Source organism: Indicator indicator, chromosome 29 (assembly GCF_027791375.1).
Source record: "Indicator indicator isolate 239-I01 chromosome 29, UM_Iind_1.1, whole genome shotgun sequence".
Classification (NCBI taxonomy): Eukaryota; Metazoa; Chordata; class Aves; order Piciformes; family Indicatoridae; genus Indicator; species Indicator indicator.
The window spans coordinates 1,079,757-1,148,940 of NC_072038.1; the positions used below are offsets into that span (position 1 = coordinate 1,079,757).

General features: G+C 53.8%; 1 protein-coding gene across 1 annotated transcript; it reads left to right on the forward strand.

Annotated features, from left to right (window-relative positions):
- The first annotated feature begins 8,293 nt into the window (after positions 1-8,293).
- Positions 8,294-37,660, forward strand: PMP22 (peripheral myelin protein 22). Its single transcript, XM_054393871.1, has 5 exons — positions 8,294-8,322; positions 9,266-9,366; positions 11,151-11,250; positions 28,735-28,875; positions 37,339-37,660. Exons 2-5 carry the CDS (start codon positions 9,289-9,291, stop codon positions 37,503-37,505), a joined length of 486 nt encoding a protein of 161 aa, XP_054249846.1. The 5' UTR covers positions 8,294-8,322; positions 9,266-9,288; the 3' UTR covers positions 37,506-37,660.
- The last annotated feature ends 31,524 nt before the right edge of the window (positions 37,661-69,184 follow it).

A 69,184-nucleotide genomic window follows, 5' to 3' on the forward strand; every position in this document is an offset into this window, starting at 1 on the left:
CAATCCCACTCTTTCCCCCCCCCCCCCCCCCCCCCCCCCACAGTGTCCCCTCCACACAATCCCCTGACAGGAGCCAGCCCTGCCACAAAACTCTTCTAACATGGGGCTCCAGGGAATGGGTTTGGGGTGAAATCCCAATAGACACATGGCTTGTGGCAGGATCTCCTCCAGAGGGGTGGATTTGCCTCCCATGACTGAGCTGCTGGTGAGTGAAGCTGCTTGGTTTGATCTCTGCTGGGTTCATTTTGGGGTTGCAGCTGAGCAGCCTCTATCTTTGATATCTACCAGGTGTGTTGACAACTCTCCTGCCTTCCTGCTACTGAGATGGGAGAGGCAAGGCCCTGAACCTGAGCTGGGGCACTCCCCAGTATCACCCCAGGCTGGGATTGAGCAGCCCTGTGGAGAAGGACTTGGGGTGCTGGGGGTGCAAAGCTGGAGATGAGCTGGCACCAAGCACTGCCAGCCCAGCCCCAGCCTGGCCTGGGCTGATCCCCAGCAGTGTGGGCAGCAGGGGCAGGGAGGGGATTCTGCCCCTCTGCTGTGCTCTGCTCACACCCCCCCTGCAGTGCTGGGGCAGCTCTGGAGCCCTCAGCACAGCACAGACAGGGACCTGTTGGAGCAGGGCCAGAGGAGGCCACAGCAATGCTGGCAGGGCTGGAAGCCCTCTGCTGGGAGCCAGGCTGAGAGAGTTGGGCTTGGGCAGCCTGCAGAAGAGAAGGCTCCAGGGAGACCTTCTGGTGGCCTTGCAGTGCTTCAAGGGCTGAGCAGAAAGCTGGGGACAGACTTTTGAGCAGGGCCTGATGTGACAGGACAAGGGGGGATGGTTTGGAACTCAAAGAGGCAGATTCAGAGTGGAGAGGAGGAAGAAATGTTTGACCCTGAGGGTGATGAGAGCCTGTCCCAGGTTGCCCAGAGAGGTGGGAGCTGCCCCATGGCTGGAAGCATTGCAGGTCAGGTTGTTTGGGGCTGTGAGCAACCTGCAGATGTCCCTGCTGGCTGCAAGGGGTTGGACTGGATGAGCTTGGAAGCTCCCTTCCCACCCAAACTTTGCTGTGATTTAGCAAAGTGCCTAGAGGGAAGAGAGACAGATCTGCTCCACTGAGTTATTGAAGACCAACCTTCAAGTGTGACTTGAGCAGGGACCCTCAGAGGCAAACTGCTCCAGTTGCAGATATCCCTGCAGAGTGCAGGGGGTTGCACTGGATGAGTTTAAAGGCTTCTTTAAACCCACACCAGCCTGGGATTCACTCTCTGCCTTTTCTTTCCTCCCATTCCATGCTTTCCTTTCATAGCTCACTTCTGTGTTGTACTCTGCCTTTATCTTCAGCCTGGAGGATGACCTGCCTGCTTTTATTGCTCTTTATTGCTGCTTTATTGCAACCTTTATCAGTCCAGTGCCTGAGAATGTTGGTTTGTGGGAATTCCTTTGCATCCCACAGTTCATATTCCCACCCTCCTGCACCATTCCAATAAACCCTGCAGAGATGGGTTTGTAAACTCCTTGTTTACTGACTGGGGGAAAGAAAACAAATCCCTAAAGCCAGGGGAGAGCATTGCTTGGTGCAAGCTCAGCTCTGTGTCAGGCCAGGATGCAGCTGGACAACTGAGGCCTGCCTAGCAAGAGGGTGTTTGAGAGAAGGGATTTTTGCCCCTCTGCTCTGGGAAGACCACAACTGCAGTGCTGTGTCCCCCAGCTATGGGACCCCCAACACAAGAAGGACATGGTCCTGATGGAGAAGGTCCAGAGGAGGCCACAAAGATAATCAGAGGGCTGGAGAAGCTCTGCTGTGGGAACAGGATGAGAGAATTGGGAGTGTTCAGTGTGGAGAAGAGAAGGCTCCAGGGAGACCTCAGAGCTGCATTTCAGTATCTGAAGGGGACCTGCAGGAAGGCTGGGGAGGGACTGTTCAGAAGGGCTGTGGGGATAGGACAAGGGGCAGTGGTTTGAAACTGGAGCAGGGCAGATTCAGGTTGGACATCAGGAGGAAGTTCTGCATGTGAGACACTGGAAGAGGTTGCTCAGGGATGTGATTGAGGCCCCATCCCTGGAGACGTTCAGGATCAGACTTGATGTGGCCCTGAGCAACCTGCTCCAGCTGGAGGTGTCCCTGCTGAGTGCAGGGGGCTTGGACAAGATGACCTTTGAGGGTCCCTTCCAACCCAATGCAAGCTGTGCACCTGTGTTCAGAAAGAAGATTTGGGTGTTTCTGTTGTCTAAGAAACATCATTGAACGACCTGGAGAAGTCTGAGAGGCTTTTGGGTGAACTGAAAGCTCTCCCAAGCTCATGCTAAGAGAATATTACATAACTAACTCAGATTATTGTGCTCCAGGGAGAGAGAGAAATCCCAAAACAGCATCAAGCAGTCAGGGGGGGAGGTTTGAATGAAAGGAGAAAACTTTGGCAAAATGCTAAGGAAAATGTGGGCAGTGTAGGATCCTAGGAATGGTTGTGCTGGCTCTGACCAAAGCCCAGCAAGCTTCAGGCTCAGCCTCTGACAGAGCCAACAGGAGATGCTTAGAGAAAAGCTTAGAGAAAAGGCAAACACTCTGTGATCCTTTCCCAGTCTATTTTCCCAGCTTCCAGCAATTAGTATCTCAAGGAGTTCCTGAGCTGCTGGGGCTGTCCTTCAGTTTCCTATTCCCTCCCCACTGGATTTGTTTCACATGGATTTGTTCCAGCTGTTCCTCGAGCCTGTGCAGACTCACAGCATCCTCTGTGTCCCTCCCCAGGGAGCTGCAGTGGATGAAGGATCACCACCACCACCCCTGGAGCCTCAGTGGCCACTCCTGGAACCCTGGAGGAGAATGACAAGAGGGGAGAGACCTGGAACTGTTGACCCAAAAAGTGTAAAACTCAATAGCTTGGGCAGAAAAGGTTGCTCAGAGTGGGGAGACTCTGGAACAGGTTGCCTGGGGTGGTTGTGGATGCTCCCTCCCTGGAGGTGTTTAAGGTTGGATGAGAGCCAACCTAGTGCAGGAGGGGGGGAGTAGATGATCTCTGAGGTCTCTTCCAACCTAATCCATTCCAAAGCTGATTCAGATCTGTGTGCTGGGTGAGTTCAACACAGGAGCTTGCTGAGGGCTGGCTCCTTTTTTTGTGCTCTCAGCACACAGGAGATGAGCACAAACCACAGCTTCTGAAGCATCAGACAGAGGGGCAGGGCCCAGCTGGGAAGCTCAGGTGGGTTGGGTTGGGTTGGGTTGTGGAGTCAGTTGGGTAAGTTTTGTGTTCATTACATTGGAACACTGGAACAGGCTGCCCAGGGGGGTTGTGGAGTCTCCCTCTCTGGAGATATTCCAAACCCTTCTGGCTGTGTTCCTGTGTGATCTGCTCTAGGTGCTCCTGCTCTGGCAGGGGGGTTGGACTGGATGAGCTCTTCTCCCAGGCACCCAGCACCAGAACAAGAGGACACAGGCTCAAGCTGTGCAGGGGGAAGTTTAGGCTGGAGGTGAGGAGAAAGTTCTTCCCAGAAAGAGTAATTGGCCATGGAATGTGCTGCCCAGGGAGATGGTGGAGTCACCATCCCTGAGGGTGTTCAGAAAAAGCTTGGATGTGGCACTTGGAGCCAGGGTTTAGTTGTCAGGAGGTGTTAGGTATTAGGTAATAGGTTGGACTTGATGGGGTCTGAGGTCTTTTCCAACCTGGCTGATTGATTCTGTGATCTCTGGAGGTCCCTTCCAGCCCCTAACATTCTATGATTCAATGAAGCAATGGGAAACTCTCAGGCTGACTCTTAGCAGTGATGACAACTGGCTTGGAGCTGAAAGGGAAAATCTGGATGAGGTTGGGTTTGGGGCATCGATGCAGACAGAACTGAGATGTTTTCTACCTTCCTCTGGGTTTGGTGGCAGATGAGCAGCAGGAAAAGTGTCAGCCAGTGTCTCCAAGTTGTATCAGAGTTGTGCTTTTAGAGGTTTGCTGAAGGTCAGAGGTTTGCTGGAGAACTGAGAAGTCTTCCCTTCCATCTCTTTGCTGCCTGGGATGGCTGTACAGAGAGCCAGGGCACCAGCTCAGCCAGGGGAGGGACAGCCCACCCCCTCCCAGGGCATTACACCAGGAGGGAATTCCTGTTCCACTCACAGCCCTGCCTGGGGTAGCTCTGTGCCTCAGTGACCCACAGCAGCACCCCTGCCTGGGCACAGCATCCTTCCCTGGGGCACAGCACCCCTGCCTGGGCACAGCATCCTTCCCTGGGGCACAGCACCCCTGCCTGGGCACAGCATCCTTCCCTGGGGCTCAGCACCCCTGCCTGGGCACAGCATCCTTCCCTAGGGCACAGCACCCCTGCCTGGGCACAGCATCCTTCCCTGGGGCACAGCACCCCTGCCTGGGCACAGCATCCTTCCCTAGGGCACAGCATCCTTCCCTGGGGCACAGCATCCTTCCCTGGGGCACAGCATCCCATCGTGAGGCACAGCACCCCTGCCTGAGCCACAGCACCCATGCCTGGGCACAGCACCCGTCATGGGGCACAGCACCCCTTCCTGAGCCACAGCACATCTGCCTGAGCCACAGCACATCTGCCTGAGCCACAGCACCCCTGCCTGAGCCACAGCACCCCTTCCTGAGCCACAGCACCCCTGCCTGAGCCACAGCACCCCTGCCTGAGCCACAGCACCTCTGCCTGGGGCACAGCATCCTTCCCTGGGGCACAGCATCCTTCCCTAGGGCACAGTACCCCTGCCTGGGCACAGCATCCTTCCTGGGCACAGCATCCTTCCTGGGCGCAGCATCCTTCCCTGGGGCACAGCATTCCTGCCTGGGGCACAGCACCCCTGCCTGGGCACAGTGTCCTTCCTGGGCACAGCATCCTTCCCTGGGGCACAGAATCCTTCCCTTGGGGCACAGCACCCCTGCCTGAGGTACAGCACCCCTGCCTGGGCACAGCATCCTCCCTGGGGCACAGCATCCTTCCCTGGGGCACAGCACCACTTCCTGGGGCACAGTACCTCTTTCTGGGCACAGCATCACTCCCTGGGGCACAGCAGCACCCCTGCCTGGGCACAGCATCCATTCCTGGGGCACAGCAGCACCCCTGCCTGGGCACAGCACCCCTTAGGGCATAGTAGAGGGGGAGAAGAATCTCCCTTGAACCTGCTAAGTCCTCAAAGTCTATCACTGCCTTGTCAGATCAGCATCTGAGCCCTTTACCTTGACACAAACCCCACTTCTGCTGCTGAAGTTTCATGATTTTACTCTAGAAATTGCAGCAGAGTTTTAAGTGAGCCCATGGAATGGACTCAAGTGAAGAAATCCACCTTTTTTTTTTTTTTCACCCAGAGTTTATCCAACCCAGCAATCTTCCTGTACTCCCAGCACAGCCTGTGGTGAATCCTGTCTGGACACAGAACATTTAGGGGATTTGCCATGGTGCCTGGTTTTGCTTAGGTGGTGACAACCACACTCATATGGAGACCCAGCTGGGCAGTTTTTGAGCCCCTTGGTGGCATCACTGTTCAATTCCCTGGCCCGTGCCACACCAGGTGCTGATGCCACCATCCCTCCAGCAAAACCCTGAGGGCTTTGCTATAAACATCCTCACTTCCTTGTGTCCTTTTTTCTTCTCTTGATCCAGGCAGTCACCATCTGGCACCTCCAGTTGACGGAAGGTGCAGAGAGGAGCATTCCCTCCAGTGCTTCCATGTGAGCTCATTGTGCTACCTGGAGCAGCACAACCCCCATCAGCATTGCTGCTTGTGACAGCACATGCTCAGCAGGTGTTCTTCCAAAGCCAGAATCCTGAGTTCAGTTTTGGGCCCCTGACTCCAAGAAGGACATTGAGGAGCTGGAGCATGTTCAGAGGAGGGCAACAAAGCTGGGGAAGGGTCTGGAGAACAGGGCTGGGGAGGAGCAGCTGAGGGAGCTGGGGGGGTTTAGTGTGGAGAAGAGGAGGCTGAATGGAGACCTCATTGATCTCTACAGCTCCCTGAAAAGAAGGTTGGAGTGAGGTGGGGGTTGGTCTCCCTAATATCAGGTGACAGGAGAGGAAATGGCCTGAAATTGTGCCAGGGGAGGGTTGGGTTGGAGATGAGGAAAAACTTCTTTGCTGCAAGAGTGGTCAGGGATTGGCAGAGGCTGTCCAGGGAGGTGGTGGAGTCCCCACCCCTGGAGGTGTGCAAGAAATGTGTGGCCATGGCACTTGGGGACTTGGTTTGGTGGCCACAGTGGTGCTGGGTTGCTGGTTGGAGTGGATGATCTTAGAGGTCTTTTCCAACTGAAACAATCCTATGATTCTAGACACGTTCTTTGAACAATTTACCCAGGGACAGAGCAGCTGAGGTCTCACTCCTACAAACCTGAACCAGAAGATGATCTCTAACAGCAAGCTCAGATCTCAGTCCCTGGGGACAAGACCCTTCTGGCTCTGTGCCTGCGTGGCCCCGAGCTGATTCTGCTGCCAAAGCAGCGCCGGCGCTCAGCCCAGCGAGCCAGAACAGCCCAAAATAGCCTCATTAGCCAGGAATGTCCTGATGGAGGTCCAGATGTTGCCCTCCCCTGGGGCTTGCAGTCACGGACGGCACTGGCTGCCAACAGCACGTGTGGCAGCGGCGTCACCGCCGCACGCCAAGGGGAGGGAGGTGGTTGGAGGAGGGGCTGAGGATGGCATCCTTTGGAAGCAGGCTGGGCATGAAGCGGAGTTGGAGCTGCTGCAGAGGCAGTTTGGCTCAGCAGCAGCCCACGGGGGCGTGCAGGCATGTCCTGAAATGGGAGCTTGGGCACGCTGTGAGGCTGGGGGCCTCCTTTCAGCTGCTGGCCCCATCTCCCTCCCCCCCGACCCCCACAGAGAGCTCTGAGCTCCCACTTGTTGGCTAAGGCCTGGGATGGGACCACTTGGAGCAGAGCAGAGCCCGTGCTGCAGGGAACATGCCTGTTCCTGCCAGGAGGAAGGAGCCAAGCACGCTCCTCTCCCTCTTTTCTCCCAAGATTTACAGTTCTGGTGGCTGGATGCCCAGCTCCACAACAAAGCAGGAGTAGTCTGAAGCTGGTGCATGAAGAGGGGAGAGGTGGTTTGGAAGGGGTGGAGATAAAGCTCAGGACTCCCAGGAGGGTACAGGTCTCCTGTGGGGACTGTGGAGGGGGTGGGGGAAGGTGTGTGAGGTTTGTTTCAATAGATTAGCTGTGGCTGAGCAGTGAGTGGAGGCTCCAGCACCAGAGTCCTCTCCAGCACCTGAGTCCTCTTCCAGCATTTTGGAAAATCTCCTTCTCCATTTAGTTGCTCAGTTCCACAGAAGTTGGCTTTCAAGTGGTAAAAATTCCCCTCCAGCCCAAGAGCTGGAATCACTTTGTCATTGCAGGAGCAAAGGGTGAGAGTGTCACTTTCCTGGACACAGCCACGCCGTGTGAATCAGAGGTGACATTTTCCTTGACTTCAGCACAGCCAGGAGTTCATTCCCCAGATGCTATCCCACGGATTCCTGTCTATCCCAAACTGCCTCCAGTGAGAGGGGCTGCAGCAGAGGTCTGTGTCCTCTGGTTGCTGCTGATGTCCCCATGCACCCCTGGAAGGGCAGAGCTTTCTGCTAGCCCTCCCCCAGATAAGCAGTTTCTTATTTCCTCAGGAAAAAACCCAGCAGCCACAGGACAGGGGCTGGATCCTGCCCAGGGCTCATCCTGGCTTCCCACAGCCCCTCACCCACTGCATCCTCTGATCCAGGACATGGCTCCCACCCCAAGCCCAGTCCCCGTGCTCCTCCATGGGACCTCCATGCCTGGAAGTCCTCGCTGGAAGGCCAACGTAGCAGGGAGACAGCCAGGTCGGGGGGCAGCCCCCCAGAATCTCTTCACTGCCGTGCATGCGTTTGTAGGATGGGAATGGGGATGGGAACGTCCCTGGCAGGGGATGGGGGTGAGGATGGGGGGGGGGGGGGATGAGAATGGGATGTCCCAGGCAGAGGTGGGGATGGGAATAGGAGGAGGATGGGAATGGGGATGTCGCTGGCAGGGAATGGGGAGGGGGTTGGGGAATATGGGTGGGGATGGGAATGTCCCTGGCAAGGGATGGGGGTGGAGATGGGGATGAAGAATAGGAGATGGGGGAATGGTGAAAAAGTATAGCGAGTGGAGAATCGGGAAAGAGGACGAGATGGGGATGGGACAGTCGGCGACACCCAGCCAGCTTTGGGAGGGGGAAGGAGAGGCGTGCCGGAGCCGGGGCGCTGCCGCATTTATAGGAGGAGCGGCCGGGGGGCCCTCCCTGTCCCGCAGACGCAAGCGGGGCGGTGGCCCCGGTTAAAGGGGAAACTTGACAGCGCCGCTGCGTTCCCGCTGCCGCTGCCCGCTGCCGCTGCCCGCTGCCGCTGCCCTCGGCTCCGCCGCGACGTGAGTACGGCCAGGGCTGGGGACAGGGACAGCGGCGGGCGGCTGCTGGGGGGCAGAGGGAGCTCCTCCGGGGAAGGGAACACAGGGGGAGGAGATGGGCTGGAAGGACCTTTCGGGGTCCCCAAGGGAGAAGGGCTGGGGAGAATCCCCTTATCCTCCTCTGAGGGCCCTTTAGGGAAAAGGGATCAGGGTGATTCTCTCCTCTTTCTTCGACGGTCCCGAGGGAAGAGAGGCTGGGGAAAGCCTTCTCCCTCCCTCCTCCCCCCCCTCCCCCCAGCAACTCCTCCCCGGAGCAGAGGGTCCAAGAGAGGCTCTGCTGGGGGTGCCGAGGAGACATGGACCGTGGAGACCCCTGGAGAAGAGGGATTTTGTGTGTTGCCCTCCCCGGGGGTCTCCAGGGAAGAGAGACTAGTGAAAGCCTCCCCTGGGCAGAGGGGCTGAGAGGGTCACCCTCCCGGTGGTCCCATGGGTAGGTGGGCAGGGGAGGGGGGCCGAGGTTGTCCGTCGGGTGCAATACGCCGAGACTGACCCCTCCCCGGGGGTGCAGAGGAGCACAGAGCCCTTTGGGAGAGGGATTAGAGCCCCACTCTCAGAAGTGAGGGGCTGGGAGTGAGGGGAGACCCCCTCGAGGGTCTCCGGGGAGGGGGGTGAGTTGGGAAGCCCCTCTCACTGAGAGGTCTTGGGGGAGCAGGCTCGGGGGAAGAGCTCAGGGGGCTGTCCGGGAGTGGGTCCTGGCAGAAGACTCGGACACCCCCCCCCCCCCCCCGCCTAGGTCCATTGGCGGGGCCGAAGGAAGGAGCCGGGCGCTGCCCGAGCATCCCCCGGGGCCGGGCGGGTCCCTACCACCGGCGAACGCCTCCTGCTGCCCCCGGGGCTGGGCCTCCCGGACAGACACACAGGCAGACAGACAGACACACCCAGCAGCATCCCTCTCCCCCTCCAGTTCTGCTCTCCACCACCGCCAAGATGCTGCTTTTGCTGCTGGGGATCATCGTGCTCCATGTCACCGTGCTGGTGCTCCTCTTCGTCTCCACCATCGTCAGCGTAAGTCCGGACCTTCCCCGGGCACCGGGGCACCAGGGGGTGGGGGCATTGTGGCGTGGCAAGGCCAGAAGCTGCCATTTTCAGCCGCACTTTATTTTCCAGCCTGGCTTTTAACAGGAAACCTTTGACTTGCCCGTTGCTGGTCTTAGTGGTTTGGGAGTGCTCGGCACCAAAAGCTCTTCCTGTGCTGGCGCCGTCAGGAGTACCTGGTGGGTCGCTTGGGCTGTGTGCTGCAGCAGGTGCTCAGGACATCGCTGTCAGCAGCGAGGAGAAGGCTGTGGAATCCCAGCAGCAGCATCCTCACGCTGATGAGCATCAGGGAGCAGCCCCAGAGCACCCAAACCACCCTCTGTGGGGCTGACACTGCACTCAAGCAGCTCCACCTTCTAACGGGCTCCAGCCCGCAGGACCAGTACAGCCAGTTTGAACAAACCCCTGGGGACGGGGCTGGTTTGGCCACTGGCTCCTCAGCACCAGCAGCCCTGCCCTCCAGCTCTGCTCCGCTGGGCTGTAAATTGGGCACAGCCTCTTTCTCCCAGCCCAGATGAGGCATTTTCAAGGCTTAAGCTTTGGAAGCAGCGGGAAGAGCTGGATGTTGCAGGGAGGGTTCCAGCACTGTTCTAGCTCCAGTTAACACGTCATCAGCTTTGGGAAGGGGGCTGACTTGGTTTTCAGGCAGCAGTTTTGTGGGGCTGGTGAGTTCCAGGCTGTGCTCACCAGAGCCTTCTTTCCCTTTTTTTCTCTCTCTTTCTTTTTTTCCTTTTTTAACCCCTCTTTCCTTTTTTTTTTTTTTTCTTCCTTTATTTCCTTTTATTTTTCTTCCTTTCTTTCCTTTTTTCTCTCCTTCCCTTCTTTCATTTTCTTCTTTCTTCCCTTTTTCCTTTTCTTTTTTCTTCCCTTCTTTCCTTTTACTTTTCTTCCTTTCTTTCCTTTCCCCCCTTCCCTTCTTTCCTTTTTTCCTCCTTCTTTCATTTTCCCCCTTCCTTCCTTTTTGTTCTTCCCTTTTTTCTTCCCTTCTTTCATTTTTACCCCTTCCCTTCTTTCCTTTTTTAATTCCCTTCTTTCTTTTTCCCCTTCCTCCCTTTTTTTTCTTCCCTTTTTCATTTCCCCCCTTTTCCTTCCTTTTTTACCCCCTTCTTTCCTTTTTTTTCTTCCCTTCTTCCTTTTTTCTCTCCCTTCCTTCCTTTTTTCTCTCCCTTCCTTCCTTTTTTCTCTCCCTTCCTTCCTTTTTTCTCTCCCTTCCTTCCTTTTTTCTCTCCCTTCCTTCCTTTTTTCTTCCCTTCTTTCGTTTTCCCCCCTTCCTTCCTTTTTTTTTCTTCTTTCATTTTTCCCCCTTTTCCTTCCTTTTTTATCCCTTCTTTCTTTTTTTTTTTCCTTAATTTTTTTTGGGTGGTAACAGTAGTAGAAGACATTACCACAACCTTCCAAGGAGTTAGAAATCACGTGGAAACATTCAAATATCCCGGCCAGGCAGCGGGCAAGGAGAGGGTGGAGGAGCAGGAAGTGTGTGTCCACCCCCCCGGGACCTGCTCACTGCTCAAAGAGAATAAAGAGCTTCTGTTTTGGTGCCATTGAGGTGAAAGCAGGAAAAAAAAAAGCAAGCAAATATCAGTAGTGACCTTCCAGACCTTCTTCTAAATTAAAAGATGTGCCTGGGAGCACCCAGCCGGGCACACAACGTGCTGGTACCCACTGGGGTTGCTGGGTGGCAAATCCTTGCGGGGGTAGGTGGCTGCCTGAGCCTCCTGCCAGGGCTCTGCTCACTGGGCTGCCTCTCCTTGCAGCAATGGTTGGTGAATGGCAATGGGCACACGGCAGACCTCTGGCAGAACTGCTCCATGGGTGAAGATAACATCCAGCATTGCCTGACATCGTCCTCCAATGGTGAGTGCTTGGTGGCCATCAGGGCTGCTGCTGCTGCTCCCCACTTTTATCTTCCTCCCCAGACAGAGGAAATTAAGAGGGGTTTGGCTTTGAAGGTTATTTGTGGTTTGTTCTTGCATCCCTTCTGAAGTTGTTTTCTCCTTTCCCTTCCCCTTGCCTCCTCTGCTCTGTGGCAGGATGGAGGGAGAGTGCTCCACTGCCTTCCCGGTGCCTTCCCAGGGCTTGTCCAGCAGTTGGGGGATTGCTCCCCTTCCCCATTAACTCCCTCTGAAGTTGCAAGGGGGCTTAGCATGGGTACCATTGCTCTGCCCTGCTGCCCTCCAGCTGTAGGACAGCTCTTGGTGGCACCATGGCAGGGTGTTTGGCACAGCCCCAGCAGAGGTGACCAGCTCGAGTGATTTTTGGTGACCTCCTCTTCTTAGCCCATTTTGATCACACCTGGATGTGTGCCCACAGGGCAGCCCTTGGAGTGGAATTTGCAGTGCTGGGAGTGGAGAGGCCATTTTCAGCAGATCTCCTACTTGCTGTGGTTGCGAGAGTATCTGAAACTGCCTGTGGTGCCCTGAGGACAGCCTGGACACCTTGTCCCCTGTGTTTTGCTACAGTGAGTTTTTGGGCACCACTCCTTGCCCTGTGGTTTGCTGCTGAGCAGCATGTGTGGGATGTGCTGCATGCAGACTTTTCTTCACCTCCCCATGTGGCACCTGCACCTCTTGGGGGGGCTGAGCAGCCACCTCTGGACCAAGCTGGGTGAAGGATGATGTTCACTGAGTGACATCACCCAGTGAGCTGTTTGCTGAGGTCAGCAGGGAGGAGTTGCTTGCTAAGACACCGAGTTTCCATCCAGTGGCACTAAATATGTGCTCAGGGAGCCAGGCAAGCCTGTGCCTCAGTTTCCCCAGAAGGCAGGGCTAAGACCAGCAGTGCTGTGGCCACCAGCTGTTTCCAGTTAGCCTTGGGTTTTTCCTTTTCCCTGGAAACAGTGTGATCCCCAGTGAAACCAGCTGTGAGTCATACAGATGTCACTGGGAGCACAGCCACACTGTGGTGGAAATGTGGTGCTGCCAAGGAGCAAAGCGACGGCACGTGGGCTTGGCAAGGGGGAAAAGGTCACAGGGGAGAACACTGAGTGCTTCCTAAGGGTCTGGTGGTGGGGGGGGGACTGCCAGAGGGGTTGGGGCATTCAGGTCACCCTGATGCCCAGCCTGCTGGAAGCAAAACACTCATGGTTACCCCATGGAGGGAGGTGGACGCTGCTGTTCCCTCTCCCTCTTCTTTGGGCTGGAAGCAGTGAAGGGCAGTGGTGGGAAGCTGGACCAGAGGATCGGGGCAGGGATCATCCCTCTGTGCTGAGCTCTGCTGAGGCAGAGATGTGTTATTGAGGGACATGGTTTAGCACCAGATCTTGGTAGAGTTAGAGAATGGTTGGATTTGATGATCTTTTTTTTTTTTTTTTCCAAGCAAAACTGCATAGCCAGCAGGTCGAGGGAGGGGATTCTCCCTCTCTGCTCTGGTGAGACCCCACCTGGAGCTCTGGGTCCAGGTCTGGAGCCTCTGTTCCAGGAAGGATCTGGAGGTGCTGGAAGGTGTCCAGAGAAGGGCCACGAGGATGAGCAGAGGGCTGGAGCTGCTCTGCTCTGGAGACAGACTGAGAGAGTTGGGGTTGTGCAGTCTGGAGAGGAGAAAGGTCCATGGAGATCTTCTTAAGGCCTTCCAGGATCTGAAGGGGGCTACAAGAAAGCTGGGGAGGGACTTTTGAGGGTGTCAGGGAGTGATAGGACTTGGGGGGCAGGGTAGAGCAAAACTAGAATTGGGTAGATTCAGATTGGATGTTAGGAAGAAGTTCTTCCCCATGAGGGTGGTGAGAGACTGGCAGAGGTTGCCCAGGGAGGTGGTGGAAGCCTCATCCCTGGAGGTTTTTGCAGCCAGGCTGGATGTGGCTGTGAGCAACCTGCTGTAGTGTGAGGTGTCCCTGCCCATGGCAGGGGGGTTGGGACTGGCTGAGCCTTGAGGTCCCTTCCAACCCTAACAATTCTCTAATTCTATGATTCTGTGTTTCCCCCACGTGAGCCCAGCTCTGGTTTGGGTGGGAGCGAAGCCACCACCACCACGGGGCTCTGCTGACGCCTGGTGGTGTCCGGGAAGCTGCTGGATCCTATCCCAGGCCGGGATCCTTCTGGAGCCGTGTCCTTCATCAGCAGTTGGCCGGTGCTGGCTATCTGCAGCGTAGGCAGGCTGCTTCGGGGCCATTCACGCGTGCTCCGCATCTGCTGACCTTGCCGCTTGGAAATAAAAGGCAGCGATTGCTGCCCCCTCCCCCCCTCTACCCCTGCAGAGTCCCAAAGCTGAGGGCTCTAAAGCCTCCCCAAATATTTTGCTTTTCAAACCTTCATGGCTTTCCCCCCCCCTTTTTTTTTCTGGATGTTTGCAGGATGCTCTGTGTTCAGGGAGCTGTCAGTGTGGTCGGGATGGTTTCCTCCACACCTGACTGTCCTGCTGGGTGTGCTGGGTGTTTCGAGTCTCTGTTGCCCTGCTGCCAGAAGCTGCTGGGGGGCCGGGGGGGGGGGGGGGGGGCGAGAGGGGCAGCTTCCCTCTGGATCTTTGATTCTTTTGTCATTAAAGGGACTGCAGTCAAGATGACCCTGCTAAAAAATGCTGTTGAGCAGCTGAGTTGGGTTGATAAGGTGCCCCAGTGGGCTGCTCTTTGAGTAGAGGTGTGTGGTGCTCAGATCTTGAAGAGCTCTCTGCCAGCTCCTATTTACAGGAAGGGTTTGCTTTGGCAGCAGGAGAAGGGAGTTTTGCTTGGGCAAAAGCTTCTCCCCTACCCACCCTGCAGTGAGGGTGTGGGAGCAGTGCTGCTGAGGACCACTTTTCATCTGGTGAGACCCAGAGTTATCACAGTCTCACAGTATATCAGAGGTTGGAAGGGACCTCAAGAGATATCAGATCCAACTCCCCTGCCAGAGCAGCATCACCCAGGGCAGTCTGCACAGGAATGCATCCAGGTGGGGTTGGAAAGGCTCCAGAGGAGGAGACTCCACAACCCCCCTGGTGGGGAGCCTGGTGCTGTGGGAACACAACATCCAAAGTTATTTCCTAGGTTATTGGTTTGTAAAAGCAGAACTGAACTACTGTGCAGCATCCTTTCCAGCAGCTCCTTGCACCCTCCCATCTCTCAGCTCCTTGCTGGGGTACCCTCAACCTTCACCCTCACCCTAACCCTGACTCACCCCTGTGCTGCTGGAGGAGCTGATGCCAGCCACTGTTTGGAGTCAGTGGAGGACACAGGGCAAGGATACTGTGGCAGGGCCACCTCCAAGGCTCAGGCTTGCCCTCTGCCTGGTCCTTGTTGTGCTCCTCAACTTCCCTTTGCTAGGAACATGCTTATTTTCAAAACCCTGGCAGATTCTACAGCAGATACCACAAACTGTCCTGACTCCAGTCTCTCTCCAAACAGGCTGTGCTGGGCTGTGGAAAGCTTTAAGAGGTTGTTTCTCTGTGCCCCTGCCAAGGATGGTGCTTAACAGTTAATTGCAGAGCACCAAGGTCTGCTCGGGTTAAGAGGGAGAAATCCTCCTTCAGGAATCTTGGCAGGATGTGGTCTTTATGTAGAGGCTGTTGTTTTATTTTGTTGTTTTTTTTTTTTTTTTTTTCCCTTCTGGCCATGGCAGTGGCTGCTGTCCTGTGGTGATTTCCTCCTCTCTTTTTGTGAAGGGGGGTGCTTGGTACTCAGGAGATGTGGAATTAGGTAGGGCTGAGCCATAGAACCATAGAGCTGTTGAGGCTGGAAGACACCTTTGAGATCATCAAGACCAGCTGCTCACCTAGGGCTCAGAATGCCACCACTGCTGCTAAGCCACCACCACTAAACCAAGTCCCTCAGCACCACATCCATGCAGCTTTTAAATCCCTCCAGGGATGGGGACTCCACCACCTCCCTGGGCAGCCTGTTGCAGTGCCTGAGAACCCTTGCTGGGAAGAAAGTTTTTCCTAACATCCAACCTGAACCTCCCCTGGCACAATTTGAGGACCTTTTCTCTTGGCTTGCATGTGAGAAATGACCACCTCACTGTAACCTCCTTTGAGGTAGCTGTAGAGGGCAATGAGGACTCCCCTCAGCCTCCTCTTCTGAAGGCTGAACAACCCCAGTTCCTTCAGCTGGTCCTAATAGGACTTGTGTTTGAGGTCCTTCACCAGCTTGCTTGCTCTTCTTTGGACAAGCTCCAGCACCTCTGTGTCCCTGTTGGAGTGATCCTTGTGTTTTCAGCACAGGTGGGGGCTTTGCCATAGAACCAGAGTGGGGATTTTGTTGTGCTGAGATGCTCCTCATGGTTTTAGGATAGAATCATAATCACAGAATTATCAGGGTTGGAAGGGAGCTCAAGGCTCAGCCAGTCCCAACCCCCCTGCCATGGGCAGGGACACCTCACACTACAGCAGGTTGCTCACAGCCACATCCAGCCTGGCTGCAAAAACCTCCAGGGATGAGGCTTCCACCACCTCCCTGGGCAACCTCTGCCAGTCTCTCACCACCCTCATGGGGAAGAATTTCTTCCTAACATCCAATCTGAATCTCCCCATTTCCAGTTTTGCTCCATTCCCCCAAGTCCTATCACTCCCTGACACCCTCAAAAGTCCCTCCCCAGCTTTCTTGTAGCCCCCTTCAGATACTGGAAGGCCACAATGAAGTCTGCTCAGAGCCTTCTCCTCCCCAAACTGAGCAGCCCCAACTCTCTCAGTCTGTCTCCAGAGCAGAGCAGCTCCAGCCCTCTGCTCATCCTCATGGCCCTTCTCTGGACACCTTACAGCACCTCCAGATCCTTCCTGGAACAGAGGCTCCAGAACTGGACACAGAGCTCCAGGTGTGGTCTCAGCAGTGTGGAGCAGAGGGGGAGAATCCCCTCCCTGGCCCTGCTGGCCACACTTCTCTTGCTGCAGCCCAGGCTCTGCTTGGCTCTCTGGGCTGCAAGTGCTCACTGCTGGCTGCTGTTGAGCTTCTCATCCAGCATGGTGAGGGGTGGATGAGCCTCCTGTCACCCACTGGACTGCACAGAGACCCTTTCTTTAGATGGCTGTTATGTGGATGCCCAATGAGAAGCTGAACTTGTTGAAACCAGGTGCTTGTGTTTAACACTGGGGTAGGTTTGGGACCATGCCCTTCATCTTACAGATTATCCTGTGGGGATGGAGAGGGACTTCTTAAAAGGGCATGGAGTGGAGGGATGAGGGGCAATGGTTTCAAACTGGAAGCAGCTGGATTTAACTTAGATGTCAGGAAGAAATTTTTCCTCATGAGGGTGGTGAGGCCCTGGAACAGGTTGCCCAGAGAAGTTGTGGAGGCTCCAACCCGGGTTAGATGGAGCCTTCAGCAACCTGGTCTAGGGGAAGGTGTCTCTGCCCATGGCAAGGAGGTTGGAACTAGATGTTCTTTAAGGTCCCTTCCAACCCATTCAATCCTTTCTATGATTCTCTAAATAATCACAGAATCAACCAGGCTGGAAAAGACCTTCGAGATCATCAACCTCTCACCCAACACCATCTAATCAACTAAGAGGCATTAAGTGCCTCATCCAGTCTTTTTTTAAACACTTCCAGGGACAGTGACTCCACCACCTCCCTGGGCAGCCCATTCCCAATGGCCAACCTCTCTTTCTGTGAAAAATTCCTTCTTAACATCCAGCACTCAACCCAAGGCTTGACCGCAGGAGGACTGTCGGAGCAGGGCTCCATGGGCAGACAGACTGTGGTCACAGGATGGAGGCTGAGCTCCCACCTCCCAGATTCCTCTTGGCACAGCTTGAAGGCCCTGTGGATGTGAGGGCTGGATGGGAGCAAGCACCAGGAGGGAGGAGGAAACAGCAGGTCGGGGTCCTCTGCCCACATCTTCACCTTTGGCAGCCGCCTGCTTGTTGCTTTGATTCCTGCCTCTGCTTCTTGAGACAAGGGCTTTTTCTTTTTTTCTCCTTTTCCAAGAGGAGGAAAACTATGGAAAAAATGTTGCAATCTTTGCTTCTCTTGCTCTGTCAGACATTCCTGGAAAAGACTTATCTGAAGAATTCAGCTCTGAATCCCAGCACCGTGTGCGTCGGCTCGGCCGGGCGCCAGCCCCAGCTGCGGCCGGGACCTCAGAGCTGCCCAAGTGCTCTCCAGTAGATTTGTTACAGTGTGAGGACTGGAATCCTCCTCCCACACTGACAATAACCAGGCTAGCTCAGTCTGGAAGCAAATGAAGCTGTATTGACAGGCAAAACTGCAGTGTATGATCAAATCAGAGCCTCACAGTATAGTAGAGGCTGGAAGGGACCTCCAGAGATCATCAGGTCCAACCCCCCTGCCAGAGCAGCATCACCCAGGGCAGTCTGCACAGGAATGCATCCAGGTGGGGTTGGAAAGGCTCCAGAGAAGGAGACTCCACAACCCCCCTGGGCAGCCTGCTCCAGGGCTCTGTCACCCTCATTATAAAGAAGTTTCTCCTCATGTTGAGCTGAAATCTTCTCTGTTCAAGTTTGTCTCCATTGTTCCTTGTCCTATCACTGTGCACCACCCAGCAGAGCCTGGCCCCCTCCCCTTGCCCCCCACCCCTCAGCTATTGATAGACATTGATCAGATCCCTCTCAGCCTTCTCTTCTCCAGACTAAACAGCCCCAGGGCTCTCAGTCTCTCTTCCCAGGGGAGATGCTCAAGTCCCCTAAGCATCCTCCTGGCTCTCTGTTGGACTCTCTCCAGCAGGTCTCTGTCTCTCTTGAACTGGGGAGCCCCAAACTGGACACAGTACTCCAGGTGTGGTCTCAGCAGGGCAGAGTAGAGAGGTAGAAGAACTTCCCAGCCCTGCTGGACACCTTTCTTGCTGCACCCCAGGATCCCATTGGCTCTCTTGGCCACAAGGGCACATTGCTGTTCCATGCAGAACTTGCTGCCCACCAGCGCTCCAAGGTCTTTCTCTGTGGAGCTGCTTTCCAGCAAGACAGCCTCCTCAGCCAGAAGGACTCCCCCCAGACCCTTCTGGCAGAAGGCAGAGAGTCAAGAACCTGTCCTGGTGCCTGTTGTTATTTCTCCCCAGATGCAGGACCTTGCACTTGTCCTTATTAAACTTGATGAGGTTTGCCTGCACCCAGCTCTCAGCCTGCCCAGGTCATGTTGGATGGCTGCACAGCCTGACAGGTGTCAGCCAAACCCCCCAGCCAACCCCCCAGATGGCTATAAGGTAGAACACAGGGAGTTCCACCTCAGCATGAGGAGAAAATTCTTTGGTGTGAGGGTGCTGGAGGCCTGGAGCAGGTTGCTCAGAGAGGTTGTGGAGTCTCCTTCTCTGGAGACTTTCAAAGCCAACCTGGAAATGTTCCTGTGTGGCCTGCCACAGGTGACCCTGCTTTGGCAGGTGGGTTGGAGCTGATGATCTCTGGAGGTCCCTTCTAAGCTCTAACATTCTGTGATTCTGTAACATCAGGAGACATGCTCCTTGCTGTCTTCTTACCATTTCTCCTGTCCCTGCTCTGTGCTTTCTGCATGACAGGCTTGTTCACAGGCAGGCTGGTGGCTTTTTTTTTTTTTTTTTTTTTTTTGAAAGGGTGAAGAAAACCCCAAACCCTGGGAAAAAGTGCAGGCTGCCAACCCATGTGATGACCAAGTGCTGCAGTGCTGATGATTTGCTGGTGTGATGGCTGCAAGCAAAACCCAGGGGCAATGCACAGAGCAGAGATCTGCCCTGGAGCCACCTGCATGGCTAGGATGGACCTCCCATCTGTAGGGCAGGCAGTGGGAGATTGCCTGGACCACACCTCAAATGCTGGCTTCAGTTTGGGGTCTCTCACTACATTGAGGTGCTGGAGTGCTGAGAAGGGCAATAAGCTGGTGAAGGGAGTGGAGAGCAAGTGTTGTGAGGAGCAGCTGAGGGAACTGGGCTTGTTCACCCTGAAGAAAAGGAGGCTGAGGGGAAGCCTCACTCTCTACAACTCCCTTGAAAGGTGTCTGGAGCCTGGTGGGTGTTGGTCTCTTCTCCCAAGTAGCAAGATGAGAGGAAACAGCCAGAAGCTGCACAGGGAAGGTTTAGGTTGGAAATTAGAAGAAACTTCTTCACTGCAAGGGCTCTTAAAGACTGGAACAAGCTGCCCGGGGAGGTGGTTGAAACCTCCTCCATGGAGGCTTCAAAGAGGCAGAGATGTGGTGCTGAGGGCCATGGTTTGGCAGCAGCCTTGGCAGAGTCAGAGAATGGTTGGACTTGGGTGATCTGGAAGGTCTTTTCTAACCCAAACAACTTGAGGATTGGTTACTGGATGCTGAAGGTACCTTCTGCCCTGTCACTCAGCATTCTGCAGGCACAGCACTGGCACAGCATTTGCTTTATTTCTTCTGGGGGGGCTGCAGACAAGCAAGAAATGACCTGTGTGGAAGGATGCTGGAGCAGCAAAGCCATGGACAGCTCGTTTGGGTGGTAGCACATAGCCTTTGTACTTGGGTGCTAGCTATCAGCTGGCCCCATTCAGCTTGTGGACCACATGTGTACAGATCTCCCCTGGTCTGGGGGCTTCTCTGGTCCCTCAGGGTCTTTGGAATTTGCAGCAGAGGAGGAATGAGCCAGCTTTAGACCTCCTGAGTTCCTGGGGCTAGGATGATCACTTGTCATTAATGGTAGGTAACCTTGGCTTAACTTGAGCTGGGTTGATCCCCTCTCTGCCAGCTTGTGGGTGACTGTAGCTTGCCCCTTAGTGGTCTAAAATAAACTGGGGAGGGTATTCTAGGAGATCATTTTGTGCTTCAGATCAGTTTCTGCTGTAACCATGTAGTCAGGAAAGGGACTTCCTCTGCTTCAAACAGGTTTTTGGTTTCCTTGTTCTTCTTACAAAGAGCATCTGATAAGGAGAGGTAGGAAACCAGTGCTGTTTGCCCTGCTCCAGAGCTCCTTGGCTCCTCTACTTCTGCATAAAGGGAAGGTCAAGTCAAGCTTCCCTGCTTGGTGGAGGGCTTTGGCCCATGGGGGAGGAGCAAAAGGGAAGAAGAAGGCAGCAAACCTGTGGGTAAACTATGACTGCAAAACCAGAAGAATGGGTGGAGGAGTCTACTGCAGAGTGCAGTGCTGGAAAACTTCTCAATCCAATGTTTATTTGGCTTTGATGAGACTCTTGGAGGTCCCTGTGGCCACAGGCTGAGTGTAGCCCTGTGGCAGAGGGTCACAGAGCACTGGGACAGGCTGCCCAGGGAGGTTGTGGAGTTTCCTTCTCAAGCCCCATCTGGATGTGTTCCTGTGTGACCTGTGCTGGATTCTATGGTCCTGCTCTGGCAGGGGGCTTGAACTCAATGATCTTCAAAGGTCCCTTCCAACCCCTAACATCCTGTGAGCCCGTGACATGCCTATGGGTCAGGGCACCACTGCTCCCCATCCCTGCTCCTGCTGCCTGGACTTGAATTGAGTCAGAGTTGGTACCTAAGGCCTTTGGAGGACCTGAGCCTGAAATGACAGCACCTCAGCTCACTCTCACACACAAGCCAAAAGGAGGTCAGAGCTTCAAGGGTCCTGAAGAGGAACTGGCTTGGGCACTGGGGAGCTCCTGGAAAGTATTTTTCAGCCTTGGCACCACTGGCAGTTGCCTCTGCAGGATGTGAGCTTTGGCTGTCTGAAGGGACATCTGAATGTGTCTGCTCTGGAGAGCTGAAGACCTCGTGGCCTCAGAGACTTCTTGGCTGAAGCTTTGAGGAAAAGGCAAAAAGGAGGACAGCTGTGAGGAGAAAAGAAGGTTCTGAAGGTTTTGTGTCCCTCTGAAGGATGCTACAAAAGAGGACCATGAAGTCTTGGGCAGGACCCAGCCTGTTCCTTCACTGTCTCCTCACAGCCCTGGTGGTTCCCACCTGCTCATCCCCTGGCCCTTACAGATACCTTTGGAACTCTTTAAAATCCCCCTTTTCTTGTGGCACTTTCAGGAATACCTCAACCCTGTGATCCTCTGCAGGCAGTGGACATAGGAGGACAGAAAAGGAGCAATCACTGGGTGGAAAATTTGCTTCTCTCAGCTTGAGCATCCAGCAACCCAGATTGTGAATGGAGAAGGTTTGACCCCAAGCTGGTAGGAGATCTAGGACCAAAGCAGAAGAAAATTGCAATGTCATGGAGAAGTTTTTTTTTTTTTTCCCCAGGAGAGCTCAGCAGCTCTGCTGGGTGTATCTGACAAGCCAGGATGCTGTTCTCCTCCACAGATGTTCACTTCAAGTGGTGGGGCTGAAGTTCAGCCCCAGAAGAGTGACACATTTGAGTCAGTGTTTGTGCATCTTCACCCTTTTCCAACCTTCTTGAGGGATGTTTGCTATCAAGGTTTACATTCCTGGCAAGCCCCAGTGCTTGTGATGGGACTTGTCTGCTTCATAGACGAGGATGCAAGCTGGGTACAGGTTCTTCAGCAGATCTTGAAGCCCAAGAGTCTGCTTTGGGAGCACTCTGCTCAGAACATGTCTTTTGCTGGGCCAGTAGATGTGTGTGCTGTTGCTCACCCTGCTGATGCTTAGCAGGTTTTACCATGCAGGTGTGGTGATGGAGTTCCCCTCCCTCTAGTTTTGTGTATGTTACATGCTGTGGTTACCTCCTTAGTGGACGTTTTCCTCTCCAGAGTGGCTGCTTTCAAACTGCACTTGCAGTTTGCAAAGGGAAAGCTCTCCATGCAAAATCATAAACTGATGGAATGGGTTGGGTTGGAAAGGGTCTTGAAAGCTCATCCAGTCCAACCCCCTGCACTCAGCAGGGACATCTGCAACCAGAGCAGGTTGCTCACAGCCCCAAACAACCTGACCTGAAATGCTTCCAGCCATGGGGCAGCTCCCACCTCTCTGGGCAGCCTGGGACAGGGTCTCAACACCCTCAATGGAAAACATCTCTTCCTTCTATCTAGTCTGAAATTACTAATTCACCTCCAGCAGAGTGTTCAGTTTTGGGCCCCTCACTACAAGAAGGATGCTGAGGTGCTGGAGTGTGTCCAGAGAAAGGCAACAAAGCTGAGGAAGGGCATGGACCACAAGTGCTATGAGCAATGGCTGAAGGAACTGAGGTTGTTAAATCTTCAGAAGAGGAGCCTGAGGGCAGACCTCCTTGCCCTCTACAGCTCCCTCAAAGGAGGTTGGAGTGAGGTGGGGGTTGGTCTCTTCTCACATGCAGCAAGTGAGAGGACAAGAGAAAATGGCCTCAAGTTGTGCCAGGGGAGGTTCAGGTTGGATATTAGGAAAAATTTCTTCCTAGCAAGGGTTCTCAGGCACTGCAACAGGCTGCCCAGGGAGGTGGTGGAGTCTCCATCCCTGGAGGGACTTAAAAGCTGCATGGATGTGGTGCTGAGGGACTTGGTTTAGTGGCAGTGGCTTAGCAGCAGTGGTGGGGTTGTGAGCTGTAGGTGAGTGCTTGGACTTGATGATCTCAAAGGTCTCTTGCCAACCCCAAGAGTTCTATGATTCTGTGGTTCTCCAAAAGGTTACATCAGCTGCAGGCTGCAGCACAGGGCACAGAACTCATTCAGTGGTGCCTTAGAGCAGTTGGAGCTGGTTGCTCACTTAAGTTTCTTTGTGGTTTGCACTTCATGCTTTCTCCTTGCCTGAGTGAAAAGAGGTTAAGGCTGTCTACAACAGAGCAGTGAATTAAAGCCTGGGAAGCCAATTCTTGTCCTTTAAGGCCCTCTGCTCATGGCCAAGGGCATGTTTCTGCCAGCCCCATCCATCCTGCTCAGCTGTCCCCAGCATCTGGGTACAAAACCTCCCTTCAAGGAGGGCTGGGGCTTTGTTGGGAGGGGGTTGGGTTAGCCTCAGCCTTTCTGAGGGGGGTTCAGCTGCAATTTCTGCTTTAGGTTTCAGTTTCTACTCTAATTCTCAATTTCTGCTCTAGGTTTATTTTTGTCTTAGGCTTTAGGGCAGCGAGATGTGGGCTTCAGCAGCCTGGGGCTGAAGTCTTTTCCCTTGCACTTCTAAAAGTGGTGTCCTGAGGACATTTGGGGTTTGCAGAGCTGAGGGAAACTCTCAAAATGAGTTCTGTGAAAACCTTGCCTTTGTTTCTGCCTGCCTGGAAGGGCTCTAAAGAGACTGCTCCCCGTGGGGTCCACTCCGGAAGCAGCGTGCAGGCTCTTATCTCTCCTTTTCTACTCCATTTCCTTCTCTTCCTCCTCCTGAAGGACAAAGATATAAACACAGAGCTGAAGAGGTGCAGGAAGTTAAAAAAAAAAAAAAATTAAAAAAAAAAATGGGAATAACCGACTTGGCTGCCCAGGGGAAACCACAAATAACAGCCTGGGAGTAAACAGTGCTGACAGCCCTGCAGAACAGCTCCGCGGGGCTCGACCTCCCCGGCAGGGGGAGAGGGAGGGAGGGGGTGGAGGAAACTTGCTTGAAGGTTGCAAAGCCTGTAGGTAAGGACACAGCTGATAGAGAAGATGTTGAAAGCATCGTGGGCTTGAGGAGGCAGCAAGCCCAGGGGCAGTCAGAGTGCTGTTTTCAAATGAATTAAAGGCAATTAGCTGGGCCTCATAAAAGCTGAAGTTGGGAGGCAGCTGGGTTTGGGCTTAATGGGAGTAGAGCAGCTTGCACTTAAGAGCCATGGAATCGTTGAGGAGCTGCCATACGAGGACAGGCTGAGAGGGCTGGGTTTGTGCAGCCTGGAGAAGAGAAGGCTTAGGGGAGACCTTATTACTGTGGACCAGCACATCCACCAAGAGGATGAAGATTCCCTTTTGACAAGGAGTCCCATGGCAAAGCCAAGGGGTGATGGGGACAAGGTACTGCTGGGGAGATTCCCATTGGACTCCAGAAGAAAATGTTTCCCCATGAGAACAGGTGGACACTGGAATTATCTCCCCAGGGAAGTGGTGGATTCCCCTGCACTGGCCAGTTTCAAGACTCAGCTTGACAGGGTGCTGGGCCAGCTCAGTTCAACTGGGCTATTAACTAGAAATATTCAACCAGATGATGCCTGTGGTCCCTTCCAACCTGGCATTCTGTGAGCCTGTGAATCATTTAGGGTGGGAGAAACCTTTCAGATCACAGAGTCCAACCATTAAGCCATCACTGCCAGGGCACCACTAAACCATGGCCCTCAGCACCACATCTACACAGCTTTGAAACCTCTCCAGGGATGGGCACTCCACCACTGAGCAGCCTGGGCCAGGCCTTGACAACCCTCAAGGGGAAGAAATTGTTCCTCATGTCCAACCTAAGCCTCAAGTCCAATCGAAACCTCTCCTGGCACAACTTGTGGCTATATCCTCTCGTCCTATGACTTGTGGGTCTCTGAGTGATGATCTGGGGATCCTGCCCCTTGTTTTTTACAAAGGAGACCCACAAGGGTCAGCAAAGGGCTGTGTGTGAGCAGCCCCAGAGCTCTGCTCTGTGGGATCATCTCTTCCTTCGTGTGACCTCTGCCCTCCAGCTGCAGCAGGGCAGCGGTGGCAGGCTGCTGAAACCCCTCAGGTGATGGGGGGGGAGCTTTCCCCCTCTCTCTCAGTGCCTGCCTTTCTGCCCCTCTGGCAGGGCTCTTTGTGCCAGTTGGATTTTGCAAAGCTCCTCTAAGCCATCCCCACTCAGAAGCCAAAAAGAGGCACGGGGAGGCGGATGCAATCGGAAGAGCAGCTCGGCTCAGCTCAGCTTTCTGTCTAGACAGCCTTCTCCTAAAATAAGCAGCAGTTGGAGCATCCACCTCTCAGCAGGAAGGGCTCCTCTCTGGGCCAGATCCCATGGCCTTTCAAAGCACAAAAGGCTTAGCTTCCTGGGTGCTGGACCAAAGTGTAGGGCTTGGGGCTGCTGTAGTCTTCCATTCAGCTGCTGCATGGAGCTGGGCACAGCTTTAGGGCTTGGGAGGGGTGTGTGAGGTGAAAGCTCTGCTGTTCAGATCTGGGATGGAAGCTCTTTCTGTGCTGAAGCGTGGAAGGGAGGTTGCAGTTTAGTATCTGGACATCCTCCTTCATCTGAGTGAGCATAAGAAAGACATTAAGGTGCTGGAGTGGGTACAGAGAAGGGCAACAAAGCTGGTGAGGGGTTTGGAGAGCATTGCTGATGAGGAGAGGCTGAGGGAACTGGGATTGCTTAGCCTGAAGAAGAGGAGGATGAGGGGAGACCTCATTGCTCTCTACAGCTACCTGAAAGGAGGTTGGAGTGAGTCTGGTCTTGGTCTCTTCTCCCAAGTAACTAATGACAGGACAAAAGGAAGTGGCCTCAAGCGGTGCCAGGGGAGGTTTAGGTTGGAGATTAGGAAAAATTTCTTTGCTGCAAGAGTGGTCAGGGATTGGAACAGGCTGCCCAGGGAGGTGGTGGAGTCCCCATCCCTGGGTAGCTTAAAAAATGAGTAGATGTGGCACTTTGGCACATGGTCTAGTGGTCATGGAGGTGTTGGGCAGGAGGTTGGACAGGATGATCCTAGAGGTCTTTTGCAACCTTAATGAGTCTATGATTTAGGACCTGGGCTTTAGCATCACTTGAGCTGTCCCATCCCCTCCATGTCCCCACTGACTGAGCAGGGGCAGAGCTTGAAGGGTCAAGTGTGGCTGAGGCTGGGGGGCTCCCCTGCTTGGCTGGATGGTACCAGTGGAATACATGGGACAGCAGTGTGAGAACCAGACTGGGACTTCCTGGAAGTGAAGCACTGGTGGCTGCTCCTTCCTAAGGCACATGGTGCACATGGAAGTGGTGTTCAGAGAGGTGCTGGAGTATCCATCACTGGAGGCATTCAAAAGCAGCCTGGGTGTGTTCCTGTGTGACCTTCTCTAGGTGTACCTGCCATGGCAGGGAGGTTGGACTTGATCACCTCTGGAGGTCCCTTCCAACCCCTACCAGTCTGTGAGGTAAACCCAATGGAACTGAAGTGAGTGAAGCAGAGCTGCAGGGTAGTTTGGCATGGGAAGGGTGAAAGGGAGGGGAAAGAAAAGCTGTCTGTGATGAGCAGAGGCTGCTCTGGGTGGTTTCAGTCTGCTTCGGTGAGCAGGACCCAAATTTGCTCCGTTGCAATGCCTGGAAGCAAGATGCAGAGCCAAGAGGCAGAGCTGCTGGTCCAAAGTCAGGCACAGCAGACATGACTCAACAGCACAGGATGTTCCCTGCAGGCATGGCTTTGCTGGGAGGCCTGGATCATCCCTGCTGGGAGGCCTGGATCATCCCTGCTGGCCCAGCTGAGGGCTGCACCTCACTCTCCACTCTCAGCAAGTGCAGCTTGTGAGGATGTGGATGGGAAGCTTGATGGCTTCCTCAGGAGCAGACACTGCCCTGGGCAGTCCCAAACGGCCTCATTTCCACACCAAGAGCTGAAGGTGGCTAAGCTGAAGCCTACCTTTGCTCAGCAGCTTTGCTACATTGCAGCTCTCTGCTGCAGGAAGCTGTTTCTTGCAGCAGGGGAGTCAAGCTGCTGGGAGCAAAACTGTGGCAGGAACATGAGACTGAGACCTCAGTGCTCCCTAATTCTCCCCTGTCTGAGGATCCAGCTCAAAGCATGGTCTCTTTTTCCTGCCTTTCACTGGATGGTTCATGTCTCAGTCCTGCCTGGCTCTTGTGGTGAATCAATCCACACTGCATCCTTAAAGGACCTCTCAGGGATGGTTGCAAATCCTCCTTTTTGAGCCCAAACTTTATAAGGCAAGGGAAAGGCAGAGAGATTTGTGAGATTTGAGAGGCTCTGCCTCTCTCTGTCAAGCTCCAGCAGCTCATGGGATGGAGCAGCAGTTTGCTTGTTTATTTATTTATGTTTTGGCTTGTTTGGTTGGTTGGTTTGTTGTTTTTGGTTTGTTTTTTTTTTTTTTTTTCCCTTTCACGTGGGGAGTTCCACACCCATGAAGCCTGGAAATAGCTGGGCAGTGACTCATGCAGGGGCTGGTTTAACTGCTCTGCTCTGGGAAGCAGCTGCAGTTGGCAGCTGGGGAGTGGGAGGGGAGGGGAGGGGAGAAGAGGAGGAGAGGGGAGGGGAGGGGAGAGAGGAGGAGAGGGGAGGGGAGGGGAGGGGAGAGAGGAGGAGAGGGGAGGGGAGAGGGAGGAGAGGGGAGGGAAGGGGAGAGAGGAGGGGAGGGGAGGGGAGAGAGGAGGGGAGGGGAGAGAGGAGGAGAGGGGAGGGGAGAGAGGGGGGAGGGGAGAGAGGAGGGAGGGGAGAGGAGGGGAGGGGAGGGGAGGAGGAGGGGAGGAGAGGGGAGGGGAGGGGAGGGGAGAGAGGAGGGGAGGGGAGAGAGGAGGGGAGGGGAGGGGAGAGAGGAGGAGAGGGGAGGGGAGGGGAGAGAGGAGGAGAGGGGAGGGGAGGGGAGAGAGGAGGAGAGGGGAGGGGAGGGGAGAGAGGAGGAGAGGGGAGGGGAGGGGAGAGAGGAGGAGAGGGGGGGGGTGGGGAGAGAGGAGGAGAGGGGAGGGGAGGGGAGAGGGGAGGGGAGGGGAGAGGGGAGGGGAGGGGAGAGGGAGGAGAGGGGAGGAGAGGGGAGGGGAGAGGAGAGGGGAGGGGAGGGGAGAGAGGAGGAGAGGGGAGGAGAGGGAGGGGAGGGGAGGGGAGGGGAGAGAGGAGGAGAGGAGAGGGAGGGGAGAGGGGAGGGGAGGGGAGAGAGGAGGGGAGGGGAGAGAGGAGGAGAGGGGAGAGAGGAGGGGAGGGGAGAGAGGAGGAGAGGGGAGAGAGGAGGGGAGGGGAGAGAGGAGGAGAGGGGAGAGGGAGGGGAGGGGAGGGGAGGGGAGGAGAGAGGGAGGGGAGGGGAGAGAGGAGGGGAGGGGAGGAGAGAGGAGGGGAGAGGAGGGAGGGGGAGGGGTGGGGAGGGGAGGGGGGGAAGGCTCTTCACGAAAGGTTTGACTCCCCAAGAGCAGAAGGTTTCACTCCCTGTGTGTTTGTTTTACCTCTCAGCTGGGTGTTATGTGTGGCTTTTGTGTTTCTACCACGACTCAGCACCACCCAGGGCCTGAGATGAAGCTGAGGGAGAAGCTTTGCCTTGAAGCTTGCCCCTCCAGTACCTGAAGGAGGCTTCCAAGCAAGCTGGGCAGGGGCTTTCTGCAAGCCCCCTGTGATAGGATGAGGGGGAATGGGTTGAAACTGGAAGAGGGGAGATTTAGACTGGAGATTAGGATTAAATTCTCTACAGTGAGGGTGGTGAGACACTGCAACAGGTTGCCCAGAGAGGCTGTGGGTACCCCTCAAGCCCAGGCTGGATGAGACCTTGAGCAACCTGGGCTGGTGGGAGGTGTCCCTGCCCATGGCAAGAGGGTTGGAACTGGATGATCTTTAAGGTCCCTTCCAACCCAACCCATTCTGTGATTCTGCAGGCTTCAGATCACATTTTATTGTGGCTGCTCTCTGAGAAGGGTCCTGGCCCTGCCATTTGTTCTGCCTCAGCACAGATCATCCTAAGTCTGAAAGCAGCATCATGCCTGTGCCAAGGACCTCACCAGCAGCTGCATCCCCCAGCTCTTAACAGCACCCAAGGGTGGGGTGGTGGCACAGGGGATGATGCCAAGGCCATGGGGTGGGGGACTCCCTGTCTGTGGTGCCAGCACTGAGGTTTTTGTCTGTCTTTCTTTCCCCAGAATGGCTGCAGTCTGTCCAAGCAATGATGATCCTCTCAGTCATCTTCAGTGTCTTGTCCCTGTTCTGGTTCTTCTGCCAGCTCTTCACCCTCACCAAGGGTGGGAGATTTTACATCACTGCCTTCTTCCAAATCCTTGCTGGTAAGTGGGGCTTGATGGATGGGGGGGGAAAGGGTTTTGTGTGATGCTGGAAACAAGCATGCTCTGGGGTACTGAAAGAGGAGAGCCACTGAATGGTCTCCTGCATGGCTTAGTGATGGGAAAGTGGGATGAAAAATTTGGGTCTCTGGAGGTCTCACACTGCTGGGTGACAGAGGTGGGCTGCAGTGCCCTGACAGTGCCCTGATCTTGAGGAAGAAGTTGTTCCCCATGAGAGTGGTGAGAGCCTGGAATGGGTTGTCCAGGGAGGTGGTTGAGGTCCCATCCCTGGAGGTGTTTGCAGCCAGGCTGGATGAGGCTCTGGCCAGCCTGCTGTAGTGTGAGGTGTCCCTGCCCATGGCAGGGGGGTTGGAACTGGCTGAGCCTTGTGGTCCCTTCCAACCCTGACCGATTCTATGATTCTATGACAGCCAAGGAGGGCAGGGGCTGGGCTCCACTACAACTTTGTCTGTGGCTCAGGGGAGCTGGGGAGTGGAGGTAAGGGCAAGAAGAGATGCACAAGGTCAGTTAGCAGTGTCAGGGCAGGATGTAGCCCACCCCAGGATGGGGGCCATCCATCAGGGCCTATGACACCTCTGTGGCCCTGGGCAGCCTGATCTAGTTGGAGGTGTCCCTGCTGACTGCAGGGGGGTTGGACAAGATGAGCTTTGAGGATCCCTTCCAAAGCAATGCAATGTGTGAATCTGTAGCCAAGCACTGCCCTTGCATCATGGAAGGTGCAAGAGGGACACTGCCCCAGCCAGGAAGGTTTTGGAGGGGCAGGGTGCCAGACCCACCTAGCTGGAGGCAAAGCTGTGCTGGTGGTCCTGGGTGGTGGCACAGGCAGGGCATGCAAGGGGGCTGCCAGACTGAGGGCTCTGCCTGCTCATGCCAAGGCTGGAGGTGGGGTGTTGAGGGTGGCAGGGTGGCTGTGCTGGTTCTGGGACCCACCTTTGATGGGCTGGGTGAGGTTTCCACAACTGCTGGCAGGGTGGGGAAAGTAGTGAGGAGCCTCTTTGGATGAAAGAGGATCCACTGGTTATTTATAAACTTAGCAAGAGAGGGGCCTGGTGCTCTTCACATCAGCAAAGAGCCTGGAGCAAAGAGCTGCAGGGTGAGCCAGCTGACTCTGACCTGTCAGCTACTATTTTTAACTCATAAAGAACCCAGCAGGGGCAGTGAGCCAAGGTTCATGTCCTATGTTGTGGTTCTACCAAATATAGATGCTGCCAAGCCACTGGCTCCATTTACCTTTCCATGTATGAAACCAGGGGAGAGGATTTTTAAGCATTCAGAGTAGAAAAGTTCAATCATGCAGCAAGGCTGTGGCTAAATTCTGCCTGTCTGGGCAGGAGACTAAGCATTTAGATGTTAACCTAAAAGCCAGCCTAGGTCCTGCCACTAAAGCAGTGGGGAAACTCATCCACTGACTTGAGAGGAAGCTTCAAGAATCAGAGAATTGTCAGGGTTGGAAGGGACCTCAAGGCTCAGCCAGTTCCAACCCCCCTGCCATGGGCAGGGACACCTCACACTACAGCAGGTTGCTCACAGCCACATCCAGCCTGGCTGCAAAAACCTCCAGGGATGAGGCTTCCACCACCTCCCTGGGCAACCTGTGCCAGTGTCTCACCACCCTCATGGGGAAGAACTTCTTCCTAACATCCAATCTGAATCTCCCCATTTCTAGTTTTGCTCCATCCCCCAAGTCCTATCACTCCCTGACACCCTCAAAAGTCCCTCCCCAGCTTTCTTGGAGCCCCCTTCAGATCCTGGAAGGCCACAAGAAGGTCTCCTCAGAGCCTTCTCTTCTCCAGACTGCACAACCCCAACTCTCTCAGTCTGTCTCTGTAGCAGAGCAGCTCCAGCCCTCTGCTCATCCTCATGACCCTTCTCTGGACACCTTCCAGCACCTCCAGATCCTTCCTGGAACAGAGGCTCCAGCACTGGACACAGAGCTCCAGGTGTGGTCTCAGCAGAGTGGAGCAGAGGGGGAGAATCCCCTCCCTGGCCCTGCTGGCCACACTTCTCCTGCTGCAGCCCAGGCTCTGCTTGGCTCTCTGGGCTGCAAGTGCTCACTGCTGGCTGCTGTTGAGCTTCTCATCCACCAGCACCCCCAAGTCCCTCTCCTCAGGGCTGCTCTCCAGCCAGTCCCTGCCCAGCCTGGATTTGTGCTTGGCATTGCCCTGACCCAGCTGCAGGACCTTGCACTTGGTCTTGTTGAACCTCCTGAGGTTGGCTTGTGCCCAGCTCTGCAGCCTGTCCAGGTCCCTCTGGATGGATCCCTTCCCTCCAGCCTGTCTGCTGCACCACACAGCTTGGTGTCATCAGCAAACCTGCTGAGGGTGCACTCAATGCCACTGTCCATGGCACCAACAGAGATGTTGAACAAGACTGGTCCCAGTACTTACCCCTGAGGGACTCCACTTGTCAGTGGACTCCACTTGGCCATGGACCCATTGACAGCCACTCTTTGGGTGTTGCCATCAAACCAATTCTTTACCTACCAGAATGCTCCATCCATCAAACCCAGACTGGGCATCCTTTAAGCATCTGGCCTCCACACAGCCTGGGAAAGTCTTCAGCTAGCCTGGATTAGCAAGTGTGGCATGAAATCTCTCCTGAATGTACCTGCTGCTTGGCCAGGAGGCAGGTGGTGAGTTCAGATCAGTTCACTGTCTCAGAAAGGATGGATGTATAGAAACCCATTACAGCCCTGGAGACAAGGAGGGGAAATGGGCATTAATAATGCAGTTATCTGCCTGAGAGCTTCTCTAAGAGATCTGGCAGCAGAAGTGCCTGAGTGACTGCTGGGGAAATCCTCATTCTCAGAGGAAGAGAAATTGGCATTGCAACCCTCCTGTCCATGCTGTGTCCCAAGAGGGGGTAGGATCAGGTCACAGCCCTACTGTCTCTTTCCTTGTTGGGCCTGAGGCAGGGGTCAAATCCATCCTCAGCCAGTAGGAAGGACAGGAAAAGTGTGAACTGATCCCCATGAAGCTTCCTTATGGCCTGGGGGACTCCTGTGCAGAGGTCTGGGTCTGGATGGACCATGCAGAGCTGGGCACTGGTGTTTTCCTTGCTGTTTTCCCTGGCCAAGGCTGGAGGAGGGGGCTCGAGGCAGCTGTGGTCTTTGTGGCTGTAAGTGCCAGGGTCCATGGTAGGAAACTGGACAGCATGTCAGCACTGGAGATCCCACTTGGAGGTGGGGATGGCTCTGCTCAAAGGAGCTGAACCTGATATAGTCTGCTTGAAGCTTGCTGTCTAAAGCCACTGGAGGAAATTTGAGTGGCCTTCAGGCTCTGCAGTTGTTCATCCATGCCTGGCAATGCCCTGGCACCACAAAGCTCTGCTGCAGGTCTGCAGATTTGTCTTCATGCTCTGCTCCAGCAAAGCTGGAGAGGACCTCCCTCCTTCTGGGATGAGAAGGCTCTTCCTGAAATCCTCCATCACCCTGCACCTCCTCTTGGGGGTCATGCAGCTTGGCAAAGCTGAGGGTCTCCAGTTTTGGAGCCTGAGCAACAGCAATGCTGGACCTGAACTAGTAGGTGCCAGAGACAGCACCACTAGGGACTGTTGGATGGCAGAGCTGGGCAGCAGTGCCCTGAGAGCCAGCAGGGAGGGCAGGGGCTGGTCTCCACTATGACTTCCTCTATAGCTCAACAGAACTGGGGAGAGGAGGTCAGTTGGGGCTGTTGTGCAGTGGCAGAGCATGCTGCATCCTCAGCATCTTCTCCACACTGCTTGGAAATGTGCTCTGACAAGAGTCTGACCCCAGCCTCTTGCCCCCCACCCTTGAGCTCTTGCTGTGCATTGCTCAGTTCCCCTCTGGGGCTGCTCTTCTCCAGGCTCAACACCCCCAGGGCTCTCAGCCTTTCCTCCTCACAGAGCTGCTCCAGGCCCCTCAGCAGATTTGTAGCCTCCACTGGACTCTCTCCAGTAGTTCCCTGTCTCTCTGAACTGGGGAGCCCAGAACTGGACTCTAGATGTGGCTTCACTAAGGCAGAGTAGAAGGGGAGAAGAATGTCCCTTGACCTGCTGGCCACACTCTTCATGCACTTCAGGAGACCGTAGCCCTTCTTGACCATAAGAGCACATTGCTGGCTCATGGTGAACTTGTTGCCCACCAGCATTCCTAGGTCCTTCTCTGCAGAGAAGGTCACCTCCTTGTCTGTACTGGTGCAGGGAGTTATTCCTTCCCCAGGTCCTACACCTGCTGATGTATTTTTGCTTGCAGGCAGGTTGTGCTTGCAAGGAGGTTGTGCTTGCAGGCAGGTTGTGCTTGCAAGGAGGTTGTGCTTGCAAGGAAGTTGTGCTTGCAGGCAGGTTGTGCTTGCAAGGAGGTTGTCCTTACAGGGAGGTTGTGCTTGCAAGGAGGTTGTGCTTGCAGGCAGGTTGTGCTTGCAAGGAGGTTGTGCTTGCAAGGAGGTTGTGCTTGCAGGCAGGTTGTGCTTGCAAGGAGGTTGTGCTTGCAAGGAGGTTGTGCTTGCAGGCAGGTTGTGCTTGCAAGGAGGTTGTGCTTGCAGGCAGGTTGTGCTTGCAGGCAGGTTGTGCTTGCAAGGAAGTTGTGCTTGCAGGCAGGTTGTGCTTGCAAGGAGGTTGTCCTTACAGGGAGGTTGTGCTTGCAAGGAGGTTGTGCTTGCAGGCAGGTTGTGCTTGCAAGGAGGTTGTGCTTGCAGGCAGGTTGTGCTTGCAAGGAGGCTGTGCTTGCAGGCAGGTTGTGCTTGCAAGGAGGTTGTGCTTGCAGGCAGGTTGTGCTTGCAAGGAGGTTGTGCTTGCAGGCAGGTTGTGCTTGCAGGGAGGTTGTGCTTGCAAGGAGGTTGTGCTTGCAAGGAGGTTGTCCCTGCAGGCAGGTTGTGCTTGCAGGCAGGTTGTGCTTGCAGGGAGGTTGTGCTTGCAGGCAGGTTGTGCCTGCAGGCAGGTTGTGCTTGTAGGCAGGTTGTGCTTGTAGGCAGGTTGTCCCTGCAGGGAGGTTGTCCCTGCAGGCAGGTTGTCCCTGCAGGCAGGTTGTGCTTGCAGGCAGGTTGTGCCTGCAGGGAGGTTGTGCTTGCAGGCAGGTTGTCCCTGCAGGGAGGTTGTCCCTGCAGGCAGGTTGTCCCTGCAGGCAGGTTGTCCCTGCAGGGAGGTTGTGCTTGCAGGCAGGTTGTGCTTGCAGGCAGGTTGTCCCTGCAGGGAGGTTGTGCTTGCAGGCAGGTTGTCCCTGCAGGGAGGTTGTGCTTGCAGGCAGGTTGTGCTTGCAAGGAAGTTGTGCTTGCAGGCAGGTTGTGCTTGCAGGCAGGTTGTGCTTGCAAGGAAGTTGTGCTTGCAGGCAGGTTGTCCCTGCAGGCAGGTTGTGCTTGCAGGCAGGTTGTGCTTGCAGGGAGGTTGTGCTTGCAGGCAGGTTGTCCCTGCAGGCAGGTTGTGCTTGCAGGCAGGTTGTGCTTGCAAGGAAGTTGTGCTTGCAGGCAGGTTGTGCCTGCAGGGAGGTTGTGCTTGCAGGGAGGTTGTCCCTGCAGGGAGGTTGTGCTTGCAGGCAGGTTGTGCTTGCAGGCAGGTTGTGCTTGCAGGGAGGTTGTGCTTGCAGGCAGGTTGTCCTCCCCTTCCTGAGCACGTCCTGCAGGCCCAGCCCAGTGCAGACGCTGCACAAGTGCAGTCAAACCCATCGCCTCCATTTGGCCACATTCCTCAGGAGGACAATCACTGCTGTTATTTGCTGCTGTCTGTAGGTGCCCAGCGTGGCCACAGGCCTGTGCCCTGTCCCACCAGCCTGGGCAGGGCCATTGTTGTGCTGCCTGTGCATGGGCTGGGGCAGTAGGAGTTGCTCAGAGAATGGAAAGTGCCCCAGCGGCGCCTGGCTGAAACGTGTTCCCACTTCTGCACTTTCCCAGAACAAAGGAGCAGTGTCAAGTGGGACTGCAGCTCAAATATCACCCTGCTTAAATGTAGGTGGTCCTGAGGTCTGTGCAGGGGGTTTGGAACTCGGCTCCACCAACAGCTTCCCCCCCACCCCCCCAAGCTGTATAATAGGAGTGCTGGGATGGACTGAAAGGGCTTGTTTTGGGGGCAGGCATAGAGGTGGCTTTGTGTGAGCTCTGGCCAGTCCCTAATGCTGATGGGTTGGTGTTGCAACAAAGCTGAAACGTGGCTCACCGGAGCTGGGCCTGGCTGCACAGCTCTTGGGGAGCCCATGGCTGGGCAAAGTGGACAACAGGAGCTGTTGGGGAAGAGGGACAAGCCACAAGCACAGCCAGGCTTGCAGACAGCAGGGTTGGTAGCTGAGGATACTCACACAGCCCCAGAGGAGGGCAGCAGATGGCAGGGCACAGACCTGCCTGGCCAGAGCAATATTGGCTCCAGCTGTGTTGCCTGGGCAGGAGATCAAGTTTTGTGCCTTGAAAGACATGAGGTTTGTGTCTGACCTCTTGCAGCAGCTCTGGTAGCATGGTTCAGGCTACAGGCTGGGTTTTAAACAAGCCACCCAAGGGAGTGGGGCAGGTTTGGAGTGGGAGCTGGAGCAGGGGGATGGCCAGGGCTTGCTTGATGAATAGATGAGCCCAGGTGATGCTCTGGCTTTGATTGCTCCAGGGGCTCCTGCTTTGCCTGCTCCAAGGGCTCCTCCTTTGCCTGCCCTATGGACTCCAGCTTTGCCTGCTTCAAGGGCTCCTCCTTTGCTTGCCCCATGGACTCCAGCTTTGCCTGCTTCAAGGGCTCCTCCTTTGCTTGCCCCATGGACTCCACCTTTGCCTGCTTCAAGGGTTCCTCTTTAGCTTGCCCCATGGACTCCAGCTGTGCCTGCTCCAAGGGCTCCTGCTTTGCCTGCTCCAAGGGTTCCTCCTTTGCTTGCCCTATGAACTCCAGCTTTGCCTGCTACAAGGGTGCCTCCTTTGCTTGCCCTATGGACTCCAGCTTTGCCTGCTCCAAGGGTTCCTCCTTTGCTTGCCCTATGGACTCCAGCTTTGCCTGTTGCAGGGGCTCCTGCTTTGCTTGCTCCAAAGGTTCCTGCTTTGACTGCCCCATGGGCTCCAGCTTTGCTTGGTGAAGAACTTCCAGCTTTGCTTGCCCCAGGGGCTTTAGCTTTGCTTGGCCCAGGGGTTCCATCTTCACTTGGTCCAGGGGGGTCCTGCTTTACTTGCTGACTCTGGCAGAGATGTTTCCACTCACCTGCAGCCAGGGCAGAGCTCCCAGCATCACATCCCCCAATCATTCTGTAGTCTTGCAGAAGATGAGATACAAGGGGCCAACAATAAAAGCAGTTTGCCATGCTGGTGGTGGGTATTATGCCCTCTGGCTCTGAGTTTCCAGCAGGGAGCTGCTTGTGTGCTAGGAAAAGAGGAAATGGCCTCAAGTTGCACCAGGGCAGGTTTAGGTTGGACACTAGAAGAAAATTCTTGACTGAAAAGGTTCTCAAAGAACTGGAGCAGGTTTCAGCCCCATCCCTGGAGGTGCTTCAAAGACACAGAGGATGTGGTGCTGAGGGACATGTTTTAGCACCAGCCTTGATTGAGTTAGGCAATGGTTGGACTGGATGATTTTGAAGGACTTCTCCAAGCAGGCTTTTTAGTCTGGAGAGGAGAAGACTGAGAGAGGATCTAATAAATGTCTATAAATATGAGAGCTGGGGGTCAGGAAGGAGGGGACAGCCTCTGCTCAGCTGTGCTCTGTGATAGGACAAGGGGCAACAGATGTGAACTCCAGCACAGGAGGTTCCACCTCAACATGAGGAGGAACTTCTTCAATGTGAGGCTCACAGAGCACTGGAACAGGCTGCCCAGAGAGGTTGTGGAGTCTCCTTCTCTGGAGCCTTTCCAGCCCTGTCTGGATGTGTTCCTGTGTGACCTGTGCTGGATTCTCTGGTCCTGCTCTTGCAGGGGGGTTGGACTCGAAGATCTCCAAAGGTCCCTTCCAACCCCTAACATCCTGTGAGCCTGTGACCCTGAGATCCAGAGAGACATCTTGAGTTCTTTCTTCTTCTTTTCCTAGTGGCTGAAACACTCTGAGTGAGACAGAGAAAAGTCTGTCAAAGTGATCTGCTTAACTACTAAGAGAATAAGACAAGAAACAACAGGTTCAAGCTTGGACATAGAAGATTTCACCTCACCATGAGGAGGAACTTCTTTGTAGTGAGGGTGACAGAGCCCTGGAACAGGCTGCCCAGGGGGGTTGTGGAATCTCCTTCTCAGGAGACTTTCAAAACCCTCCTGGATGCATTCCTGTGCAAACTGCCCTGGGTGATGCTGCTCTGGCAGAGGGTTGGACCTGATGATCTCTTGAGGTCCCTTCCAACCCCTAACATCCTGTGACCCCGAGATCCAGAGAGACATCTTGAGTTACTTCTTTTCCTTTTCCTTAGTGGCTGAGACACTCTGAATGAGACAGAGAAAAGTCTGTCAGAGTGATCTGCTTAACTCCATCAGCCTTGGAAAGGCAGAGCAGTGATCCTGTGACCGTTCTTAACCTTGTCCCCCCCTCCTTGTGCTTGCCCCCCGGCAGGACTCTGCGTGATGAGCGGCGCTGCCATCTTCACAGTGAGGCACACGGACTGGCACCAAGCCTCAGAAAACACCTCCTATGGCTTTGCCTACATCCTGGCATGGCTGGCCTTCCCCCTGGCCCTGGCCAGTGGCATCATCTACGTCATCCTCCGGAAGCGCGAGTGAGGCCGCGGAGAAGGCTGCCAGACCCCACCCAAGGGCACTGCTGGCGTCGATGGAGGCGAGGGGGGGGGGAGAGAAGAGACGAGAAAACGGAGCAGAAAATTAACCAGAAATCAACAAGCAAATGAAACAAAAAACAAACAACAAAAAGAACCCAAAACCCCCCCAAAAAACCCACAAAAAGACAAAAAAAAAAACAACCAAAAAAACCCCAAAAGCAAAACAAAGCAAACAAAAAAAACCCACAAAAAAACCCCCCCAAAAAACCACAAACAAACAAACCCAACCAACCAAAAAAAAAAAAAAAAAAAAAAAAGGAAAAAAAAAAGGAGAAAAGGAAAGGGAAAAAAATAAAAAGGGCAAAGGAATAAACCCCTCCCAAAGTCAACCCCAACCCCCCCCCCCCCCAAATAAAAAGGAAACACTCAAAGGGTTACTTGTTAATTGAAGATGTATATAGTATCTATGGTTTAAAAAAAACCTATTTATAACACTTTTTACATATATGTACATAGTCTTGTTTGCTTTCGTTGACCCTATGCTGCCTTTGAAAGCCTAAAGCAAGTGCCTAAGGAACTATTATTACTCCTAACAGTGTAACAAGAGCGCGGTGGTTTGATTTGATTTGAGTTTTTTTTTTTTTCCTCCTCCTCTCATGCAAAAACGACCTGAACTCTCTTCCCCCCTCCCTACCCGCATGGAACCGTCAGAAATCCCCAGCTCTGACTGGTTTCGGGCTGGTGCAAAGGGGAGTGACGCCTGTTGACACTAGCTGAAAGGGGTTGGTCCTCCACTCCTGCCACATGCTGTGATCTTGGTAATCCGAAGTGCAGGTCCAGAGCTGACCGGGAGAGGCTTCCGAAAAGCTTGGAAGGATTTCGGAGCAAAAGGCTTTGATTGCCCCGAGCGCCTGAAATGACTTAATGGTGCCTAAATGACTTAAATGTGCCTAAATCTCCCTGCCTCCCACCACACCCGCTGGGAATTTGGGCTTTTAAATCACTTAGGTTGAACGCCAACCCAGCGTGGGCTGTCCTCCTTCAGCCACGCAGGCTCTGAGGGGTGCCGGTGGGGTGTGTGCCGTGCCGAGCCGTGCCGTGCCGTGCCGTGCCGTGCCGAGCTGCCGGGGCAACGTGAAGTGCGTTTTATCCTTGCCGTGGAGCTAAAGTACAGCTGAGAAAGGAGCAAGCCCAGTATAGCTATGAAATCCAATAGCAGATGTACGAAATGGTGCTATCTATTTACCATTCCTTGTATTGCTAAAGCCATTTAACCCTTCTGCACTGGAAATTCACTTAACAGCCCTGAGGTTAAACAGCAAAGCTAGAAATTTAATTCTGTGGAAGATAAAATGAGCTGTAACTGCTTTTGTACTTAGATTTGCTCTTACTGTTATTATTGTTATTATTTTTAATAAAGCATTTATAACTGAGGTTCTTTTTTTCCACTCCCCACCCCCACCCCCCCCAAGCCCCTTTCCCGTGGTCAAGGGGAACAGAAAAAGCTCCAGGCAAGAGCCCTCTGGGTGTTTGCTGGTGGAGAGAGGTGTCTGTCCCTCTGTCTGTGTGTCTGATGTGTCTGGCCATGAATTGAATGGGCAACCTTGCACAGACCCCAGGCTGCCCTCTAAGGACTCCAGACACTGTGTTGCTGTTGTTGTCTTTGTTCCATTTTGTTTTCTTTTTCTTTTTTTTTTTTTTGCTTTGCTTTTCTGATTTTATACAGATTGTGTGGACTAAGAAGCAATGAAATAAAAGTCAGAATAACTCAGTTGCTTCTGCTTTTTTTGGCATTTTGAGGGGTGGGGTTTGAGAACCAGCCTGAGTTCCAGCAGTCTGCTTCCATGGCCATTCCCTGAAAGGTCTCTGTGATGGAGTTGTTCTGCCTGGAGAAAAGATTTCAGGGAGGCCTTCTGGTGGCCTTTTCAGTGCTTCAAGGGAACAATCAGAAAGCTGGGGACAGAGTTTTGAGCAGGGCCTGTTGTGAGAGGACAAGGAGTGATAATTTGAACTAAAAAAGGGAGATGCAGACTGGAGAGAAGGAAGAAATGTTTAACACTGAGCGTGGGGAAAGCCTGGCCCAGGTTGCCCAGAGAGGTGGGAGCTGCCCCATGGCTGGAACCATTGCAGGTCAGGTTGTGTGGGGCTGTGAGCAACCTGCTCTGGTTGGGGATGTCCCTGCTGAATGCAGGGATGCTGGACCGGATGAGCTTTGAAGATCTCTTCCAACCCAACCCATTCTAGGGTTTTATGCCTTGGAGCAAATTTGTGGGGCAGTTCATGCTGCTGAGAGGCTCTGAGCTGTCTGTGTGGCAGATATACTTGTGCCAGAGGGGTAAGACTGTACCAGAGATAGTGTTGAGGCCAGGAACTGAGCTCAGTTCAGCTAGTGCCTGCTCATCTTTCTGCCTGTTCTACAATGTGTCCACCAACCCCAAAAGCAGCAGCCAGGCAGCAGCTGGCAGGGCTGCACTCATCCCATGCCCATCTCCTGAGCAAGGGACGGTTCAGGTCAGCATCAGCTGCCCTGGGGGGATCTGGCCAGCACTGCCACCCAGCTCAAACAGCAGAAGGCTTTCAGTGCTGTGCACCCAAACAGCCAGAGCCTGGGGGTGCAAGCTGGGGCTGGGGGATTAGCACATTGTGTGCAGTGTGTGCAGCATTAATGGCTGGCACGGAAGCTGCCACACTTCCGCTCCTCATTCACTTGGCTATTAAATGCCAGAGCTGATGAAGCATCTGGTGCTGGCAGAAGCACAATGGCCCTTGCAAGGCTGTCTGTCGAGGCCAGTTATTAACATCAGGCCACATCCCAAAGCCCTCAACCCTGCCACATCCCCAAGGAAAGGAGCAGGAGTTGCCTCACATCTCCTCGGCCGCCCAGTGCAGCATCTGGGCAGAGCGGTGTGACCCTGCTGGCTTCATGGCTGGGGCTCCTGGTCATGGTCTTGCAGCTGAGAGTAGTTCCAGCCTGCTCATTCTGCTGAGCTGTGATTAAGCCTGAGAGGATATCTCACTTGCTGAGGCAGCATTCATGCCCCTGTGAGCTGCAATGCTGGGACACATGGTCCTCCTGGGTCCTGCCAGGCTTGGCACTGCATAGCTGGCAAAGCAGATGTGGATTTCCCTTCTGAGGACCAGGCAGGAACATAGGTGGGGTCTTCCCCCCTCTTATAGGAAAACTAAAGATGCTCTTTTCCACTCTAAACCCATACTCAGAAAGCACAAAAAACCTCAGTGCTTCATTTTTTTTCCCTCTTGGTATGGTGCTCCCCAAGGGTTCCATCTGTTTAACGTGTAAACAGCATCACTTAGAATCATAAAGTGACTAAGGTTGGAGAAGAACTTTAAGATCAACCCAACAGCACCATGCCCACTAAACTATGTCCTAACGTGCCATGGCCACACAGTTCTTGAACACCTCCAAGGATGGGGACTCCACCACCTCCCTGGGCAGCCTGTTCCAATCCCTGACCACTCTTGCAGGAAAGAAAATTTTCCTAACATCCCCTGGTGCAACTTAAGAGACCATTTTTGTCTCATTCTAGCACCCAATACTAGTGAGAAGAGACCAAACCTCACCTCACTGCAACCTCCTTTCAGGGAGCTGCAGAGAGCAATGAGGTCTCCCCTCAGCTTCCTCTTCTCCAGATTAAACACCTCCAGTTTCCTCATCTGCTCCTCACCAGCCCTGTTCTCCAGACCCTTCCCCAGCTTCAATGCCCTTCTCTGGACATGCTCCAGCTCCTCAATGACCTTCTTGGAGTGAGTGGCCGAAAACTGAACCCAGTATTCAGGGTGTAGCCTCACCAGTGCCCAGCACAGGGGACAATCACTTCCCTGTTCCTGCTGGCCACACCATTACTGATCCAGGCCAGGATGCTGGTGGCCTTCTTGGCCACCTGGGCACACTGCTGGCTCATCTTCAGCCACTGTTGAGGAACACCTCCAGGCTGTTCTCTGTTGGGCAGTTTCCAGGCACTCTGCCCCAAGCCTGGAGCACTTGTGGTTGGTGTGACCCAAGTGCAAGACCCAGCACTTGGCTTTGTTAAACCTCATACAACTGACCTCAGCCCATCAATCCAGCCTGGCCAGATCCCTCTGCAACACAGAATTACACAGAATCAACCAGCAAAGAAATGATTCCATTGATTGAATTCAGCATTTGAGGAGCTTGATGCTGAGTGCTTGCTGCCTGCAGCATCCCCAACCTCAGCAGCCCCTTCCTGCTCCTGCTGTGCCATGGCCTCAGCAGGGTGGCATCACAGCTGGCCCTCAGCAGGACAAACCTCTGTGCCCTGGCTTTGAAGGACCAAAGCCACCTCTGGGCAGTAATCATCTCATGGAGGTATTGGATCTGAAGCCCTTCCAGGCTGTCACCCAGCACTATGTGTCTGGGGAGGGTTTGCTTTGCTGCTGGGTGCAGAATCACAGAACCAACCAGGTTGGAAGAGACCTCCAAGACCATCAAGTCCAACCAATCACCCAACCTATCCAATCAACTAGACCATGGCAACACCTCAGATGATTCCTCTGTCAACACCTCAGTGCTACATGGCCACGGGGATGCATTTCTGAAAGCATGCAGAGCAGGATGACTTCTGAAGTGGCAACAAGCTAAGGTTTGGATCCCTTTGGAAAGAGCCCACAGCGGAAATGCCACCCATGTGCACCAGAGTCGACCTGCTCTGGGCGACCCTGTTCACCTGGGTGGACTGGACTAGATGGTCTTCAGAGGTGCTTTCCAACCCCCACCATGCTAGGGTTCTGGGACTCTGGGATGTGTCCCCCTCAGCAGTGTCTCCTTTGGGGTGACTCCGTCGGGCTGGAGAAGCCCAGCGCCGTTACCCAACGCTCAGCCACGCTGCGGGCCCTGCGGGAGCAGGAGCTGCCGGTCCGGAGCTACCATCCGCGTCCGGTCCTCTCACCAAGGGCCCTTTCGCAGCCTCCAACTGGCTCTTTTGACCTTTTTTTTCCGCCTTAAAATTCCGCCCTCTCGCGTCTTTCCGGTGGCGCACGGGAAGAGGCGGGGGAGCAGCGCAGGAGCCGAGCCCCGGCCCCGATCGCGGCCCGCGGCTGCCGCCCGGTGGCTGCACAGAGCAGGACGGGGCTGGGGTAAGGAAAGGGACCGGGGTGAGGATAGGGACCGAGGTAAGTATAGGGACCAGGGTACGGATAGGGACTGGGGTAAGGATAGGGACCAGGGTACGGATAGGGACCGGGGTACGGATAGGGACTGGGGTAAGGATAGGGACCGGGTGCAGACAGAGACCGGGGTACGGATAGGGACCGGGGTACGGATAGGGACCGGGGTAAGGATAGGGACCGGGGTAAGGATAGGGACCGGGGTAAGGATAGGGACTGGGGTAAGGATAAGGACAGGGGTACGGACAGGGACAGGGGTATGGATAGGGACCGGGTGCAGACAGAGACTGGGGTACGGATAGGGACCGGGGTACGGATAGGGACCGGGGTAAGGATAGGGACCGGGGTAAGGATAGGGACTGGGGTAAGGATAGGGACAGGGGTACGGACAGGGACAGGGGTATGGATAGGGACTGGGGTAAGGACAGGGACTGGGACCGGACCAGGGTAAAGACAGGGACCGGGGTAAGCACAGGGACAAGAACAGGGTGCAGGAGACCTTTGCAGCCTTTCAGTGCTGATCAGAAAGCTGGAGACAGAGTTTTGAGCAGGGCCTGTTGTGACAGGACAAGGGAGCATGGTTTGGAACTCAGCGGGAGATTCAGACTGGGAAGAAGGGAGAAATGTTTGACCCTGAGGGTGGTGAGAGGTGGGAGATGCCCAGAGAGGTGGGAGATGTTCCATTCACTTCAGGACACGGTTTAGTGGCCATGGTGGTGTGAGGTTGATGGTTGGACTCAATGATCTTGGAAGTCTTTTCCAACCAAACCCAAGTCGATGATTCTGTGCTTTGAGCAGGTTTTATCACTACTTTTGAATGAGGTTAATTAAAACAAACCTTCTAACAGCACTACCACTGGACTTTGCCTTAACCCATCCTCTCCAGACCTGCCCTGTCACACTTTCCCAGGCACAGGGGTGCTGAGGGCTGGGTTTCCCCCATGTAGGTTGGAGCTGGGTTGTGGCTATTGAATGTATATTTAGAACCATAAAATTAACAAGGTTGGAAAAGACCTCAGAGATCATCAAGCCCAACCTATCACCCAGCACCTTATGACTACCTAAACCATGGCTCCAAGTGCCACCTCCAATCTTCTTTTGAACACCTCCAGGGATGGTGACTCCACCACCTCCCCGGGCAGCACATTCCATGGCCAATTACTCTCTCTGTGAAGAACTTTCTCCTCACCTCCAGCCTAAATTTCCCCTGGCACAGCTTGAGACTGTGTCCTCTTGTTCTGGTGCTGGTTGTCTGGGAGAAGACACCAAACCCTACCTGGCTGCAACCTCCTTTCAGGTAGTCATAGACAGCAATGAGGTCTCTCCTGAGCCTCCTCTTCTCCAGGCTGCACACCCCCAGCTCCCTCAGCCTCTCCTCACAGGGCTGTGCTCCAGACCTCTCCCCAGCCTCGTTGCCTTCATCTGGACATGTTCAAGTGTCTCAATGTCCTTCTTAATATTGAGTAGCCCAGAATCGGACACAGTATTTAGATCCATTCAGGACTAGACTGGAGTAGTCTCAGCCTGCTTTCAGAATCTAGCCATGCTTTTTGATTTGCATCCCATTACCCATCCCCTGAGCCCTCTGCCATCCTCATCCTCCAGCCTGCCCTTGCACCTCTCCCTCCCTCCTCTGCTCTCTGGCGCTGACCCTGCAGCCCTCCAGTTCTCATTTGGTCTACTTTAACCTCAATAATTATTTAAGGTGATTATTGATGCTTCCCTGAGCATGACCTCTTTGTGTGGTGATTTATGGAGTGTTTCCTCCACTGCAGCTCCCCTCTCCCATCCTGGGGACAGGCTGTGGTCAGGAGATGCTGCTTTAGGTCAAATGCTGAGCACTAAGTCAGCATCTGCAAGCCCTGAAGTCCCCCTGCCTTGAAGTCAGGAGGTGCCTGAGATGCTGCAGAGACACCCAGCAGTGTTTAGTGCTTTGGCAGGGGGGGGTTGGACTCAATGATCTCTGAGGTCCCTTCCAACCTCTAACATTCTATGGTTCTATGTTTCTAAACCTGATTTCAGCCAAGGGTGGTCCATGCTGGAGTTGAAATCACACAATTCTGGGGGTGTTCCTGCAGGGGCTGTCCCTGGTATGGTTTCACACTCCCTGGATCTCCCTAATGTTGTCTTCACCCTTCCCTGGAAGTGGGATGGAGAAAAGGCAGCTGTGAGTGCCCAAAGCTGCACAAAGATGCTCAGGGCTGCGCCGGGAGCTGGTGGAGCTCTTGGGCTTTGGGCTGTGCCTCATCCACAGTGCTGGATGGATCAGGTTGGTGGTTACATTCCAGGATCCAGTCCTCCCTTTCATCCCTGCCAGCCAGGGGGCCATCCTGCTCCATATCCCCAGCCCTGTGGCTGCTCACTGGGGTTTACATTCTCCCTAAGCCTCCCAGCATTAACAAGCCACTTTCTCCTGGGCTGATGAAAGGATAAAAGCACTGAGTTGTCCCTGCTTTATTCACTTCCTGGGAGATAATTCAACATCTTTATCTTTCCCCAAAGGGCCTGTTTTCCTGGGGGAACCTCTGGCCAGCACTTTGCAGGATGGTTTTATTGCCACTCTGCAGGCACTGGGTGGGAAAGAGGCTTTATTTGTAAAGTGCTTTAACTGCTTTGTTTCAGTCTTTGCCAGTTGTGTTTCCTTTCATGGATACACTTTTTTTTTTTTTTTTTTTTGGCTTTTCTTTCCCAGGGCTCCCTCTTATCTGCCTTTGGAGACAGCCCTTGTAAAAATAAAACCAAAAACTATCAACCCCCAAAGCACTCTCCCTGGGATGCTTTCAAGGGAAAGGCCTCTGCCCCCTTTCAAACCTCCTCTGAGACAAAAATAGATCCCAACCCTCTATGCCCCAGCCTAGGGGAAAGCCTTTGAAGTCAATTAAACCAAATTAGTGTCTATGATATAGATGAGCAGAGGAGCTCCCTGCTGTGTCCCTGGCCTGGCCCTTGGTATAATCTTTAACCCCTCTGCCTTGCTCCTCCCTCACCTCTAATGGACCATGAAGCAGCTGGGGGTGGTTTGGAGCTGAGCCCATCTGCCCCAGTCAAGGGCAGGGCTTCCTCCTGCCCACACCAAGGGGCTGGGGAGTGCTTAATAGGACTGGGAGTAAACTGAGGTAATGAATTATCTTCCACCTCCCTCTCCTTGTGTTCAGTGTCTAATTTTTATTTTCTTCTTTCTGATTCCCAATTAATGAGAGACTCCCCTCCGAGCTCAGGAGCATCCCAGTGTTGCCCCAATTCCTTCAACTGTGCTGGTGGGGCTGCACCTGACCCCTTTGCAGCCCAGGAGCAGGTGGAGCAAGAGGATCTGAGCTCAGATGGTTGTTAAAGCTCTGCAGGGTGTAATTTCCCACTGCCCCAAGCAGCCTTTTGTGTGCCTGACTCAGGAACTGACTGAATTTGGCCAAGAACTGGGATGAGGTATGTTGGTGTTTCACTTGGTAAAAATAGGGAGGGGGGTGTTGGGTATTTTTCTGAGTGTGTGTTGGGGGTCTGAGGTTCCTTTAGCTTCTGTGTCATGCTAGGAAAGTAGAATTGTGGCCTTACAGGCTGGGCAGGCTCACAGCAAGGCAACTGAGAGGTACCTGTGCCAAGGGCTAACTGCAAGTGCAGTTATGTGCACGTGTGCAAGGCAAGCACTGTGTGTGCAAGGCAAGCACTGTGTGTGCAAGTAACCCACTGGAGGCAGGAGGTAATTGTAGCAGGTTGAGGCAGGTTCTCCTCTCTTTCTACTCTGCCCTAGTGAGGCCACATCTGGGGTCTTTGGTCCAGTTCTGGGCTCCCCAGTTCAGGAGAGACAGGGAACTGCTGGAGAGAGTCCAGGGGAGGCTGCAAAGCTGCTGAGGGGCCTGGAGCAGCTCTGTGAGGAGCAAAGGCTGAGAGCCCTGGGGCTGAGAGCCTGCAGAAGAGCAGCCCCAGAGGGGAGCTGAGCAATGCTCAGCAAGAGCTGAAGGAGCTGTGGGGGGCAAGAGGCTGGGGCCAGACTCTGCTCAGTGGTGCCCAGGGACAGGCCAAGGGGCAGCAGGGACAAACTGGAACCCAGGAGGTTCCATGTGAACAGGAGGAGAAAGTTCTTTGTTGTGAGGGTGCTGGAGGCCTGGAGCAGGCTGCCCAGAGAGGTTGTGGAGTCTCCTTGTGTGGAGAGTTTCCAAGCCCAGCTGGGCATTGTGCTCCTGGGCAAGCTGCTGTGGGTGACTCTGCTCTAGCAGGGGGCTTGGACTGGATGATCTCCAGGGGTGCCTTCCAACCCCCTCCATGCTGGGGTTCTGTATGTTTGGGTTATCCCCTAGCAGCTGAAGAGGGCCTTGCTTTGATGCTTCACCTGGGAAAGGTTGGGCTGACTTCAGAGCTCTGCCTGGCCTCTAGGTTCTCCTCCAACAATGCATTGCCTTCTTGGAGGTCCTGGGTCACATCCCCCAGCCCTGGCTTGGTGTCTCAGGCACTGGGATGAGCATCAAGTCTGCCCTGGGCCCTGGGTGTCTGCTGGCCGTGGTCTGTTGGGTGCTTTTCTGGGACTATTCAGTGGCCTTCAAAGGATGGCAGTGGGGCTGGTCCCTACCAGGAGAGAGCAGGGAGCAGGCACCAGGGCTGAGCTCTGCCTGGGTGCTCCTGCCAGGTTCTCCTCATGGCTGTTTGGGCAGGATCCATGGCAGAGAGGAGTCTGCATTAGATGCTTCCCCCCACTTGTCCCTCAGGCCAGTTTTGGATGCCCCTGAGCCACTGACAAGGTTTTGGTGGTCACTAGAGAAACCTGCACCCACCTCCTTTCCTGAGAAGAGGTGAGGGAAGGTGGGAGCATCACCCACCCCTCTTTTCCTGAGTGACAAGAGTCTCCAAAGAGCTTTGAGCTCAGAGGGTGGCACCAGCTGCATTTCTTGCACCAGAAGCATCCAGACATGGCCAGAAGCAAGAAATTTTCTGTGAATCCCAAAGTGCTGCATGACTTGAATGTCCTGGGCCAGGAGAAGCTGCTCCACAGTCCTGCAGCAGCCTGGGAGTGTTGCCTCTGGGGCTGTTCCTGCCCAGCAGCATATGTGGCAACGATTCCAGTCCCTGCAAGCATTCATGTGGACAGAGGATTCAGAAGGGGCTGCATGTTTTATAAGCATGCCTGTAAATTAAATCATGAAGCAAAACCAATCCCCTGTGAGGCTGGACAAGCAAAGAAGCAAAATCCCTGATCCTGCAGGAGAGGGCAGTAAGTTCCTACAGAACTTCAAGCAGGCTGCTGTGAGTTCAGGGTCCTAGAGAGCTCCTGTGCTGAGAAAGCTCAATCTTGAGGTGGAGCTGAGCATCCACAGGGGCTCCAGGAGGGGTCTGGCAAAGCCAAACTAAAGCCAGCTCCACACAAGGCCATGTCTGGGGGCAAGGCAGAGCTGCCTTGGTTTCTTCTCTTGCAAAGCAGGGGTAGGAGCAGTGTGTACCTGCCAGCCTGGAATGCATGGTGGGAGGCTGGAATGGTCCTTGGGCCCCCTGCAGAGGGCAGGTGAAGGCTGTCAGAGAGTCACAGAATAGGAGGGGCTGAAAGGGACCTCTGGAGATGGAGTCCAGCCCCCCTGCCAAAGTAGGGTCACCCAGGGCAGGGCACACAGGAACACATCCAGGTGAGTTTGGAGTCTCTCCAGAGAAGGAGACTCCACAACCTCTCTGGGCAGCCTGCTCCAGGCCTCCAGCACCCTCACACCAAAGAAATTTCCCCTTCTGTTCACATGGAACCTCCTGGGTTGTAGTTTGTGCCCATTGCCTCTTGTTCCTATCACAGGACACCACTGAAAAGAGCCTGGCCCCAGCCTCTTGCCCCCCACCATTTATATTTATTTATAAACATTGCTAAGATCCCTTCTCAGACTTCTCTTCTGCAGCCTAAGGCTTCAGAGCAATGCAGAGGCACCAAGGCATGAGCCACCCATTGCTTTGAGCCATCACTGCACAGAACAAGCACCCACAGCATCCTCCTCCTCCTCCTCCTCTTGTGGGCTGGCTGAATAAAGCCAACCCTCAGAATTTGGGTTTATTATGCATTAAGGGTTCCCAGGCAGGGCCAGTTTTACTTTAAAGCATCAACTTCCTGGCTCTAGGCTGAGAATTCACTTCACAGCCCAGCTCAGGCTGGTGCATAGCAGTGGTCAGCACAGTGTGGGGGAATGCTTTTGGGGATGAATTGGTCCATCCCCATTGGTCCTGCAGCTGGGTCAGGGCAATCCCAAGCACTGATATAGGCTGGGCAGGGACTGGCTGGAGAGCAGCCCTGAAGAAAAGGCCTTGGGGGTGCTGGGGGAGGAGAAGCTCACCAGGAGCCAGCAGTGAGCACTTGCAGCCCAGAGAGCCAAGCAGAGCCTGGGCTGCAGCAAGAGAAGTGTGGCCAGCAGGGCCAGGGAGGGGATTCTCCCCCTCTGCTCCACTCTGCTGAGACCACACCTGGAGCTCTGTGTCCAGTGCTGGAGCCTCTGTTCCAGGAAGGATCTGGAGGTGCTGGAAGGTGTCCAGAGAAGGGCCATGAGGATGAGCAGAGGGCTGGAGCTGCTCTGCTCTGGAGACAGACTGAGAGAGTTGGGGCTGTGCAGTCTGGAGAAGAGAAGGCTCTGAGGTGACCTTCTTGTGGCCTTCCAGGATCTGAAGGGGGCTCCAAGAAAGCTGGGGAGGGACTTTTTAGATATCAGGTAGTGACAGGACTGGGGGGAATGGAATGAAGCTGGAAGTGGGGAGATTCAAACTGGACATGAGGAAGAAGTTCTTCCCCATGAGAGTGGTGAGAGCCTGGAATGGGTTGTGCAGGGAGGTGGTTGAGGCTCCATCCCTGGAGGTGTTTGCAGCCAGGCTGGATGAGGCTCTGGCCAGCCTGCTGTAGTGTGAGGTGTCCCTGCCCATGGCAGGGGGGTTGGAACTGGCTGAGCCTTGTGGTCCCTTCCAACCCTGACTGATTCTATGAGTCTATTTCCAGAAGTGGATTTGTGCCCTCCCAAAGCCTGGGGCTCAGCCCTTGCTGGGACTCCATGGGAGACTATTTCCTCCAGTCCTGAGCCTAATGCTTGGAGAAATGAAATGGTCCCACAATGGGGCTTACACCAGGGCAAGAGGAAGTGCCAATAAATCTCTCTGAATGTAAACGATGTCACCTTTGAAGGAGGCTGTGTGGGGGTGAAGCCATTACAGGGGAGGGCAGGCAGCCTCATGCTGTAAGGTCAGACTTGGGTTATCTGATGCCCTCCAGGCCTGGGAGCAGTCTGAGCAAGTTAATATCCCTCATCCTTTCCCACCAGCTTTAACAGCAGGCATGGCATGAGGCCTCTCCTGCATGGAAAACCTCTTTGTACCTAGGGAAAGGCAAGGACAGGTTTCTGAGACATCAGTTGGAGCAAGGAAATGGAAAATGTCTTTGCTGAGGGTGGGAGGAGGAATTGTTCGCTGTTGTGTTTTGAGTGGGCTTAATGCTTCATGTGGTCAGAGGGAAAAGAGATGAGGGGAGAAATGGATGGAGTCTGCCCCTCTGCTGACACCCCCCCTGCAGTGCTGGGGCAGCTCTGGAGCCCTCAGCACAGCACAGACAGGGACCTGTTGGAGCAGGGCCAGAGGAGGCCACAGCAATGCTGGCAGGGCTGGAAGCCCTCTGCTGGGAGCCAGGCTGAGAGAGTTGGGCTTGGGCAGCCTGCAGAAGAGAAGGCTCCAGGGAGACCTTCTGGTGGCCTTGCAGTGCTTCAAGGGCTGAGCAGAAAGCTGGGGACAGACTTTTGAGCAGGGCCTGATGTGACAGGACAAGGGGGGATGGTTTGGAACTTGAAAAGGGAGATTGAGAGTGGAGAGAAGGAAGAAATGTTTGACCCTGAGGGTGGTGAGTGCCTGTCCCAGGCTGCCCAGAGAGGTGGGAGCTGCCCCATGGCTGGAAGCATTGCAGGTCAGGTTGTTTGGGGCTGTGAGCAACCTGCTGTGGTTGCAGATGTCCCTGCTGGCTGCAGGAGGGTTGGACTTGGACGAGCTCTGAAGATCCCTTCCAACCTCTACCATGTCAGGATTCTAAAGCAAAGGACAAAAATAAGAAAGGCTGGCATTTTCCTGTGGCTTTTTTAGGGTTTCCTGATGTGCCAGGGCTGTCCATACCTTTGGATCCTGGTTGCTGCCCTTTCCTACCAGCCCCCAGGTGCTTTGCTTTTAGCTCTGAGCTGTTTTGCCCCCCAGGGTGAGCAGAGTAGGTGGGTACCATGACTGTGGATGGGGATTTAAGAGGTCCAGGCTGGGCTCTTAGCCTCCTGTTTGCTGTGCCTTGTGGTGTCACCTTAGTTTCCCCAGCCCAGCACTGCTTGGGGAGGGAGGGCTGCCTGCAGCTGGGCAGGGTCCCATTGAAGTGGTAGGGATCTAGTGGCAGGGATTTAGTGGCAGGACAGGGCATCTGGCAAGCAGGTGCCACAGTGTGGCACTTCAGAGCCACAGAAGTGGGGAATTCAGTGGGACCCAGAGGGCAGGGAATTCAGTGGGATCAACCCTTGCCCTCCTCCATTGTTTTGCTGGGACATGATCCCAGCCATGGTCTGCAGGCCATTAGCAGCTTGGAGTCAGCCAGGACAGCTGACCTGAGTTATAGAATCCTAGAATGGGTTGGGTTGGAAGGGACCACAAAGCTCATTCAGTTCTAACCCCCCTGCCATGGGCAGGGACACCTTCCACCAGCCCAGGTGGCTCAAGGCTTCATCCAGCCTGGCCTTGAACACCTCCAGGGAGAGGACATCCACAACCTTCCCGGGCATCCTGTTCCACAACCTCACTGGAAAGGATTTGCTCCTAACCTCCAGTCTCAATCTCCCTTCTCCCAGCTCAAAGCCATTGTCCCTCACCCTGCCCTTGTCAGAAGTCCCTCCCCAGCCTTTTTTATAGGTCCTTTTCAGGTAGAGATTGACTACTCCAGGTGTACCCCAGAGCAGAAACATCCCACTCAGTACAGAGGGGGAAGTTTGCTGAGGATGTGGGCTCCTACTCTTGCTCTGGTTCCCTCTGAACCTGCTCTCCTTCCTTCTCCTGCTGCCTTCCTGCCTGGTTAGTGTGACTCACTGTGCTGTGTGCTTCACATTGGTGTTAATTTTGCTGTCTCATTAAATCCCATTTTTGCATTTCAGCCCCCACGTTTTCTTCTCCCAGTCTGCCTTCTGTGCTGGGGAAGGGTCATCAGGTGACAGAGCAGTGGTTGTAGTCGGGCTGAAGATAGACACTGGGCTCCAGTTTTGTTATAAATAATAGATGGGGTGGGCAGGGGTTGAAGCAAGAGGATAAGTGACTGGCCCAAGGTGGCACCAGGTCCCCATTAAACAGCTGTTCAGAGCACCCCAGTGCCCTCAGTCAACATCCCAGGGACTGGGATGATGCATCCCTTGCTGCCTCCTGGGGGTGCCCAGATCCCAGCAGTGCCTTCAAACACCCCTCCACAGCCAGAAAAAAAAAAAAAAAAAAAAAAAAAAAAGGAAGCTGAGGTGGTGGAGGGGGAAAAGGCTGAGGAAGTGTGGGGGTACCCCAAGAGCTTAAATATTCCAACCCCTCTCTCTTCTGGGAGATGATACTTTCAATTTTTGTTCACACAAAGACTATGTCTTGGACCAGAAGGGGTTTGCCTAATTCATCATGCTTGCTTCCCACACAATACCAGGGCTGACAAGCAGAACATCTGAAAATGAGAGAAGTGGACATAATTAATGCTCATGAATTGCAAACACTTCTTTATTAAAGGCCTTTTGCTTGCCCCTGGACCATCTGCTTCATATCACTGGGCTGGGGGGTCCTGAGGCTAGAATAACTTGCAGCTTTAATAATTCTACCTCTTCATTAAAGCTCCCTCTCAACGTGCAGGAGCACAGCCATGTTCCCAGCCCAGATTTGATTCTGAGCAGAGGAAACCTTGAGGGATGGGTGATAGAATTTGCATCCTTTCCTTTGAAGCTTTCATTGGTCAGCAGGATGTGCTGCCCAGGGAGGTGCTGGAGTCACTGGAAGTGTTTAAAATAAGACTGCATGAGGAACTTAGTGCCATGGGTTAGTTGAGTAGATGGTGTTGGGTGATAGCTTGGACTTGATGATCTTGAAGGTCTTTTCCAACCTGGTTAATTCTGTGATTCTGTGATAAGCCCTGTGAGGAGAGGCTGAGGGAGCTGGGGGTGTTCAGCCTGGAGAAGAGGAGGCTCAGGGCAGACCTCATTGCTGTCTACAACTACCTGAAGGGAGGTTGTAGCCAGGTGGGGGTTGGGCTCTTCTCCCAGGCGACCAGCACCAGAACAAGAGGACACAGTCTCAATATGTGCCAGGGGGAAGTTTAGGCTTGATCTTAGCAAGAAGTTACTCACTGAAAGAGAGATTCCCCTTGGAATGGGGGGTGGGGTCAGCATCCCTGGAGGTGTTTAAGAAGAGCCTGGATGAGGCACTTAGTGCCATGGTCTGGCTGATTGGAGAGGGTTGGGTTGGACTTGATGATCTTGGAGGTCTCTTCCAACCTGATTGATTCTGTCCTTCAAAAAAGGCTGAGTGAACCTGCTGTCCAGAAAGGACTATGGGGCCAGTGGCCTCCAGGATGTTGGTTTTCTAGGGACTGGAGGTCTGAGCTCTGGACCTCTGCTCCTCTTGTGATGGTCATGAGGTGCAGAGCAAAGGGGTTGGGGCTGCTCAACCAGCCCTCAGGGGATGTGAAATCCTGGGTGCTGAGGTAGGAGCCATCATAGAATCAGTCAGGGTTGGAAGGGAGCACAAGGATCAGCCAGTTCCAACCCCCCTGCCATGGGCAGGGACACCTCACACTACAGCAGGCTGGCCAGAGCCTCATCCAGCCTGGCCTTAAACTCCTCCAGGGATGGAGCCTCAACCACCTCCCTGGACAACCCATTCCAGGCTCTCACCACTCTCATGGGGAAGAAGTTCTTCCGCAAATCCAGTTTGAATCTCCCCACTTCCAGCTTCATTCCATTTCCCCCAGTCCTGTCACTACCTGACACCCTCAAAAGTCCCTCCCCAGCTTTCTTGGAGTCCCCTTCAGATCCTGGAAGGCCACAAGAAGGTCTCCTCAGAGCCTTCTCTTCTCCAGACTGAACAGCCCCAACTCTCTCAGTCTGTCTCCAGAGCAGAGCAGCTCCAGCCCTCTGCTCATCCTCGTGGCCCTTCTCTGGACACCTTCCAGCATGTCCATAGCCCTCTTGTAATAGAGGCTCCAGAACTGGACACAGAGCTCCAGGTGGGGTCTCACCAGAGTGGAGCAGAGGGGGAGAATCCCCTCCCTGGCCCTGCTGGCCACACTTCTCTTGCTGCAGCCCAGGCTCTGCTTGGCTCTCTGGGCTGCAAGTGCTCATTGACAGCTCCTGTTGAGCTTCTCACCCCCCAGCACCCCCAAGTCCCTCTCCTCAGGGCTGCTCTCCAGCCAGTCCCTACCCAGCCTGGATTTGTGCTTGGGAAGAAGCAGCCCATGCTTGGTCCTGCAGAATTTCAGAGAGGCTAAGCTAAAGCCAGCTATATGATTAGGGAGGCTGATGACATTTTTTTCCCTGCCAAGAGATCCCAAGCCCACATGTCCTGGTGTTGAGTTAAATGAAAGCCAGGACTGTACAGGGGATGAGGTCCCCCAGGCTTTGCCTGGTGCCACGGGAGCCTTGGGGCACCACATGCAGAGCACCTCAGACCTTTCCAAGGGCTGCAGGAAAGCTGACACCATCCACATCTGCTCTCCCCACAGATCTGGGCTGACCTTTTTTGGGGGGGCTGTGCTGCCTTGAGCTGGGCTGAGCTGACAGGGCATGAAATGTGCTGAATTAATCCACACCTGCTTGTTGCTGGACCTGGGGCAGGAGGTGGGGCTCCAGTATAGAAAAGCAGGGCTGAATTCTGATGCCCTGTGATTCACACAGCACAGCCCTTCCTCTGGACACAACATCTCATCCCCAAACCTTGCTTTCATTATTTCTCTGTTAATTGGTTGCTCAAGAAGCTGATTCAGCAAAGGGACATTCGACGAGGGAAGAGTTTGGGTTTTGAGTGATGCTTTGTTGGTCCACATTGAAAAATCAGTGAGGAATAACTTTATCAATGACATTGATGAGGGGACAGGCAGAGTCTGCTCAGCAAATGTGCTGACCACACCAAACTGGGAGGCTTGGCTGAGACCACCTGAAGGCTCTGTGGCCATTTAGAGACTTGCACAGACTGAGAGCTGGGCAGAGAGGAACCTAATGAGGTTCAGCAAGAGTCCTGCAGCTGGGAAGGAAGAATAAACTGCAGCAGTACAGGCTGGGAGGTGATCTGCTGGAGAGCAGCCCTGTGGAGAAGGACCTGGGAGTGCTGGGGGATGACAAGTTCTGCATGGGACAGCAATGTGCCCTGGGGGCCAAGAAGGCCAATGGGGTCCTGGGGGGCATTCAGAGTGTGTCCAGCAGAGCCAGGGAGGTTCTCCTCCCCCTCTACACTGCCCTGGTGAGACCTCACCTGGAATATTGCATCCAGTGCTGGGCTCCCCAGTTCAAGAGGGACAGGGATCTGCTGGAGAGAGTCCAAGGGAGGGCTCCAAGGATGCTGAAGGGACTGGAGACTGCCTGGGGAGGAGAGGCTGAGAGCCCTGGGGGTGGTTAGTCTGGAGAGGAGAAGACTGAGAGGGAATCTGATCAATGTCTTTCAATATCTGAGGGTTGGGGGTCAGGAAGGAAGGGACAGGGACAGCCTCTGCTCACTTGTGCCCTGGGATAGGACAAGAGGCAATGGATGGAAACTCCAGCACAGGAGGTTCCACCTCAACATGTGTAAGGGTCACAGGGGTTGGTCTCTTCTCCCAGGCACCAGAACAAGAGGACACAGTCTCAAGCTGTGCAGGGGGAAGTTTAGGCTTGATCTTAGCAAGAAGTTCTTCCCAGACAGAGAGATTGGCCTTGGGATGGGCTGCCCAGGGAGGTGTTGGGGTCAGCATCCCTGGAGGTGTTTAAGAAGAGCCTGGATGAGGCACTCAGTGCCATGGTCTAGTTGATTGGATAGGTTGGGTGATTGGTTGGACTGGATGATCTCGGAGGTCTCTTCCAACCTGGTTGGTTCTGTGATTCTGCACCCAGCAGCAAAGCAAACCCTCCCCAGACACATAGTGCTGGGTGACAGCCTGGAAGGGCTTCAGATCCAATGCCTCCATGAGATGATTACTGCCCAGAGGTGGCTTTGGTCCTTCAAAGCCAGGGCACAGAGGTTTGTCCTGCTGAGGGCCAGCTGTGATGCCACCCTGCTGAGGCCATGGCACAGCAGGAGCAGGAAGGGGCTGCTGAGGTTGGGGATGCTGCAGGCAGCAAGCACTCAGCATCAAGCTCCTCAAATGCTGAATTCAATCAATGGAATCATTTCTTTGCTTTATGCTCTGGGAAGTTCAGAGAAAAACTTTTATTTTAGTCCTTGCAAGCATTTCCTTTTGTTTCTGCTTTACTGACCCAAGCAGCCTGGTTCTCCAGACTTTTCTTTCTTAGGTTTTTTTTTTTTTTTTTTTAAAGACCAATCTTCTGCTTTTGGTTACAGAAGACAAACCAAGCAGCTGCTTTTCTGTAACTGCCATTTACTTTAAGGAACATTCTTGCTTTTAATGAAGAATTGGAACAAATGATCGTGTTTGGCTTTTTGTGGGTTTGGTTGGGTTTTGTTCTTGTTGGGTTGGTTTGTTTTATTTTTTTTTTCCCTGAAAAAAAAAAAAAAAAAAATTAATTTCCAGTGACATGCCTCCAGCCAAATTTCCCTTTTGATGGTGGATGTGCAGCCAGCTCTGCCTCTGAGGTTTTTTTTTTTGTGCCCAGGCTCACCCAGGAAATTAGACCATGTCTGGGTTCTAGTCTGTGACACTTGCAGGTTGCTCTGCTCTTTGGATGCTCCAATTAAAGATCATAGATTCACAGAATGCATTGGAAGGGACTTTAAAGCTCATCCAGCTCCAACCCCCTTACCCTGGGCAGGGACACCTCCCACCAGCCCAGGTTGCTCAAGGCCTCATCCAACCTGGCCTTGAACACCTCCCTGGGCATCCTCTCACCACCCTCACTGGAAAGAATTTCTTCCTGATCTCCAGTCTCAATCTTCCCTTCTCAAGCTTCAATCCATCCCCTCTCATCCTACCCCTACAAGCCCTTGCAGAATGTTCCTCCTCATCTTTCCTGCAGCCCTCTTCAGGTACTCTAAGGTCTCCCAGAAGCCTTCTTTTCTCCAGGCTGATCAACCCCAGCTCTCTTAACCTATCTGGCCATGCAGGAGATAAAAATGTCCTACAGGATATACAAATACCTGCCCTTGGTGCACAGGAGCACAGCTCACTGCAGAAAGCACACATGGAGGAGTGAGCATGGCACAGAGCTCAACCAGTGCACAAATCCCTTTGTGTAGTTATTAGAATGAATTCCTTGACCCCCCCACCCCCCCTCCTCAGAGGGAACCTCCCTTGTAAAGGGGATGGGCAAGTTTCCTTCCTTTGCCTGCAGCACAGGAGCAGGGGTTTGCAGCACCTGGCTTCTCCTGGGCTTTTGAAGCCTCATCCATTATGGATGGAGCTGGGTGGGAAGGGCTGCCCCCCACAAGCTGTTAATAAGCCCTGCTGTGGGTCTGCTTCTGCCTCTCTCTAAGGACCTTTAAAGCATGTTTGAGGAGAACCCCTCAGCTGAGGGCTCCTTAAGCTTTTGCTCTCCAGTGAGCTTGAGGGGTCTTTTGATTGCTGTGGGGCAGAAACCCTCATCAAGTAGTGGGGGGGCAGTCCCTGGTAGGGGGAAAACAGGGATGGAGCAGTGGGGCAGGACAGTGGGACAGAGGAACAAGCACCTGGAAGAGAATCAGGAAAGGAGATTTGACATTTGGGGCTTCCTTCTGCTCACACCCTGTGACCTTGGGCATGTAACCATGAGCTGGGGACACCACAGCAAGCTAGAGGGAGGGGACAGGCTCTGCTCAGCTGCACCCTGGGACAGGACAAGGAGCAATGGATGGAAACTCCAGCACAGGAGGTTCCACCTCAACATGAGGAGGAACTTCTTCCCTGTGAGGCTCACAGAGCACTGGGGCAGGCTGCCCAGAGAGGTTGTGGAGTCTCCTTCTCTGGAGCCTTTCCAGCTCTGTCTGGATGTGTTCCTGTGTGACCTGTGCTGGATTCTATGCTCCTGCTCTGGCAGGGGGGTTGGACTCAATGATCTCCAGAGGTCCCTTCTAACCCCTAACATTCTGTGATCCTGACTCCTGCTCAGGCAAACAGCAGTTCTCTGAGTGACATTTGGGAGCTGCCTGTTGGGTTGTGCTTTCCAATGGGAGGGCTGGAGATGAGGTTTGTGTGGCTCTGGAAAGCTGAGGTTTTCAAGGAGTTACCTGTTTCTGGAGGCTGGAGAAATCACATCTCATGAGGCTTGTGATGAACCCACAGTGCTGGATGGAGAAATGGGAGAAGGCTGGGAAAGGGCTGAAGGCTCTGTAGGTGTGAATGGCCACCCTGGGATTAGGAGGGAAAGGGTTGGTGTGAACATGCACTGGAAAGCTTCTCTCCAAAATAGAGCCTTGAATCCTACAGAAAGGAAGCACCCCCAGTCCTTTGGATAATGTACAACCAGGCCAGCACCTCCCCACAGAGATCTTGCAGCCCAAACAAGCTATTCCCAGCAGCTTCAGGAGGACTTTCCTAGTTTTGCAGAGGGTCTTGAGACTGTGGGGACACAGAGGAGGGTATGACGAGTGTAGCAGGTCTGTCCCAGAATTGTCAGGGGGAAGGGACCACAAGGATCATCCAGTTCCAACCCCCCTGCCATGGGCAGGGGCACCTTCCACTAGATCAGGTTGCCTAGAGTCACATCCAGCCTGGCCTTAAAAACCTCCAGGGTTGAGTCACCATCCCTGGAACTATCTCTAAGAGAAAAGAGGAGGCTGAGGGGAGACCTCATTGTTCTCTGTAACTCTCTGAAAGGAGGTTGCAGTAAGGTGGGGGTTGGTCTCTTCTCCCTACTATCAGGAGAGGAAATGGCCTGAAGTTGGTTGGAGATGAGGAAAAAGTTCTTTGCTGCAAGAGTGGTCAGGGGTTGGAAGAGGCTGCCCAGGGAGGTGGTGGAGTCCCCATCCCTGGAGGTGTTCAAGAAATGTGTGGCCATGGCACTTGGGGACAGGGTTTAATGGCCATGGTGGTGTTGGGTTGATGGTTGGACTGGATGAGCTTAAAGGTCTTTTCCAAGTGGTTCTGTGATTCTGTGTTGCATATTTTAGTGGTGGGCTTCACAGTGTTAGGTTAACAGTTGGACCTGATGGTCATCAGGGTCTTCTCTAACCCAAAGGATTCTATGATCAAGCCTGTCTGAAGGCAGGAGCTGGGCTCTTTGTAGGTTAAGCTGCTGCCACGAGAGGGTGTGTGTGTCCTGAGAGTCGAGCTGAGGGTGCAGAAAGAGCATTCAAAGGCTCTGTGCCAGGTCTTTGAAATGCTGCTCACACAAGGGGAAGAAGGAATTGAAGACCCTCACCAGCTCTGTCCTCTCTGCAGAGTCAGCCAATGTGCAATGCTGGAAACAATCACCATAATTACTGCTGAGCACCAGTTTCAGCCCAGTTTAATCCACCAAACTGCAGTGGAACAGAAGTAAAGCTCTTTGACCTCCCCACCTGCACTTGAGTGGTTTGTACCAAGCAGTTTGGGGCAGGGAGGGCTCAGTGTGGATGTTTGATTCTGACTGGCACCCACTGCCCAGGGATGCAAACGCTGAAGAAAGAGGAATGTTGGGGCAGAAAGTCCTGGCACAGCCTGGAGGGGCAGTTCCCTCTGCCCTGCACAGCTCTGCACTGCTGTGTGAGGCCACCCAAGCTCAGGAAGCTGGCAGCATGCACTGATGCTCAGAGGAGTTTTGCAAACAGTCCTGTGCCCACTTGGGCTAACATCCCAGCCTCAACATCATGGCCCCCCAAAATTAGCCTTTGTTGGTTCATCTTGCAGCCCTGTGCTACAGAGGAGGCATCAGATTGTGTGATTCCTGATCCCTCTGATGATTCCTGTGTAAAGGCCTGGATGCATTGCTATCACAGAACCTCAGGATGGTGGGAGCTGGAAGGACCAACTTGGATGGACCTCTGGAGATCATCCATTCCAACCCCCCTGCCAAAGCAGGGCACCCACAGCAGCTTGCCCAGGATCACAGTGGCCAGGGAGGGTTGGAATTTCTCCACAGGAGTCTCCACAAACTCTCTGGGCAGCCTGCTCCATACCTCCAGCACCCTCACAACAAAGAAGTTTCTCCTCCTCTTCTGGGTTCCAGTCTGTGCCCATTGCCCCTTGTCCTGTCCCTGGGCACCACTGAGCAGAGTCTGGCCCCAGCCTCTTGCCCCCCACCCTTTGGATATTGGTCAGCATTGCTCAGATCCCAATGAGATGATAATGAGCAGGACAGGGTCCCCTTGGAGCCTGACACCCCTTTGGCTTTTCAGCTGCAACCTGATGCTCCAGGGGAGCAACCTGCATGCCAGGGGCTCAGACAGATCTCACCTCCAGCTCTCAGGCAATCAGTGTTTGAAGGCAAAAGGCTGAGGGTTTTGGTGGAACCCATACTGCAGTTGTGAAGAGTATGGGACAAGGTTGAAAGGGGCCTGTGCAGGGCAGGCAGCATGGACGGAGGGACTTTGGTCTGGTAAAACCTCACCTGGAGTACTGCATCCAGCTCTGGTGCCCTCAGCACAGGAAGGACATGGACCTGATGGAACAGGTCCAGAGGAGGGCCACAAAAATGATCAAGGGGCTGGAACAGCATTGCTGTGAGGACAGGCTGAGGGAGCTGGGGGTGTTCAGCCTGGAGAAGGCTCTGGGGAGACCTAATAGTGTCCTTCTAGTATGTGAAGGGCACCTCCAAGAAGGCTGGGGAGGGACTGTTTCCAAAGGCCTGAAGTGACAGGACGAGGGCCAATGGTTTGAAATTAGGGCAAATTCAGATTGGATGTTAGGAGCAAGCTCTGCACCATGAGGGTGGTGGAACACTGGAACAGGTTGCCCAGGGAGGTGGTTGAGGCCCCATCCCTGGAGATATTCAAGGTCAGGCTCAACAGGGCTCTGGGCAACCTGATCTAGTGGAGGATGTCCCTGCTGAGTGCTTGGACTGGATGACCTTTGGAGGTCCCTTCCAACCCAAACCATTCTGTGATTCCATGACTTTGTACAAAAATGGTGGGAGGAGAGAGGGAAAATGTTTCACCACCAGACATCTTCTAGAGAAACCTTCCAGCTTAAACCCTAAATCCCATGATGTTGCCAAAAAAAAAAAAAAGGAGTATTGCTCATAGACTCAGACCTCATAGAGGATGGAAAAAGGCACCTATCAAAGGAGCTTTTCAGTGAAAAATCCTTTGCCCAGCCCATGCTCACACCCTGTGGCTCTCCCATGGGAGGACACCTTGGCAAGGAGCTTTATTTATCCAGCTGGAATGCAGATCCTAAACCTTTCCATCTAGGCTGAGTTGTTTCAGGCCAAGTGTGCTTGGGTGACTGGAGATTTATTCCATACACCATGCAGATGCCCTCAAAGAGGTGAAAAAAAGAAAACCCAAATGCTTTGGCCATGGTCTTAAGTTCAGTGTGGGCAAAAATCTGTCTCCTATTTTGTTGTGGCAAAGGGCTGCAGGCATTAAGAGTCAGGAGCTGGAAGGACACTGAAGAGAGGATGGGAAGCACCAGAGGAATTACAGAAGGTAAATGAATCTTCCCATTTCTCTGCAAATGAGTTATTAATCATCTCTCATTTGCATAGCCATTAAGCACAACACCCCCCATCTTTTTATTAATGTGGCAAAGAAACAATTACAGGTGAAAAATGGGCTGCCTGTTTGTTTTATACATGAATCTTGTTCCTCCTTTGCATGGCTTAAAAAATGATGTTTCTTCTTGCTGCACACACACACACACACACAAAAACCACCAAACAACTGTCTGCCTGGGACAGCTTCCAGCCTGAGACTTCAGAAAGAGCTGTTTGGATGAAGAGCTGGGAAATAAGTTGGCTGCAGCCACCAGCAACTGGAATTGGGGATCTGGGGGAATGGGAATTAGGAATGGGTTATACTAAGTCAATGATCTTGTGAGACGCCCAAATGGGGTATTGAGAGCAGTCCCCAACACAATAAGGACATGGAACTGTTGGAGGGGGTCCATAGTGGGGGGGACACAAAAAAATGAGCTGAAGGTTGGAGCACCTCTCCTATGAAGGCAGGGCTGAGAGTTGGGGTTGTTCAGCCTGGAGAAGGGAAGGCTCCAGGGGGAGCTTAGAGCAGCCTGCCAGGATTTGAGGGGGCCTTGAGGAGAGCTGGAGGGAGGGTCTTTGTAAAAAGATAGGTAGTGAGAGGACAAGGGGTAATGGCTTCAAACTGGAAGGTGTTTAAGACCAGGCTGCATGAGGCTTTGAGCAACTTGGTCTAGTGGGAGGTGTCCCTGCCCATGGCAAAAGGCTTGGAGCCAGCTGATCTGTAAGGTTCCTTCCAACCCTGCTGGAGAGAATCCAACAGAGAGTCATGAGGATGCTTAGGGGACTTGAGCATCTCCCCTGGGAAGAGAGACTGAGAGCCCTGGGGCTGTTTAGTCTGGAGAAGAGAAGGCTGAGAGGGGATCTGATCAATGTCTATCAATAGCTGAGGGGTGGGGGTCAAGGGGAGGGGGCCAGGCTCTGCTGGGTGGTGCACAGTGATAGGACAAGGAACAATGGAGACAAACTTGAACAGAGAAGATTTCAGCTCAACCTGAGGAGAAACTTCTTTCCAGTGAGGGTGGCAGAGCCCTGGAGCAGGCTGCCCAGGGGGGTTGTGGAGTCTCCTTCTCTGGAGCCTTTCCAACCCCACCTGGATGCATTCCTGTGCAGACTGCCCTGGGTGATGCTGCTCTGGCAGGGGGTTGGACCTGTTGATCTCTTGAGGTCCCTTCCAGCCTCTGCTATACTGTGAGACTGTGAACCCAAACCATTCTGTGAAAATCATCATTCAGGTCTGCCTGGGAAAGGATGGCTGGGCAGGGCATTGGAGCCCACAAAAAAGCTGTGGAGGGACTTTTGACAAAGGCTTAGAGTGATAGGATAAGAGGCAATGGCTTTGAGCTAGAAGAGGGGAGATTGGGAAGAAATTCTGTAGAGTGTGTGGGGGGAGACACTGGGACAGGTTGCCCAGGGAGGTTGTGGATGTCCCCTCCCTGGAGGTGTTCAGGGCCACATTGGAGGGCACCTTGAGTAACCTGGGCTAGTGGGAGGTGTCCCAGCCCATGGAACTGGATGATCTTTAAGATCCCTTCCAATCCAGACTGCTCTGTGATGATTTCTGTCCTTCCCTGTGCCTCTCCTCCGGCTTGAATGCACTGCCTGAGTTCAACCAAATTCACAGGAAGGTGAAGAAATAAGTAACAAATTTGTGTATCTGTGTGGGAAACTGGCTGCTAAAGGGGAGGAAAAAACCAAACCAAACAAAACCAAACCAACAACCCGAACCCTGCTGAGACTTGGACAGCCTCAGGTTGGCTGTAATGGGCTCTGGCCTGATTCCCACAGCTGAGCACATGTCACAGCCAACCTCTCCTGTGAGGGGAGTTGTACAAGGAACAAGAGAAGGATTTTATAGGCATGGGCAGAGCTGACAGAAATCACAGCCTCCTTCAGTTACACAACCAGTGGAGGGAGAGGCTCACATCCCTAGGAAGACAGAGAACCTTCACTCTGCTGTTCACAGCACTGCTGCTCTCCTGGCTACGGCTGGGAGCTCCAAGCAGCCTTTTACATAGAATCAGAGAATTGTCAGGGCTGGAAGGGACCTCAAGGCTCAGCCAGTTCCAACCCCCCTGCCATGGCCAGGGACACCTCACACTACAGCAGGTTGCTCACAGCCACATCCAGCCTGGCTGCAAAAACCTCCAGGGATGAGGCTTCCACCACCTCCCTGGGCAACCTCTGCCAGTCTCTCACCACCCTCATGGGGAAGAATTTCTTCCTAACATCCAATCTGAATCTCCCCATTTCCAGTTTTGTTCCATTCCCCCCCAGTCCTATCACTCCCTGACACCCTCAAAAGTCCCTCCCCAGCTTTCTTGTAGCCCCCTTCGGATCCTGGAAGGCCACAAGAAGGTCTCCTGGGTGCCTTCTCCTTTCCAGACTGCACAACCCCAACTCTCTCAGGCTGTCTCCAGAGCAGAGCAGCTCCAGCCCTCTGCTCATCCTCGTGGCCCTTCTCTGGACACCTTCCAGCACCTCCAGATCCTTCCTGTGATAGGAGCTCCAGAACTGTTTTTTGTTGTCCACAAGAGTGTTGGGTTTATCTCTGGATTTCTCTTTTGGTTGGGATTTTTAAAGCCCCTGATTGGGAAAGGGAAGTTTCTAAAGTGGGTGAGGTTTGGTCCCTTCCCTTGGAAGTCTGAGTTTGCCAGCACAGGGAGAAATGGCAAAGTTTCACAGTTAATGAAAAATGATGAACCTTTCTCAAAAGCACCTGGCTCTGGGCACCAGCTGCCTTTCAGTGCCCCAGAGTGGTTTTCTGCTGCCCTGCTTCCTTTGATGGCATGTGGCAATTCAGGACTGTGTCCAGAGAAGAGCAACAAAGCTGGGGAAGGGTCTGGAGAACAGGGCTGGTGAGGAGCAGCTGAGGGAACTGGGGGTGTTTAGTGTGGAGAAAAGGAAAATGAGAGGAGACCTATCTCTCTGCAACTCCCTGAAGAGGTTGGAGTAAGGTGGGGATTGGTCTTTCCTCCCAAGTGAAAAGTGATAGAACAAGAGGAGGTGGTCTCAGATCACACCAGGGAAAGATTAGGTTGGAGATGAGGAAGAATTTCTTTCCTGCAAGAGTGGTCAGAGATTGGCAGAGGCTGCCCAGGGAGGTGGTGGAGTCCCCATCCCTGGAGGTGTTCAAGAAATGTGTGGCCATGGCACCTGGGGACATGGTTTGAAGGTCATGGTGGTGTTAGCTTGATGGTTGGACTCGATGAACTTTGAGGTCTTTTCCAACCAAAACCATTCTATGATTCTCTAAGAACTTCCCTTTATTGCAAGCAGGCAAAGTGCCCTGCAGTGTCTGTGGGCTTCCTTTTGAAAGAGTCTGTTCAGAGTGTTTGTTCTGCTTTATTAATGATATTTCTGGTGGGCTTCTGTTTCTCCCTTTTCTGGCTCAGGTTTCTCTCCTTTTTATTTACCAATTATTACTACTCAGGAACACTTTGCCACCTTTGGTGTTCATGGGTCCTGCAACTGCACTACAAGTAGGCTGCCCAGCTCCAATTTCTCTTCTCCACTATCAGACAACATACCAAACCCAGACCAGCAGAGGTTGTAAACCCTTCTATAATAAGTAAATCAGAAGAAATCAGACTGAGGGCGCTTGGTTTAAAATCCAGGGTGTGATGGAGCTGGGAAGCATCACACAGCTGGCACTCAGGTCACCTGCACAGAGGAGAGCTCCTGGCACATCAGCAGGGCTGTGTTCCATGAACACCAATTCTTTTTTTTTTTCAGGAGAGAATGTTCTCTATCTTATGGAGCTTTTGAAAGCTATCCTTGGTCACAAGGCTTTGCTGTAATGAATTACCTGCAGTTTGACCCAGTGTATGTCACTGTGGCACTGGGGATACAAAGACAGGAGGAGCACAGAATCACAGACTGGGATGGGTTGGGTTGGAAGGCATCTTAAAGGTCATCTAATTCCAACCCTTCTTCCATGGGCAGGGACACCTCCTACTCAAGGCCTCATCCAGCTCTTGCAGAGTTGATGACACGGTTTTAGGCGCCTGTGAAAAATTTTGCTTTTCTCATTCCCTAAATGGGAAAGTGAGGCATGGGAAAGGCTTTGCATGCCTCTGAGTTGCCTTGAGGGGTAGGTGTGCTCCTCTCCCACCTCATTTCTGTGTTGATTGCATAAATTCTCACTACAGGAATGACACTGAGGTGTTGGAGTAGGTCCAGGGAAGGGCAATTAGGCTGGTGAAGGGTCTGGAGAACAGGTCTGGTGAGGAGTGGCTGAGGGAAGTGAGGTGGTTCAGCCTGAAGAAAAAGAGGCTCAGGGGAGTCCTTCTGGCTCTCTATAAGTCCCTGAAAGGAGGTTTGAGCCAGGTGGGGATTGGTCTCCTCTCCCTAGTAACAAGCAATAGGATGAGAGGAAACGACCTCAGGCTACAGCAGGGGAGGTTTGGGTTGGATATTGGAAGAAACTTCTTCACTGAAAGAGTTCTCAAAGCCTGGCACAGGCTGCCCAGGGAGGTGGTTGAATGCCCATCCCTGGAGGGGTTTCAAAGAGGCAGAGATGTGGTGCTGCAGGACACAGTTTAGCAGCAGCCTTGGTAGAGTTAGAGAATGCTTGGACTCAGTGATCTTGAAGGTCATTTCCAGCCAAAACAAAAAAAAAAAAGCTGGGGGAGGATGGCTCCTGGTGTGTCTGCACAGGACCCAGCACAGCTCTGTCTTTACCTTAGCTGAACCAGGCTGGTCTCACCATCAACCAGGTGCTCAGGGTGACTGTAACCCTGAGTGGTTCTCAGGACTTGCTTACTTTGCTTTTATTCTGCTCAGTCCATCAGTACTGGGGGAGGGGATGTTTTCATCTGCTTTATCAAGTCTGAGCAGCTGCTGCCACTGGTCCTCACACCACTGGGCTGCCTGAGCTCCAACCCTGCTCCCAGGCCTCCCACCCTTCCCTCCTTTCCACTTTAATGCACTCCCATGGCTCTCTACCAGAAAACACCCAATCTACATCCCTCTGTGGGGGTAGTCACAGCCTGTGAGCTTGGCACAGGATCAGGCCCCATCTTCACAGAGCTCAGAGAATCATAGAATAAACCAGGATGGAAGAGACCTCCAAGATCCTCCAGTCCAACCTATCACCCAGCCCTGTCTAATCAACCATGGCACTAAGTGCCTCATCCAGGCTTCTCTTGAACATCTCCAGAGTCAGTGACTCCACCACCTCCCTGGCCAGCACATTCCAATGGCAAATCTCTCTCTGTGAAGAACTTCCTCCTAACACCCAGCCTAGACCTCCCCTGGCACAACTTGAGGCTGTGTCCCCTCATTTCTGCTGCTGTTTGCCTGGGAGAAGAGACCAACCCCCACCTGGCTACAACCTCCCTTCAGTAGTTGTAGACAGCAATGAGGTCTGCCCTGAGCCTCCTCTTCTCCAGGCTAAACACCCCCAGCTCCCTCAGCCTCTCCTCATAGGGTTTATCCTCCAGGTCCCTCCCCAGCTTCATCGCCCTTCTCCGGACACCTTCCAGCACCTCAACATCTCTCTAGAATTGAGGAGCCCAGAACTTCCAGAGCTCCCTTTGTAGAAGAAGCACCTTTCAGCTCAAGCTATAAGGAACGTGCCTGTGTCAGCTTTGCTGCCTGAGTCACTCACAGTGAAGCACAGAGATTTATCAGCACTGAAGTCGGGGGAGCTGCTTTTCAGCAGCCACTGCATCCTCATCAGCCCTGCTCAAACCTACTCATCTCCCCCAGGCTGTTGCACTGAAGCATTTCTTCCCTCCTTGCCTCCCATCAGTGCTTTTCCTCTCACCCAAGCCCTGAAACAACCTTGACTGCAAGGGCCTGGCAACGGGCAGCAAACCTCCATCCCTTCAAAGGGGAAACGTTGATGCTTCTGCCTCTTTTTGTAGCACATCTGGGGGCCCTGGGGCTCGCATACCATCACTGCCCAGCACACCAGGCTAAGAAAAGCATGAGGAAGACAAATAAATGTGATGACAGTTGGGCTCTTGTACACGAGTCTTGGTCTGCAACAAGGCAGAGAAGAACAAGCGCCCCGCGCCGCCTCGCACGCGGAGCGCAGCTAGTCCCTGGGAAAGGGAACGTGCAGCCTTCACACCATCAGGGCAGAGGTCTGCAACATGAGCTTCCACCACTAACAGAGGCAGATTTCCTGTCTAGGAATGCTAAAGGAAATATCTGGGCACTTGCTGATCAGCCATGCTCCAACATCTGCGAGCGACCCCAGAGGAGGGAGGCTGGGCTGGGAGGGGCTGCTGCGGCAGGAGCTCCTCCAGCCCTGGGCTCTGGGCACAGCTCTTGCCCATGCATGTGGTGGAGCTTGGGCAACTCTGCAGGTGTACCTTAGGTCTCCCTTGGGTTGTAGCCAAGGTGCTTCAGCTTGAGCTGACTTGGCACAAAAATCCATTCGAGCCAGGTGTACAGATCTGTGCTTTGAGCCCGTGGGTTCAGCTCGAATTCACTATTCACAGGGCCTTAAACTCCCTCTGCAGGGGCTCAGCCTTAAAGGACAGGCTCCTCTTAAAGGCAGGGGAAGTTTGATTCCATCTCCTTTGTAGTGAAGAGTTAACTTGAATCTGAAAAGCACATTTTGGCTTTTATTGTCCTCCAATGCCACCATGCAATTCCCTGGGCTGCTTTTCCCCAGCCTTTTTAGCTATTTGCTTTCCTCTCCCTCCCTGCACACCACGAATCTCTGGGTGGTTTATGCACACTTGGCTGCAGCTCAGTTCCCTGTGGTCCTCTCCATTCCTCAGCCTTGGGGCTCCAATATATGCAATGGGTTCTGGTTAACTTCTGCTCCACCAGAAACCTGGGAAACTTCTCCAGCAGCGTCGGAAATCTCCAGCAGTTGATGTTTATTAAGGCTTTTGCTGCCTGCAAGAAATGTAAAAGGCAGTTGAAGTGATTGATAGGCCTGATCTGCATTGCTCCATGCTTGCCTAGCCAGGTTGAGCTTTGGCTTGGATGAATGAAATCTGGAATTCACTTCCAAGCAGCAGCAGGACCGGCCACAGCTTCTGGCTGTGTTGATAGCAGAGAGCAAATAAAGGCATGGCAGGGGGAGGCTTGTGAGAGCCAGGTACACGTCTGCCATCTGAGCCCATGCTTGCCTGGCTTGCACAGCAGTGGGCTCCAGGCTCTGCTTGCTGCTTTCATCCCAGTGCTGGTCAGCTAAAGCTGTGGTCAGCAACAGCAGTGAGTCATTTAGGGTTGAGTTCTGGGACCATCTGCATCCAGAGATACATCTGCCCCTGCTTGTTTGGGAACAAGCCATAACTCATGCCTTCAAAGCAAACCCAGGCTGCCAACTTTCAGTGCACTTCCTCATGTCCATTAGATCTGGAGGAGGTTCTGCCACTGCTGCTCTACCTCCTCCTCCTCCTCCAAAACCTTTTGATCACAGCTGCCCTTCCCACCAATCTGCCACAGCAAACAAACCACCCCAGCCAGCAGGTCCCCTGTGCCCCACGTTAAGCTGTGAAAGGCATTTGGTGAGATGTGTCAGAGAGCTCCTGCAGCTCAGGTCTTGCAGGGATGTGGTGCCAAGGAGGTCTCTCTCCAGCACGAAAACACTCAACACGGTTCCTCTGCATGCAAACAGACTGGGGTGGGGTGAAACAGGGGAGCAGGAGGCAGCTTTGCATGACAGCAAACAGAGCTGCTGAGCCACAGGGTAGGGGTTCCTCCCCTGTCAGTGCTGGGGAGGGAGTGGGGGGAGTTGCAGAGGCTTTGGTGGGTAGATGGCAAACTGCTGGCACACTGCAAAGTCTCAGCGTGCTGGATTGTGTCTGGGCAGAAACAACAGAGGGAAAACAAAGCTGCAGAACCACTGGTATCAAAGAGACTT

Coding starts and splice junctions, on each gene's coding strand:
- PMP22 (XM_054393871.1), top strand. CDS start 9,289: ATGCTGCTTTTGCTGCTGGGGATCATCGTGCTCCATGTCACCGTGCTG. Junction 11,251..28,734: donor CCTGACATCGTCCTCCAATG/GTGAGTGCTTGG, acceptor TTCTTTCCCCAG/AATGGCTGCAGTCTGTCCAA. Junction 28,876..37,338: donor CTTCTTCCAAATCCTTGCTG/GTAAGTGGGGCT, acceptor GCCCCCCGGCAG/GACTCTGCGTGATGAGCGGC.